The sequence below is a fragment of the Osmerus mordax genome, chromosome 13 (assembly GCF_038355195.1).
Source record: "Osmerus mordax isolate fOsmMor3 chromosome 13, fOsmMor3.pri, whole genome shotgun sequence".
NCBI classification, from domain to species: domain Eukaryota; kingdom Metazoa; phylum Chordata; class Actinopteri; order Osmeriformes; family Osmeridae; genus Osmerus; species Osmerus mordax.
The window spans coordinates 15,667,553-15,738,064 of record NC_090062.1 but is presented as its reverse complement, the minus strand read 5'-3'; the positions used below and the strand labels follow the sequence as shown (position 1 = coordinate 15,738,064).

At 51.2% G+C, this 70,512-nt stretch overlaps 3 protein-coding genes across 3 annotated transcripts; 1 reads left to right on the top strand and 2 right to left on the bottom strand.

The window, feature by feature from the left end:
- Nucleotides 1-9,906: 9,906 nt before the first annotated feature.
- efl1 (elongation factor like GTPase 1) lies at nucleotides 9,907-48,467 on the bottom strand. The gene is made up of 23 exons (XM_067249475.1): nucleotides 48,372-48,467; nucleotides 47,963-48,070; nucleotides 47,803-47,870; nucleotides 47,439-47,523; nucleotides 46,982-47,115; nucleotides 46,746-46,883; nucleotides 46,099-46,361; nucleotides 45,369-45,492; nucleotides 42,985-43,064; nucleotides 42,743-42,879; nucleotides 42,465-42,587; nucleotides 41,606-41,705; nucleotides 37,283-37,440; nucleotides 36,843-37,033; nucleotides 36,296-36,431; nucleotides 19,840-19,971; nucleotides 19,269-19,416; nucleotides 15,104-15,233; nucleotides 14,837-14,963; nucleotides 14,445-14,649; nucleotides 13,747-14,225; nucleotides 12,599-12,783; nucleotides 9,907-10,629 (listed from the first exon to the last, which is right to left on the bottom strand). Exons 2-23 carry the CDS (start codon nucleotides 48,051-48,053, stop codon nucleotides 10,441-10,443), a joined length of 3,423 nt encoding a protein of 1,140 aa, XP_067105576.1. The 5' UTR covers nucleotides 48,054-48,070; nucleotides 48,372-48,467; the 3' UTR covers nucleotides 9,907-10,440.
- A 204-nt stretch (nucleotides 48,468-48,671) lies between these two features.
- Nucleotides 48,672-52,140, top strand: saxo2 (stabilizer of axonemal microtubules 2). The gene is made up of 8 exons (XM_067249380.1): nucleotides 48,672-48,709; nucleotides 49,166-49,345; nucleotides 49,533-49,735; nucleotides 49,926-50,287; nucleotides 50,618-50,842; nucleotides 51,240-51,362; nucleotides 51,507-51,628; nucleotides 51,861-52,140. The coding sequence occupies exons 1-8, from the start codon at nucleotides 48,672-48,674 to the stop codon at nucleotides 52,012-52,014; spliced, it is 1,407 nt and encodes a 468-aa protein (XP_067105481.1). The 3' UTR covers nucleotides 52,015-52,140.
- A 548-nt stretch (nucleotides 52,141-52,688) lies between these two features.
- On the bottom strand, nucleotides 52,689-56,709 carry LOC136955744 (ADAMTS-like protein 3). The gene is made up of 4 exons (XM_067249468.1): nucleotides 56,479-56,709; nucleotides 54,997-55,100; nucleotides 54,678-54,892; nucleotides 52,689-54,197 (listed from the first exon to the last, which is right to left on the bottom strand). Exons 1-4 carry the CDS (start codon nucleotides 56,707-56,709, stop codon nucleotides 54,079-54,081), a joined length of 669 nt encoding a protein of 222 aa, XP_067105569.1. The 3' UTR covers nucleotides 52,689-54,078.
- Between the last annotated feature and the right edge of the window lie 13,803 nt (nucleotides 56,710-70,512).

Genomic DNA, 70,512 nt, shown 5'->3' with positions numbered 1-70,512 from the left:
CCTTCAGCTGTGAGACGGGTTTCCTGCTCCTGAACCCCATCATGGAGCTGGAGGTGCGCACACATGATGACAGATCTGGCCCCGGGCTTTCTAGAGAGAGAGAGGGAGAGAGAGGCAGAGAGAGGCAGAGAGAGAGAGAGGGAGAGGGAGAGAGAGGGAGAGAGAGAGAGGGGAGAGAGAGAGAGAGAGAGAGAGAGAGAGAGAGAGAGTATAAATAAATACTGTGTTGTGTATGTTTTTATTTCGTACAGCACGGAACTGGGTCAGCCACTAAAATGAAGCCACCCCTCTGATGGGCTGGGATTCAGCGAGGCTTGGCCGACAGGGACGCTCACTGCTGCCCTGGCAGGACACAAAGAAGAAGGGACGCTCACTGCTGCCCTGGCAGGACACAAAGAAGAAGGGACGCTCACTGCTGCCCTGGCAGGACACAAAGAAGAAGAGAAAAAAAAAGGAGAGAATTCATGTTGAGGAGGAAAGACTGCAGGAAACATGAGCTGAAGGATGAGGAAGCGGGAAGGAGGTGTGTTTTTGATCTAAAAAACACGTCTCCGCTCTAAAATTCAGCAGTGTGGACAGGCTGGCTGGCTGGGAAACAGACAGACAGACCCAACGGACCAATAGAGATTCTCAGTTCCACTGACTCCCAGCTGCATTGATTGGTAGCTTGGCTGAGTTCCAGGCCAGGCTGTCTTCTGGCCTCTCTCTCCCGGAGAGCCACTGCTGCAGAGGGGCTAGTGAGAGCTCAATGCTGGGCTTGTTCTGCCCCACCCCCACCCTCCTGAATCTGATAACACACACCAGGCTCTCCTACAGACAAGGCAACCACACCAGTCTGCCGGTTTTTCTGTGTGTGTTGATGTGTGTGTGTGTGTGTGTATGTGTGTGTGTGTTGATGTGTGTGTGTGTGTATGTGTGAGTCTGTGTTGATGTGTGTGTATGTGTGTGTGTGTATTCATGTGTGTGTTGAAGTGTGTGTGTGTGTGTGTGCGTGCTCCTCTCCCTCCCTACCTGTGAGTACCTCTTCCATTTCTCCATGGACTATTATCTCTAATAGGACTCATTCAAACTAATGTTGCCACAATACACAATGACAGCTGGTCACTCCAGAGTCTTGTCCTTTGTCTGGAGCCCAGGATCTAGAGGAAGGAGCAGTGCAGAGATGATGTGTTCTCTGAAGGAGGGGAAAGACAGGCTGGCAGCACATTCATGCCCCACATAAAACATCCCAGCAGGAGATTCTCTGATGAAAATTGGATGTAATTTGATATGGTCCAATCCACTTATCTCTGGGCCTTATTCTGTAGCTCTCAAATGATTGCTATTCAATTTGAAGAACCGAAGCCTTTCAGAGGGAGTATTAGCCCCAATCAGCCATGTGAAAGCTGGACCATCTTTTTGTAAGAACAAGTATCCTTCTAACATGCAGTTATGGGTTGCTGTATTCCTCCTAAGGATGCTTCTGGGCAACTGAAGAGCCGTCTTCTGTTGCTGTTCTCCTGAGCTGAACCCGGAGTGATACTGTCTAGGGTTCTTCTCCCAGGTTCTAATCCTGGGTTTACCGTTTAGGATTCTGTTCCTGGGTTCCACTCCTGAGTTCTGCGGTTTAGGGTTCTGTGTCCGGGTTTTGTTCCTGGGTTCCACTCCTTTAGAGTTCTGTGTCCGGGTGTTGTTCCTGGGTTCTACTGCTTGAGGTTCTGTTCCGGGGCCCTACAGCGTTCCACTCTCCCCGTGTCCCTGCTCCTCCCTGGCAGGCCTCCTGACTCCGTCAGCCGTCTTATTAACGACTCAGGATGCTGACAGCTCAGAAAGGAAGGTGGCCTTTTAAACGCCTGTCCGCCCATGAAAGAGGAGCTACGGCGGGGACGCGAATATGGGGGTCAGGGGGGGTCGTCCTCTCTGATGCACGGCGTCTACACCCACAGGAGGCTGGTCTCTCCCGCCGTGAACGCCCCTCTGCATCTGAGGCTGCGTGAGGTCACGCTACAGCAGGACACTGAGGGGTCGTCATGTACGACGTAGAGAGAGCAGGGCCTTGGTGGTCAGGATGGAAACACACATGTACGTTGGTTGCCTGGTGAAAAGACAGCACATATGCTCAGGAAGCACACACTCATTCTCCCTTTGTCACAGTGCTGCATAAAGCCCTGTGGTAAAAACACACCTCTGTCAAGATTGCCACTGGGATAGAAGTGGCGAAGCAATTCAGCACAAATCACTGTCACAAAGGCAACTGAATCACAGCAAATGGACCTACTATGATGGGGGAATAAATGGTATTGAACGCTCCGGTTCTCAGCCCTTGAAGCGCCTGTCATCTTCCCCTTCTCCTGAGGGGTAACCGTGGCTGCTGGGATCAGGTCGATCCAGCAGACAGCAGGCTGGGCCTGCTGTGGAGGCTGGCGCTGTGAGGGTTAACCTCCGAGGCACAGCTGGAGGTATGAGCTCAGAGTCTGGTTTGTTGATGAAATCTCACCATCAACACAATTATATCATAGCATGGAAGTACTACTGCTCGAAGGGCGTGCGTGAGTGTTTTTGTGCCTGTGTGTGTTTGTGCCTGTGTGTGTTTGTGCCTGTGTGTGTTTGTGCGAGTGTGTGTTGCTGAGGGAGAGAGGGGAGGACAGGGCTGTCTGCAGAAGGTACAGTTAGCCATCTCCCCCCCCCCTCCCCCCCCCCACACACACACACACAAACACACACACACACACACACAAACATGCACATATACTAGCCCACTGGCCACTTTGCATCACCCACCCACTCACTCACTCACTCACTCACCGCCCACCTACCGTCAGTTGCCCAGCCCCACTCCAGGCACTCTCAGTGGGGTTCAGAGCTGCAGACCCGCCTCCTGGTGCTGTGAATGTGGTTCAACGCCTACACACATGCACACACACACACACACACACACACACACAAATCCACAGCAGAAGAACATTGAAGCATGTTGGATTGAGAACCAAGACTAGAGGACAGGGATCAAACATCTTTTGGAATCAAAACAGCAATCCTTTGCCAAAAAAAAGGGTGTCTGTTTTTTTTCAAATACTTTTTCGTTCTCTTTCTCCCTCTCTGCTGTTCTTTCTCCTGTTAAAGCTACTGTGCAGAAATGTGAAAAAACAACTGTGGAGAAAGCCTTAGGTGGGTAACTTACCACAGCGCCCAGGGTTCGAATCCGGCCATGGACCTTTGCTGCTCCCCCCCCCCCCCCCCCTTTCTCTCCCTTTCCTGTCACACTTCATATAAAACTGTCCAATAAAGCATGAAAAATGCCCCAAAACATATAAAAATAAGACAGACACATTGGGAGAGCCCATATCTGTCTCAATGGACTGTTTACCACATCCTACAGGTATCCATTGAACAGCTTTGCTGACTAAGCGCTCATTGACCGTCTACAAGAACAGTACATCTGCCCTTCATCAACACAAAACTAAAGCATATGAAATGTTGTGCAAGCGCACAACAGTAATTATTTAAATTACAGCTCATTAAGCACTTGAAAAATTCATTCTCTCAGGCCCAATCAGCAGACAGCTCAGGAGCACTCGGAATCAGTTCCAACTCTTTAAAATTCACAGCCCGCCACCTAACCAAATGCAAAAAAAACTGAAAGCAGAAATGTTCTTATGAATTGGGCGTTTCAATAACACATTATTTCCACTTGACAACAAAGGGCAGAGAAAATGTGCATAATCTATCTGTATGGGTGAGTAGATGTCCAAGAAAGAACAAGGCAACCGAACAAACCAGAGACATGGTGAAATCGAGCTAGCTTTAGTAATAACATTTACATTTACATTTAGTCATTTAGCAGACGCTCTTATCCAGAGCGACTTACAGTAAGTACAGGGACATTCCCCCAAGGCAAGTAGGGTGAAGTGCCTTGCCCAAGGACACAACGTCATGTGGCATGACCGGGAATCGAACTGGCAACCTTCGGATTACTAGCCCGATTCCCTCACCGCTCAGCTACCTGACTCCCCTAACAACACCTTTTATCCAGAGAGGAGGACAGCTCTCAGCACTAGAAGGTCTTCATCCAGGCTGTAAACACATCTCAACAGACCCTCAGAGCTGCTGCCACGGTGACAGGGGTCAGATGGTTTGTGACCATTTTGTGTGTGTGTGTTTGTGATCGTATCTCCCCTCCGCAGGCGAGATAAAGCTGGTGATTCACCGCCAGAGAGAGAGGTGATGTCACCAGAGATTCACAGCCAGTGCATGAGGTGATGTCTTCAGAAAGGGACAACCAGTGAGAGGTGATGTCACTTGAGATTCACAACCAGTGCATGAGGTGATGTTATCATAGGGACAACCAGTGAGAGGTGATGTCACTTGAGATTCACAACCAGTGCATGAGGTGATGTTATCAGAGGGACAACCAGTGAGAGGTGATGTCACTTGAGATTCACAGCCAGTACGTGAGGTGATGTTATCAGAGGGACAACCAGTGCGAGAGGTGATGTCACCAGAGATTCACAGCCAGTGCGTGAGGTGATGTCATCAGAGAGGGACAACCAGTGCGAGAGGTGATGTCACCAGAGATTCACAGCCAGTGCATGAGGTGATGTCTTCAGAAAGGGACAACCAGTGAGAGGTGATGTCACTTGAGATTCACAACCAGTGCATGAGGTGATGTTATCATAGGGACAACCAGTGAGAGGTGATGTCACTTGAGATTCACAACCAGTGCATGAGGTGATGTTATCAGAGGGACAACCAGTGAGAGGTGATGTCACTTGAGATTCACAGCCAGTACGTGAGGTGATGTTATCAGAGGGACAACCAGTGCGAGAGGTGATGTCACCAGAGATTCACAGCCAGTGCGTGAGGTGATGTCATCAGAGAGGGACAACCAGTGCGAGAGGTGATGTCACCAGAGATTCACAGCCAGTGCGTGAGGTGATGTCATCAGAGAGGGACAACCAGTGAGAGAGGTGATGTCATCAGAGATGAGATGGCACGGGCAGCAGGGCTGAGAGAGACTTGTCCATCCTGTCTGGCCTTCTAAACCATCCGCCATCTGCCCAGGAAGCCTAGAGGAACACCAGGTCAGCTGACATCCACAGGAAGCAGGCGTTCCTGTCTGCTTTGTTCTGTGTGAGATGCTCCACTAGACCTTCAGCTGGTCTAAGCCTGTTCCAACCTTGGGTCTTGGAAATGACCTTCCTATAGATCCCACATAGAACCCACATGACCAAAGATCTGACATCTCCAGATTTCAACAGTGTGTACATGTCCGAAGTTGCACGCACATTTCTCTGCTCCCCTCCAATGAGCTCCACATGGTACACTTGGGAGAGTTTACCAGGATTAAACCAGGAAGTGGCTGAGCATTGCCTTATTCTACACAACTTCAGGTAGATATCAGCTCCCATGGAACAGCGTGGAGAGGTTGTTTCAGGCTATTGAAGCAGCCATCTTGGTCCTGATGGTCCCAATGGTCTCCTGGCCTGGGCTACACAGGCTTATCTGAGTCCCATATAGTGATGGGCTGAGGTCAGACCAGCCAACAGCTACCAACTGTAAATGGGTCTGGGCCACAGGCCAGGACAACAATGGTTCTGGCAGTGAAAACAGGACACGGAGAGAAGAAAGCACAGTTGTTTCCATGACAGATTATGCCTGCTTGTAGTGTGAATTCACAGCTTGGAGGGAGCACAGGCTGACCGGGGCTATGAATGTCACACAGCGTGGTGTTGTTTACAAGTGTGATGTTAGAGAGCAGACTAGTACACCAGCTCCCTCCACCTCCCTCTCCCCTCCTCCTCCCTCTCCCCTCCCCTCCACTTCCCTCTCCCCTCCTCCCTCTCCCTTCCACCCCCTCTCCCCTCCACCTCCCTCTCCTCTCCCCTCCTCCTCCCTCTCCCCTCCACTTCCCTCTCCCCTCCCCTCCACTTCCCTCTCCCCTCCTCCCTCTCCCTTCCACCCCCTCTCCCCTCCACTTCCCTCTCCCCTCCCCTCCCCTCCACTTCCCTCTCCCCTCCTCCCTCTCCCTTCCACCCCCTCTCCCCTCCTCCTCCCTCTCCCCTCCACTTCCCTCTCCCCTTCTCCTCCCTCTTTCTTCCACCTCCCTCTCCCCTCCTCCTCCTCCCTCTCCTCCACCTCCCTCTCCCCTCCTCCTCCCTCTCCCCTCCACCTCCCTCTCCCCTCCACATCCCTCCACATCCCTCCCCCCTCCCTCTCCACCACCCTCTCCCCTCCCCTCCACCTCCCTCTCCTTTCCACCTCCCTCTCCCCTCCACCTCCCTCTCCCCTCCACCTCCCTCTCCCCTCCACCTCCCTCTCCCCTCCACCTCCCTCTCCTTTCCACCTCCCTCTTCCCTCCCCTCCACCTCCCCTCTCCCCTTCCCTCTCCCCTCCTCCGCAGGACCAGTGGGCTCACTTAAGACTGTGGCCAGACGAGGATGAAAATGCCTATTGTGTGAAATAATGTCTGATAATGAAGTGTTTTCTGTGTGGGAAGACCGGAGAGTATTTAAACAAGGTTCCTCATCAATCTTCCATTGAAGAGAAAACAAACCCAGCCTGTGCTGCTGTGCGTTGTCAGAGGGACCGTGTTTGACTGGGATGCCATCCCACGTCGTGACAGGCACAGGGTGGACGCCCCGCCCTGGCCGGAGGGGTCCACGCAGCCGTCGTTCTCCTCGCAGGGCTGGGTCCTGGGCTCGGGGAGAACCGCTCCTCGCTGAGGTATGCGTGTTCCACTTGGTCCAATGATCCGGTCTCTCTCTTACACACGTACATGAACCCAAACAGAGCCTGACAGAGGAGGGAAGGAGGAGAGGGAATGAGAAACGGAGAAAATATGAAAAAGGTAGGTAGGAGAGGACAGTACATACAAACCAGATGGCTTCATAACAATGTACGGCTGATGGATGTGGAGAGAAATCCCTCCGTTAAACATACCGTAGTATTTTTTTTTTGCAAAACTTGGTACCGCAGTGTCGGGAGTATGTTTTTCTCATTACCGCCCATTAGAACAAGTTTTATACCTCCTGTCAGATCAGGTCTGCTCAATCTCAGCTCTAAGAGCGTGTCTCAGGCCCGAGGACCTTGGCCCGTTCCCCCACGTCACACAGCAAAGTGACCTCATCCTGGGCTCTGTGGCCAGGCTTGTTACGGTGTAGTGGGGGAGAGTGATGTCCCCATGCAGGGTCGAGCGCCAGGTCTAACGGCTGAGTGGAAGCCACAGGGGCACCCCCACAGGGGCACCCCCACATCGGGCACCCTCACAGCGGGCACCCTCACAGCGGGCACCCTCACAGCGGGCACCCCCACAGGGGCACCCCCACATCGGGCACCCCCACAGTGGGCACCCTCACAGCGGGCACCCTCACAGCAGGCACCCCCACAGGGGCACCCCCACAGTGGGCACCCTCACAGCGGGCACCCCCACAGCGGGCACCCCCACAGCGGGCACATGCACGCCGGCTCAGCCTGGCACATGCTGGCAGTCAGGCTCCGATTCAGGAGATGCCTGGCACACTCCTAACACTGACCAGGGAGAGACACGGAGGTAGGGGAGGCAGAGGAGGGAGAGAGGAGGGAGAGGGATGGAGAGGGGGAGGGACAGAGAGGGAGATGGGGGGGGGGTAGAGATGGGAAGGAGGTGATCGAGAGAGACAGAGAGAGGAAGAGAGAAAGAGAGAGGGAGAAAGAGGGGGAGAGAGAGAGGCATACACACACAGCAGCAGCTCTGGGAAAAACATTAGTGGGCTGTCTCAGCACACTGCCAGAAATCTCCACTGAATCAGGGAGGGGGCGGGGGAGGAGGGGGGGGGGGAAGGGAGAGACAGACAGACGCTGCCTTAACATGAGCCGTTTGTAAACTAGCAGGAACAGCAGCCTGTTGAGCTGAGGTAGACCCTGGAGGTCATCTCCCCTGGGGCTGGAGGCCAACAAAGGACCTTGATGAAGTGTGTGCGTGTCCATGTGTGTGTGTGTGTGTGTACATGTGTCTGTGTGTCCATGTGTGTGTGTGTGTGTGTACATGTGTCTGTGTGTCCATGTGTGTGTGTGTGTGTGTGTACATGTGTCTGTGTGTCCATGTGTGTGTGTGTGTGTACATGTGTCTGTGTGTCCATGTGTGTGTGTGTGTGTGTGTACATGTGTCTGTGTGTCCATGTGTGTGTGTGTGTGTACATGTGTCTGTATGTCAGGGTGTGTGTGTGTGTGTGTACATGTGTCTGTATGTCAGGATGTGTGTGTGTGCGTGTGAGACAGAATAGAGATCATCTGCTGCTTCTCAGATCTCCCTGCCTAGTCAGCATGACAAACTGCAGTTGTTGAACGGTAAACCCAGCGCAAGCACACACACACACACACACACAGAGCACTCACATGCACACACACAGAGCACTCACATGCACACACACGCACACACACTCAGCCTCCTCCACACATTCCCACCTCAATCATGGCCTGGGTGATTTCTGAGAGAGGAGTAAAGTGGAGGAGAGGGGATGAGGTCATCTTAGAGGTAAACCGCCCCCCTCTTCTTTTCCCTCTTCAGCCAAAGAGAAACAAAGGCTATTAACCTCAGAGAGCTTCAACCTGTGTAACGGAGAAAGAGAGAGAGGGTGATAGAGAGATATGGAGAGGGTGAAAGAGACGGAGAAGGTGAGAGAGAAAGAGAGGGAGAGAAAGAAAGAAGAGGGAAACAGCAATCCAGACCGGGACACTATGAGTACATCCAACATAGTGTCTCTGCTGTGTATCGCTCCTCTATCCAGCATCCCTGAGCACAACCATGTCGGCAGGGCTGCCCTCCAACCTGGTTCCAATCCAGCTTTATATAACTTTATTAGTTGAACAGAGGGAAATTGGTGTACAGTGGCTGGAAGCCAGCAGCCCCACAGAGAGGAGAGTGAAGTCACACCTGACTCATGTTTCAGAAGGTGTGCGATTCTATCATTTCCCATGAGCCCCTGCTCCAGACAGCATTCATGCGGCAGCCCGATGAATAATGTATGAATGGACTCCCGCCTGTGAGTGTAACATCCCTCCCTCTCTCTCTCTCCTTACCCCTCTCCCTCCCTCTCTTTATTTCTGTCTACCTCCCTCCCACTACCTCCCTCCCTCTACCTCCCTCCCTCCCTCTACCTCCCTCCCTCTACCTCCCTCCCTCTACCTCCCTCCCTCCCTCTACCTCCCTCCCTCCACCTCCCTCCCTCTACCTCCCTCCCTCCCTCCCTCTACCTCCCTCCCTCCTCCTCCTAATAGCTGAGCAGGTTCAAGAACACACACACACACACACATTAATATGTTAGCTCCAAGCCACACTCCTGCAGGAGGCATGTGCTGTTTGCTATGCTGATGTCATGGCAGGAGGAGATCCACTCGCCTCACTACACCACAACAACCAGCTTGTGCTTACGTGTTTCGGTGTCCCACTTTCCCCTTCGCAGATGTATTTAGTGTCGACAGCTGTGTCTCTTAAGAGGACCACGTGTTCCACCGCCCAAATACCACAAAATACAGTCGTCAACAAAATACAAAACAAGCCGAGCCCGACGACTTCGCAGAGCTGACTTGTACCTTGCAGTAAGTGTTCCGGAAAGTGTGACTCCCTCAGCAGCACACCTCCAGCTCACGCCGTGTCACAAAGGGATCACCGCAGCTCTATGTGAGACTACTCTCTCAGAGCAGATACTACCATCCATCCTTTGCGCTCCTCACCAGTCATTCTCCTCAATGACTAAAATGTAAAATGCAAGAGCTCAGTGTTCACCTCATCACTGTCAGTGTGAACCCTGATTGGCTCTTTAACCTCAAGTAACCCTTGACCTCTCACACTGGACACCTGGCCTGAAGGCTAGTGTGTCGGCGCTGTGCTAGTCCTCTGATGTGTTCCCATTTCACTCACACAGGAAGGCAGAAACACAAACACACACATTTCAGGATCTGTATTCATTTAATGTTTCCTAGTAAACACAAGCGAGTGACAGTTGCTTTCATGCGCACAGCTATCTAGAGCAGAGCCCTCGACACAGGAAGCAGACCAGAGCTCGTTGCTGCGGTCCCCTAATAATTAAAACACTTCTAATTTCCCAATTTTCCCCACGTTTATGTTTTGAAAATTGAATGCCAGTCTTCAGGGTCTGTCTAATGAAATTCAAGAGGGGGAGTGAGAGCAAAAATTAATTCAAGCCACTTCACCAAAGTGAAACTGCTAGAGCTGCTTTAGCAAGAACACTCTTCAGATATGCTGTAACGGAGGCTGGTGCACTGAGGTCTCCCTGGAGCTTCACACAGGCTGGTCCCAGCGCTCGCTCGCTCGCTCTCTCTCCTCACCAGGCCAGGCCAGGCTAGTCTAAACCAGTCTGAACCAGACCAGACTCTTCCAAACCAATCTGAACCTGATATGACCAAAACAGGCTGGTCCATACTTGTCTGAACCAGACCAGACAAGACCAGTCACACAAGTCTCTACTTGTTCCTGCCGAGAGTCCTCTGTTTCTCTCCGTGCTCCACGATCTTCTCCTCCACGTACAGCCCCTTGCGCCTGCGGACAGCGTTCATGTACTTCAGAGCTTGATTGGCGGAATCGGCCTTCTCTCCAAAGTGGAGGTACTCTTCTTCTGTGGTAGGAACCCAGAACGGGTCACTGGAGATCACCTGGAGAGGGGAGGGGAGGCGTCATTAGATCATGAAAGAAATGACTCCCTCCAAGCCACAGCTGTGCTACTGTGTTCCAGGTTGTGTGTGTGTGTGTGCCCTACAGACTTGTTAAGTGATGACGTTATGCCTACTGCTGCTGCACCTAGACAAAACCTCGATGCCACAACCCTCCACACACACACACACACACGCACGCACACATTACAGAGGCAGTAATAATTACTGTCCCTGTATGAGGGGCCTGCACCTGGCCCTGGGGGGCACCTGGCCCTGGGGGGGGGGGCCTCCAGACTCCAGCTCTCCTGGACAGATGGCAGACAGGGAGCTACTACAACAGACAGATTACAGTGAGCTCTCTTGACACACGCGAGCAGCATGTGCCTAGGGACAATAGATTCAGAGGGGAAGGGGCACTGTGCTCTCAGTGTAATGGGGTGAATGTACACGCTTTCAGCAGGGGCCCCCACTCACAAGAGGACACTGGTACGCTCGAGCACACACACACAAACACACACACACACACACACCCGCAAGATAACACACACGCTTCAGATTCAATCTCTTCTCTGTGTGAGCACTGTTGTGTGCATGGCTTGGGTTACTCTGCTCTTCAGAGTCTTTTGTCTCTTGGCTGTGCTCTCTCACTTTGGGTGTGTGTGTGTGTGTGTGTGTGTGTGTGTGTGTGTGCGCGCGCGCGCCTTTGTCTCCCTGTTGCTCTCTATGAAGCATGTTAGTGGACCTAACTACTGAACTAAAGGAACAGTGATCTCATGACATGTATGAACGAACGCACACACGCGCGCACGCACAAGAACGCACACACACACACACACACCCTGTGTCTCCTTATAATGGCAGATGCTGTTCCCTGATGTCAAGAACAATACAAGACTCTTTCTCACTTCAAAGTTCCATCTACGCCACAAACAGCCCATTCTAATGTAAAATCCATAACCTGCTCCCTCAAGTACATAACAATGCATCATTCAGAGCCCAGCTTCCCTTCTGGCACAGCTCACATTCATATGGTAATATCATAAGGAGGCCATATCAATCTATGATTGAATATGAGTACAGGAGAGGAGTGAGGGAAGAGAGTTTGTGAGCTGTGTGCGTGCGTTCATTTTCAACGGTTGGTGCTCTCGGTCATTTTGCCAATTATTAGCAGCCTGGAACACTTGATCCCTGGACACAGAAACAAACAAACGCAAAGACACACACACACACACGCACACACACACACGCGCACACACACACACACACACACACACACACACACACACACACACACACACACACACACACACAGAGCAGAAAGAAGAGGAGTTTTGGAAGACCCAGTGTGTCCCGAGTTCATCTCCGGGCTCTGTGTGTCTCAGACAGGACACCATACGAGCAGCCGTCCTCCAGCCCCCCGCCGCTCGAGCACACTGCAGGACATCCTGGCAGAGGTGCAGAGAAGGCCTGGCCTGGTACGTGACATGCTCTCTGCCTTCTCCCTGCCTGAGCCCAGGAGTCTGCCTCACACCAGGATCTCCACCCAGAACCCAGCCTGCCTCAGGTCTGACCCTGGATGCACACCCAGGAACCCAGCCTGCCTCAGGTCTGACCCTGGCTGCACACCCAGGAACCCAGCCTGGCCAGCGCTGGACAGCGTTGTGCATGTGTGTGGTGTGTGTGACTGTGAGAGTGCGCTGTGTGGTATGTATGTCAGGTGGCTGAGCGGTTAGGGAATCGGGCTAGTAATCCGAAGGTTGCCAGTTCGATTCCCAGTCATGCAAACTGACGTTGTGTCCTTGGGCAAGGCACTTCACCCTACTTGCCTCGGGGGAATGTCCCTGTACTTACTGTAAGTCGCTCTGGATAAGAGCGTCTGCTAAATGACTAAATGTAAATGTATGTATGTGTGTGTGTGTGTGTGTGTGTGTGTGTGTGTGTGTGTGTGTGTGTGAGAGAGTTTTCTGACCTCCCAGTGACTGAAGACCAGTTGAGGACTGGCCAGCCCGCTGGTCCTCTTGCGTATCTCATCAGCGAATCCGAAGCTCTCGGCCACAGGAAGCACAGCTTTGATGATGAACATGTCTGTTCCCTCCTTCATCTCCTCGTGAAGAACACGGCCTTCCCTCTTCCCCAGGACACCGTACACACGACCTACTCACACACACAATTTGCAGGAGTGATGACAGCAGAAAAAATGGCCTTTGTTGATCACACAATTTAATAATGAAACAGATGATACAATCTATTAAAACAGATGATCTAATATAGATATTGATCATCTTCATACCCTTAGTGTACCTATTGATTCTGTTACCGTATGATCATGCTGTGAGGCCTGGCCAGTTTGCGTGACCCATTACACCTACAAATGCTCTAAACAGCCTGCAGAGAGCCTGAATAATGAACCATTACAACAGCTGATAAGATCGCTGAAGGGAGGAAAGGGAAAAAAAGTTTAATAATTTGGGAAATTGGCGGGTAATAACATTTAATCTCTGGAACAATTATGCTGACTCGGTCTTCTGAGGGGCTCAGTGGACGAGTTTCCCTGACAACAAGCCAGAAGCCTGTTTAAACGACAGTTTCAACGGTCGTCTCCAACTTTCCAACAACGACAATTTGGGGACTAGGGGAGAAGGATTGGTAACGCATTAAACTGTCGGTGGGGGGTGGAGAGTCGTTTGCATGATGACAGAACGTGTTGGTTGCGTTCCCCGAGCTGGGAGAGGCTACACCTCAGGAACAAAGGCTACTTATTCAGCCTCACAGACAGTCAATAACTGTCTGAAGCTACTTCACCACAGTTGTATCCTAAAGGGAATGTCTGTGTGTGGCAGTCTGAGGCTGTGCTAGGTAGCTACATCACCATTGTTGCGTCCTAAATGGGCTGTGTGTGTGCTGTGCTAGGTACATTACATTTACATGTAGTCATTTAGCAGACGCTCTTATCCAGAGCGACTTACAGTAAGTACAGGGACATACCCCCCGAGGCAAGTTGGGTGAAGTGCCTTGCCCAAGGACACAACGTAATTTTTCCAAGCGGGGAATCGAACCGGCAACCTTCTGATTACTAGCCCGATTCCCTAACCGCTCAGCCTCCACCTTGACTCTTACCCAGGACCTCTGCCATGGCCATGATCTCGCAGGTGTACATGGCAGCCATCAGCCTCTGGGGCCGGGCCTGGAAGGCGTGTCGACACGCCTCCTTCATGGTGGCGATCAGCTGGCCAGAGGACGGCCCGTAGCAGTCCGTCAACGCCCCTGGCTCCGCCCGCCGCCGGCCTTGTCCAGGCGCCGCCTCCGCCGCCAACGAGGCATCTTGGGAGTTGGAGTCCTCCACCACTGAGTCCTGGTGCGTAGGCTGGGGGGTGGACTTCATATCCCACGTCTCCAGGGAGAAGCAGACTCCCATGAGCGGCTCCTCACACAGAGGCCCGGCCAGGGTGGCCAGCTGGAAGCCGCTGACGATGCTGTTGTCGTAGTCCCTGACGGTCTGCTCCCCCGCCTCCGCCCGGCCCCCCCTCTCCAGGCACTGCCACACGGACGACCTGTGGTAGCCCTCCACGCTGTTCAGCAGGATGTTGGGTCCGTACCTGGAACATGACAGCAGCATTAGCATCGTTCCCCAGACAGACAGACAGACAGGCAGGTGGAACACACGGGGAGCCAATCAGAGGTGGTCAGTTTAATTGAGGGGGAGCATGGTTTCAGTTTAATTAGAGCTGGCAGCATGGTTTTGGGGAGCCAATCAGTGCTGTTGGCATGGTTTTGGGGAGCCAATCCGAGCTGTTGGCATGGCCAAGCCGACCTACCTCCGCGGTCCGAAGGCCCAGATATGCTCCACCGCGTTCTTCCACTTCCGTCCTGGCAGGAGTCTCTCCAGGCTGGCCTTCAGCCCCACGATAGCCTCCAGGGTCCTGGGGCTCACGTCCATGAGTCTCCCCTCTCTCACAGACAGGTTCACCTGCTCCAGAGTCCGGATCAGCTCAGCGCTGCTCTCCAGCAGGCGGGTCACCTCTGACAACACAACAACGACAGAACGCCTCAAGGTCAAACGCATCTCCCCTGTGACCCGGACGGCGTGTGTGCCAGACAATGGCGTCGTCGAGGCAACCGAGCATGAATATTAATCCCGAGGACCCAGATAGTTCCCAATCGCGGTGTATTGATTAAAGCCTCTCCGAGCCATCTGTGTGGGACTGACCTTCAGGGAGGGGGGTGGCGCAGACCCCTAGGGTGGCTTGTCGGTTGGGGGTCGTCAGGGTGACCAGGCCGCTGGGGTCCAGATGGAGGGTGTCTGAGTAGCGGCCATGCGACGCCTCCTCTTTCACCTGGGGCAACACACACACACACACACACACACACACAAAAGCGGAAAGAAAATGAGCCTACACTTGAAATAAACACGGGAATTAAAAATGTAAATCTATTTGATATGCTTGTACAGCTCTCCTCCCTCCCTCGGTCCTACCTGGTGTATGACAGCCACCTTGTGTTGTCTCCCCAGGTCCTCGTTGACCATGTCCACCTTGGGAGGCCGGACTAGCGTCTCTCTAAAGGGGATGATGGGCTTGGAGGCACTGATCTCTATCTTAGCAAACCTGCACAGACACAACCACGGTTTCACACAGATGACATGGATCCTCAGACAGACAGGACTGGTCAGGTAGACACACAGCTGCAGAGATGGTAATGAAGCATCATGAATCTGGGTTTTTAATAATGAAACTGTTGGATGATATTGTTAGTACTGAGAACAGAAGGTGACAGGGCAAAGCTAATTTAACCTCCTTTCTGCTGTGGTTCCTGACAATGTGTGGTCTGCAAAGGAGCTTGTTATACAGTCATTATGAAATTGGTTCTCTTCCAGTTTGTGCCAACGTACAGCTTGCTAGCAGTCAGTTCTCATTTGAGCTAGCTAGCAGTCATTACTAATGTAGCTCCTTATCATTTTGAATCTGAATGAGCTTTATTTGCCAAGTGAGTTTACACAAACAAGGAATTCATTGTGGCAGGAAGGTGCATACGATAAACATTTAAAAAGTAGAAAATGTACGATGTCTAAACAATTCTAAACAAGTGCTAATGAATAGCTAGCAAGCAGCCAGTAATAATGTGTAGCTATCTAGCAAGAAGCCAGTAATAATGTACAGCTAGTTAGCTAGTTAGCTGTTGGTCTTAATTAGTCATAATATTGACAACCAGAGGGCTGGAGAGGCAAAGGCATGTTTCACAGAAAGGGTCAGCTTAGGATAGGAGAACACATGTTCAAACCCAATGTTCCAGGTCATGTGACACTGCCCTGCCAGTGACACTGCAACCAAACATGCTGCTCTGTGCACTGCAGGAAGACGTGGGCCGACTCACCTCCACCTCAACAAACCCCTACAAGGAAAGCCCATATCAACAGTAACCTGTCGGATGGCCTGTCTGGTCTGTTGACAAACAAGGACAAACTAGCTGAGCTGAAGGTCACTGGGTCAAATCATGAAGGGACTGTGTGTTAAAGTGGAGCAGACGGCAGTCTGAGACTGTGCTGTCCTCCTCTCAGACACGCCAGAACAGGCACATGTAATCCTGTTACGAGTCAAACCGTAGGAGGACAGATTTCTCTCTCTCTCTCTGTGTCTCTCTCTCTCTGTGTCTCTCTCTCTCTGTGTCTCTCTCTCTCTGTGTCTCTCTCTCTCTCTGTGTCTCTCTCTCTCTCTCTCTCTCTGTGTCTCTCTCTCTCTCTCTCTCTCTCTCTCTCTCTCTCTCTGTCTCTCTCTCTCTCTGTCTCTCTCTCTCTGTCTCTCTCTCTCTCTGTCTCTCTCTCTGTCTCTCTCTCTGTCTCTCTCTGTCTCTCTCTCTCTCTGTCTCTCTCTCTCTCTCTCTGTCTCTCTCTCCTCACACACTGCAAGGTATTTTTAAGGGCTTGTTACTGAAAGTGATTTGATCAGATAAAGGAGTGGAGAAGAGTAGAGCAGAGGAGAATAGAGGACAGAAGGGCAGAGCAGAGTAGATCAGAACAAGTCAAATCCCCCATTAACATCATTACACACCATTCCTCAGCATGTCTAGGATCGAATGACTTGGCAGTTGACCCATTTACCAGGACAAAGAGCACGCCCAGGCAAGGTGGGGGTGGGGCACGAGAGAGCCACCGGTGATGTCACAACTCTCGTGCCTTGTAAGTGGCTGACCTTCTCAGCAAGGCGAGCAGGGACTTAGGGTCAGTAGAGAGTCAGGGGCATCTGGGATTTCCTGGTTCTGACGCTCTGCCAACCTGCCCCCACCGCCCGCGCCTTCCCATCACTACTCTGCCCTTACGAGGCAAGTAGGGTGAAGTGCCTTGCCCAAGGACACGTCATTTTGCATGGCCGGGAATCGAACTGGCAACATTCAGATTACTAGCCCGATTCCCTAACCGCTCAGCCACCAGACTCTCTTCCCCGTCTCTGTGCTATCGTGTGGCTTAACTCAAAACTGACTCCAGTCCGGAACTGAATCCATAGCTGCTAAAAGCGCCCGCTGTCCACATGTGGTGGCCGAACTCAGCCTTGGAATTAAAGGGGGGAATGTCCCGGTATTTACTGTATGTCGCTCTGGATAAGAGCGTCTGCTAAATGACTAAATGTAAATGTAAATGTAAAGGAAATAGAAATAGTTCTCCTGTTAAGTTCCACCTGAGCAGTATTGAGTTCCAGAAACGCAATAAGCCCCCTGCCTGTCCTGTGTCATTCTGTTAGACTCTGGGAACGAGAGATGATGAAACTGACACAGACGCTCGGCTCTTGACTGGAAAGAGAAAGGAGGAAGAATTTGTTAGGAGAGAAACCGGTGTGTGTGTGTGTATGAGACAGAGAGAGTAAAAGCTGGCCTTGGAGACGACTGGTGCAATCACAGGATATGTCTTGACAAGAATAGCCAATTTCCAGCAACAACAGACATCTAACCTCGTCTCATCTCACATTTTCAGCTAGTGACGGGATGAAAAGCCAGAGTCAAACTCACTCCCAGGAACACTATGGGCTCCAATATGAGGATTTCCCTTAATGCACTGTGTTCAATGATTCATTAGCAGGGACGACAGCATCAATGCGCACGCGCACACACACACACACGTTGGTGTTAACACTTTAGTCAAGCTCAGAGGGAATCTAGTCAAGCCAAGTGGAATCTATTCAGAGTATTGATTGGTTTCCTGGCAGAACCAGCCTGATTGTTGCCACAGTGTCTGTTCCCAAGGTGGAGCCGGGCAAGGCCAAAGCTGTCTCCGTACAGGGCCTTCATTATGGAAGAACCGTAGCCGTAAAATAAGACATGTAACTACCATACTCCCATCCTCTCACGGGGTCCGAACCTCGAACAGGTCAAGCTAATAAGTAATAAATCAAACGGCTGATTGGAAGGTGAACAGGGGCATGGACGGCGTGATTGATTAGATGAAAAGACAAACACATGGAGCTTTCAAGAATAATATTCTCCGAGGCTAAACGCATGCGGAGGGAACCAGAAGGTCGGGCTGAAGGCCAGGGGACGCCGGGGGGGACGTGGACGGATGATGTCACTTCCTGCCGCCACTGCTCTGCTAGAACCTGTTCAAGTCGTGTGGGGGTTGGTTGATGGGAAATCATTTGGAATTGGTGAGATGTGAGAGAGTCTCCCCTCCCTGACTCTAAACCCAGACGCCGCTCTCCTCCATATCCTGTCTGCCTGGGTGATAGTCTGGCCGTGTCCTTAACTGGCCCTGGAGGACCAGAGGAGGCATGAGAGAAGGAGCGAGAGAGGCAGAGAGAGAGGCAAAGAGAGAGAGAGGCAGAGAGAGAGGAAGAGGAGAAAGAAAAGCAGGGAGTTGGAGAAAGAGGTATACAGAAATGGAGAGAGAGAGTGAGATTGATAGAGAGAGGGATAAAGGAGAGAGAGAGGACGATGAAGAGAGAGGTGTAGAGAGAGGTACAGAATGAGGAGGAGAGAGAATGTGGTGGGAGAGCTAGAGAGAGAGAAGTTGATATGTAATCTCACACAGAAGATGCATCTGATATTGGAATGAGCAGGAAGGAGGTTGGGCACCACTTCACTGACATCACCCCTGCAGTAACAACGATCAGTCTCAATCAGCCGGCTAAAGCCAGCGTCACCAAATGGACTGCATTTATATAGCGCGTTTTCTACCTGAGTGGCACTCAAAGCGCTTCACAATGTTTGCCTCTCATTCAACCATTCATACTCACACTCACACAGACCGACGGAGGCGGAGCTGCCATGCAAGGCGCTGGCCTGCCCATCGGGAGCAACTTGGGGTTCAGAGTCTTGCTCAAGGATACTTCGGCACATACATTTACATTTAGTCATTTAGCAGACGCTCTTATCCAGAGCGACTTACAGTAAGTACAGGGACATTCCCCCAAGGCAAGTAGGGTGAAGTGCCTTGCCCAAGGACACAACATCAGTAGGCATGACCGGGAATCGAACTGGCAACCTTCGGATTACTAGCCCGATGCTCTAACCACTCAGCCACCTGACTCCCCTACATCCCCACATGGCCTCGGAGGAGTCGGGGATCGAACCGCCAACCTTGCGATTAACAGACGACCCTCTCTACCCCCTGAGCCAAAGCCAGCCCCTGCCCTGCCCCGCAGGGCGGACTAACACACCTGGTCCTGAGGTCGTCCAGGCAGCGCTGCAGGTGGACCTCGCCTGCCGTCACCAGCACGTGTTCTCCCGTCTCCTGGATGAGGACCTCGGCACACGGGTCAGCCTGGTTCAGCAGCCGCATCCCCCGCACCAGCTTAGGCATCTCACCTGCACACACACACACACACACACACACACAGTGTAAACACACACACACAGGTACACGCACACAGTGGTACACACACAGAGACACACACAAATATATAAAGAGGATAAAAAAACAGGGAGAAAGAAACAGAGAGAAAGAGTGAGAACATGAAAAGATATATAACGTGTAATTATGTTAAAAAGGGACACTTTCCACCAGATTGCTTGTGGGTTTGAAGTAAATCCCTAAGCAGTACCAAGCACAATGTTCCTCTACTGAGAGGTATTCTAGAGACTTCTCTCCATGCCAACAACCTACCATACGGCATTAGCATCATTAGCATGTCTCCTCGGGTGACCCAGGGAGATGGTGCAGAGGAGAGCATGTGTGGATGTGTCTGCTGTGTGTGGTAACGTGCGTGTGCGTGTGTGACTGGTACTTACTGGGGTGCTTGGGCTCGATGGCCACACGTACGATGGGTGTGGCCTCGAAGTTGAGTGGCGTGAAGGGGGGGCAGGCGGGGGAGGTGGAGAGGGTCGCGGACTTCAACACGCTCTCTTCCAAACCTCCGATACCTGTGTGTGAGGGAGGCAGGGGTGAAGACGGGAACATGTAGAGGAGAACAGGAGAGGGTCTTTGTTCCAGACGGACACTCTCTACTCCTCCCAGCTACAGCACGCGCTGCCTCACAGAGGCAGACAAAGGAGGAAGCACACACAATCTCCCTCCCCCCATCCCCCCCTCTCTCTATTCCCTTTTCTTCTCATGTTCGGTGCAGGTTGAGGACTGAGAGTAAATATGGTTTTGGCTTTAACCCCTAACTATAAGCCTAGCATTTAACTTACAACCAGCCAAACCAAACCAACCAGCAGAAGCAGCAGGTTTCAAACATTGGGATACAGTATACACACATACATAAACACATAAATATGCGATGACTCGTCATCATTGGGTCACATGACTTGGGTCACATGATCAGTCCGTAATGCCACCCTAGAACACTGTCCTCTTTGTGTCTCCTCAAAGGGGCTCAAACACACACACGCGCGCGCACACACACACACAAACACACACTAATTCAACTCTTGATACACACGGCTCCCTCAACACACCACTGTGTTTATCCTAGAGCTGATGACTTCCTGTGTTCACACACACACACACACACACACACGCCCCTGTAGGGGCACAGTGGGGGTAGGCTGGGCTCTTGCAAATAAAAGTGCTCTTTAAAAAACAAACCAAGGCATCAACTTCAGATGGTGTTTTAATGATTCATACATAAATCCTGCCGCTTTTAAACTTTTCACCTCACACATGCCTCTTATGCCTCCACCACCACCGTCTCCTCTCTCTCTCTCCCCCTCCCCCTCTCTCTCTCTCCACTCTCTCACTCCATCATTCCCCCTGCACTTCTAGCCTTTCTCGAGCCAAAAACAAGTTTGTGAGTTGATCAGGGAGAGATCCAGATCTGATGTTCCACCCAGACCCATCAGCACCAGGTGGAGGCAAACAGAGCCTGCTGGGACCAGGCTGTTTGTGAATGAGCCCAGATCCTCTCAGAACAGCATCTGGCTGTTTTCACCCACTGCCCTTTCCAAACCCCCAAACACACAACTGCTACAAGAAGTGGATATCTCTCGATCTCTCTCACACACACACACACACACACACACGCTTTGCCAGGGCAGATGGAGTACATAATGCTGGTGTGTGTAACCTGATGCTGTAATTACTGAAGTGAGCTTCCCTTGCCAGAGAAGCAACCTCTCCAACATCGAACAATCTAACAGAAAAGAACCCTGGAGAACCGAGGGAGTTGGAGAACATTGCGCTGCCGTCCCACATCCAACTAGCTTTCAGCCTCTATCTGCATTCACCTGGAGGACATACAGAGCTTCCACCGATATATTGGTTTTCAGATATAACTGGACTAAACTGGCACTCAACAGATGTCTGTGTCCACAGATGGATATATTAATAAATAAATAAAAATTGAAGTTGTAGCTCATTGCCACTAAATAATGAATCAATTGACAAGCTCCATTTCAATCTTGTTTACTGTTTAGCTAAGTGGGGCAGGCGTAGGGTCTAGGGGTGGGAATCTTTTGGTAGCTCACGATTCGATTCAAATCGATTCTTGGGGTCAAGTTTCGATAAAAAAATTGATTCACTACGATTTAAAAAAAACAAAATCAAAAACATCATTTTTTTAAAATATCATTAAAACAAATCGATTCACTCATTTTGTAATCTATCTGAATTGCTAGCAGACTGAATCGCAATTCAAATGTGAATCGATTTTTTCTCCCACCCCAAGCAGGGCAGCCCCAAGCAGGGAATCCCCAAGCAGGGCATCCCCAAGCAGGGCAGCCCCAAGCAGGGCATCCCCAAGCAGGGCAGCCCCAAGCAGGGCATCCCCAAGCAGGGCATCCCCAGCAGGGAATCCCCAGCAGGGAATCCCCAGCAGGGCATCCCCAAGCAGGGCATCCCCAAGCAGGGCAGCCCCAGCAGGGCAGCCCCAAGCAGGGCATCCCCAAGCAGGGCATCCCTAAGCAGGGCATCCCCAGCAGGGCATCCCCAGCAGGGCAGCCCCAAGCAGGGCATCCCCAAGCAGGGCAGCCCCAAGCAGGGCAGCCCCAAGCAGGGCATGCCCAGCAGGGCAGCCCCAAGCAGGGCATCCCCAAGCAGGGCAGCCCCAAGCAGGGCATCCCCAAGCAGGGCAGCCCCAGCAGGGCAGCCCCCAGCAGGGCATCCCCAAGCAGGGCATCCCCAAGCAGGGCATCCCCAAGCAGGGCATCCCCAAGCAGGGCAGCCCCAAGCAGGGCAGCCCCAGCAGGGCATCCCCAGCAGGGCAGCCCCAGCAGGGCATCCCCAGCAGGGCAGCCCCAGCAGGGCAGCCCCAGCAGGGCAGCCCCAAGCAGGGAATCCCCAGCAGGGCATCCCCAAGCAGGGCATCCCCAAGCAGGGAATCCCCAAGCAGGGCATCCCCAAGCAGGGCATCCCCAGCAGGGCAGCCCCAAGCAGGGCATCCCCAAGCAGGGCATCCCCAGCAGCCCTGCTTGAAGAGGAGCAGGCTGATCAGTCCCCCCTGAGTTCTGGGATCCAGGAGTTCCAGAACCAGGTTCTCACAAGAAACTGACACCAGCAGATCATCTTATCTCTTCAGTCAAATCAAATGTACTTGTATCTGCAGCCCTCTTGACAAGCGATGTCCCAGAGGGCTTCACATACGCCCACAGTCCTGCACCCAAACCAATCTAAACCCTCAAGGAAGCTTTCCTGAACCTAGTGAGGAGGTGGAAACTTGATCGTTTGGTGTTACACGTCTTGTGGACCCGGCCCAGTCCAGTCCTAGAGCAGAGTTACAGTGACTCAAGCCCAGAGACATTTCCTCCAACCACAGCAAAGTTAGCCGCTACACTGCTTATATAAAGACCTTTCTTTGCTTTGTGTGTGTGCTTGGCAGCCACTCCCACTTCTCAGCCTCTGTGTGTCGTCTTCACGCGCACGCACACACACACACACACACACACACGCACACACGCACACACACACACACGCACACACACACTAAAGAGGCTCCAGGGCTTTTAACTGCATCTGTTTTATTTTATACAGTACAGTAGATTTGCTGTCTCTCACTAGTGTCCACACACACACACACACACTCTATATGATCACACTAATGGACTGAGATGTAAACGAGGTAAGACTGTTTACTCATCCGTGTGGATGAGGTGTGTATCAGGGGCTACAATCGAAAACCTTGTGTTTATATTGAACGTTACTCCAGTCTGTGATAGTACAGTTTATACAGATTAGTTACAGTGAGGGTTCTGAGGTAGTGTGTGTGTGTGTGTGTGAGGGAGAGAAGGTGTCAGAGCTGATGACTGATAAAAGGCCTGTCAGATGATAAGAGAGCTTCCAGCAGACAGTGAGGAGACACAACACTGAGCTGACTGAGGACATGCAGGGTGTCAACAACACCAGAGGGACTGAGTGTGTGTGTTTCTGTGAGTGTGTGTGTTTCTGTGATTGTGTGTGTTTCTGTGATTGTGTGTGTTTCTGCGAGTGTGTGTTTCTTTGTGTAAATCCATTACGGTTATTTATCATGTTCCACGTTCAATAAAAATCTAATAAAACAATTACAACACTTAAGGCTACTCAACATTTCCAGGGAGTGAAAGATGGCTACATGACTCTCTCCCCTCTCGACCCCCCCCCCCCCCCACACACACACACACACAGTTTTTTAACAGATGCGTTACACAACTCCGCAGGGGAGGTAGCAGCCTGAAGGAGCTGGCAGTCAGACAGAGAAGGTGAATCTCAGTTGAAACAACAGAGACAACACACAACACAAGAGCATCATTAGCCACATGTTTATGCTACTGCATTTAACCCCGGGCTGAAAACACACAGCTCATCTCGGGCATGAGCTACACCCAGACAAAGGAGATGTGGGAGGAGAGGAGAGAGGGGGAAGGGAGAGCAGTAGGGAAAGGGTGGAGAGAGGGAAGAGGAGAGGGGGAGGAGAGATGGAGGGATGGGTGTAAGGTAGAAATGGAAGGGAGAGGCCTGAGTTGTGGGGCCAGCTGCTATCCCAGAGCTATAGGGCACTAAACAGGCTAGCTAGCTAAAGACTGTAATATACAGACTAGCCAGCTACAGAAACAGCTGTACTATACAGGCTAGCCAGCTACAGACACATACAGCGATGAGTCTGACAGATATCTCAGCTGTATGCAGGACAAAGTCTGGAGCGGCTGGATAATGAAATACACAGCAGGGTAGGGTCTAGGGATTGCGGATTAGGGATTATTCATTTGTAAATGGGCAGCGCATAATCATTAATACGGCAAAATGACTCGTGCCACATTACAACAACAACAGCAACACCACTGTAATAGTCTGGCATGAGAAGGGGAAAGGAGACATGTTGAAAAGCAATGAGTTTTTTGTGAGACTGGAAATTGTTAAATGGCCTGTGAAGATTGTGTTTTATTAAGTACAAGGCCAGAGCCTAGGAAATCTGGTCCTTTTTACATCCTATGGAATTTCCCTCTCCTGGAAAGTCCCAGTCTGTGCCTGGAGAAAGTGTGTGTGTGTGTGTGTGTGTGTTCATGCAGATGTAGCCTGTTGGCAGGAAGAGAAGAGCACCATCTCTGGCCAAGCAACACACTGATTATTATATTTCACTTTCTCCCCTCTGGCTAGCCTGTCACAGACCTGAAGCCTTCAACAATGTCTACACTTCACTGAACACAGACAGCTTTTTGAACAAGTGGACGACAACAGATTCTGTGCAGTACAGGAGGTGATGTTGGGACTAGGAGCAGAGCAGGTGATGTTGGGACTAGGATCAGAGCAGAGGAGGTAATGTTGGGACTAGGATCAGAGCAGAGGAGGTGATGTTGGGACTAGGATCAGAGCAGAGGAGGTGATGTTGGGACTAGGATCAGAGCAGAGGAGGTGATGTTGGGACTAGGATCAGAGCAGAGCAGGTGATGTTGGGACTAGGATCAGAGCAGAGCAGGTGATGTTGGGACTAGGATCAGAGCAGAGCAGGTGATGTTGGGACTAGGATCAGAGCAGAGGAGGTGATGTTGGGACTAGGAGCAGAGCAGGTGATGTTGGGACTAGGAGCAGAGCAGGTGATGTTGGGACTAGGAGCAGAGCAGGTGATGTTGGGACTAGGATCAGAGCAGAGGAGGTAATGTTGGGACTAGGATCAGAGCAGAAGAGGTGATGTTGGGACTAGGAGCAGAGCAGGTGATGTTGGGACTAGGAGCAGAGCAGAGCAGGTGATGTTGGGACTAGGAGCAGAGCAGAGGAGGTGATGTTGGGACTAGGAGCAGAGCAGAGCAGGTGATGTTGGGACTAGGAGCAGAGCAGGTGATGTTGGGACTAGGAGCAGAGCAGAGCAGGTGATGTTGGGGTTAAACGTGCTGTTAGACTCTGTGTGAGTCATGGCCTCTGTCCCAGCTCGCTCTAACAGGCCTCTCCAGCACTGTCCGGACACCTCTCTGTGAAGTTACATACCTCCACTCCCTGTGTGTGCGTGTGCGTGTGCGTGTGCGTGTGTGTGAGTGTGTGTGCTCTGCTAACTTGCGAGGGCAGATATGGTCTCTTCCATTAGCGAGAACAAAGAATAAACCCACCACACACATTCATCACGTCTTCTCTGTCTTTAACTTGGTGGTGATCTGACACACAAGAACACACACCCAGAGAACACACACCCAGAGAACACACACACAGAGTTTGTGAATCTCCAGGTGTTGGCTCTAGCTAATAACTGGGCCACAGGCCACGTTAGCTCTCTGTGATTCATGCCTGATGAACTTTAGAAAGCAGCTTCTACTGCAGTGAAGCTGCAGTCTTCTCTGGCAGGCAGGCAGGCCTCAGTGAGCTAGTGTACACAAACACAAGCTAGTAGAATAACAACAAACACAAGCTAACCAGCCTAACAAGCTAGCCAGGCAAACTAGCTTAACAGTAGGGGTGGGAATCTTTTGGTACCTCACGATTTGAATTGATTCTTGGGGTCAGGAATCGATTAAAAATCGATCCCCATATTTTTAATCCCAATTATTATTATTTTTTAATAAAAAATTAATATTACAAAAAATACAAAGATTTTTTACATTTGGGAATCGCTAGATGACTGAATTGCAATTCAAATGTGAATCGATCCCCCCCCCCCCCCCCACTAACCAGCCTAACAAGCTAGCCAGGCAAACTAACTAGCCAGCCTAACTAGCTATCCAGCCTTACTAACTATACAGCCTTACTAGTTATCCAGCCTAACTAGCTATACAGCCTTACTATCCTAATAGGCTAACCAGTCTAACTAGCCTGAGATAAACATAAGTCCACACTGCATCAGGAGAGAGGGGCGTAATGAAGGGTGTGGGTGCTGGAGTTTGTAAATGTGCATGTGTGTCACGGTGGGAGGATTAACTGGGTTATATGTGTGTGTGTGTGTTTGAGCATGCGTACGTGTGTGTATGTGTACGAGTACTGGAGTGTGCGAGAGGTACTGGAGAGAGAGTGTCTGTCTGTGTGTGTGTGTGTGTGTGTGTGTGTGTCATGTTGGGAGGATTAACTGGGCTAATTCTGAGGGAGAGAGCCTGGTCTTTGTTTGTCCAGGGGAGGGGAGCAGGCAGCCGGCTGGGGCTCTATTGAGCGAGTCTGTTCAGGGTCTGGGTCTCCCTGGCATACGGAGGGCATGCTGGGGGCTGGAGGAGGGCCGGCCGGGAGAGGGGCAGCGGGTGGCTGGTCATGCCAGGCAGCGAGGAGGGCACTCATTAGCCAAACCAAACAAAGACCAGTCACGCAGCGTGTGAGCGCGCACACACGCGTGTGTGTGTGTTCTGCATTCATGACCAAGAAGCAGGCTGGATTAGTGTTATAAGAGGAGTACCATACTAGCATATGCCCATCTATTGTTGAGACCTGTATTGTTTTCATCGAGTCTATCCAGTGTAATGTACACAGCCTGGCTATCTGGTAACACTGGTTCCAGAACAGGGGTTATCTGCTGGAATGGCTCTCCATCAGCCTGGCTACTGCACCATGCACACTCATACCCAAGTCTGCAGGCGCTATCAGATCTCTGGCTCTGTTTTAACAGCCAGGGTTTAAACTGGTAAACCTAACACCCACCATAACATCAGATTTGATACCTTAATCCCGCGCTGGATCTTTTTACATGTGGCTCTGGGAGTGGGCAAGACATCTGAGCTGGTTTAGGGCTGATGCTGGGACTGCCCGTCTGTCTCCCAGTCTGCCTGTCGACCCGCCTGCCTGTCTGTGTCGACCTGCCTGTCTAGCTGCCTCTCTTTCTGCCTGTCTGCCTGCCTCTCTGCCTGCCTGTCTGCCTGCCTCTGTCTGCCTGTCTGCCTGCCTCTCTGTCTGCCTGCCTCTCTGCCTGCCTATCTGCCTGCCTGTCTGCCTGCCTGTCTGCCTGCCTCTGTCTGCCTGTCTGTCTGCCTGCCTCTCTTTCTGCCTGTCTGCCTGCCTCTCTGTCTGCCTGTCTGCCTGCCTCTCTGCCTGCCTGTCTTCTCTGTAGGGTGACGGAGACTGGAGAACACAAGGCTGTGAGGGAGGTCTGAGTCATGAGACCGTCAAGACAACACGCCAAAGTATCTCTGGAACACAGAGACAGGAGACACAAACACTCGCACTGAAACAACATGCCTTCAGGATTGACTGGGCGATGAATTAGCAACTTATAAATGGGCCAATTATTGAGTGCCTATTATTAGCATGCAACACATACACCCGTGCACACACACAGTTGACAGCAATCAGGAGACTAGCAATTAGCAACATGAACTGCTGATGCCTGGACTGTTAGAAGATGCACAGGCCCAGTGTGATGATGGGGTGAGTTTCAGTAGTGTGTGAATGTGTGTGTGAGTGGATGAGATACTTCAGATGCCTCAGTAGAGATTTGAACCAACACGCTACCGTCCTGGGTGAAGGTTAGAATCGACACACAGCTGGAACGTGTTACACTAGAACCATAACTCTACTGCTGATCAACCTGGTCAAGTTTTTGCATTCGCCACCTTTTTGTATTCGCCTATTCAAACCCTATTAAACATGTGCTGGTCTGTGCTGAGAGACGACATCAGTCTAGGGGAAGACCATGTGCGCAGAATTCAAACCATCAACAGCGATGCAACCTAACTGACCAGGCCTGGTGTTTTCAATTACAGCCATTTGTGGAAGGCAACAACAGCTAAGAATGGTCTTTCAGAGCATGAGAGACACTTCCTTGTTCCAGATTTCAGCTCAGCCAAGCGATGGATGGCGAGGCGTCTGCCAGTGGCCCCATCTCAGCCAGACCAACCTGCCTGCTCACAAACATGCCAGGCAGACACCCAGGCATAGAGACACCCAGATTAGCCAGATTCTCTAGCAAGCCCCCCTGGCCCCTAGCCCCCCTCTGTCCCTTAACCCCCCTGGACCTTAGCCCCCCTCTGTCCCTTAACCCCCCTGGACCTTAGCCCCCCTCTGTCCCTTAACCCCCCTGGACCTTAGCCCCCCTCTGTCCCTTAACCCCCCTGGACCTTAGCCCCCCTCTGTCCCTTAACCCCCCTGGACCTTAGCCCCCCTCTGTCCCTTAACCCCCCTGGACCTTAGCCCCCCTCTGTCCCTTAACCCCCCTGGACCTTAGCCCCCCTCTGTCCCTTAACCCCCCTGGACCTTAGCCCCCCTCTGTCCCTTAACCCCCCTGGACCTTAGCCCCCCTCTGTCCCTTAACCCCCCTGGACCTTAGCCCCCCTCTGTCCCTTAACCCCCCTGGACCCTAGCCCCCCTCTGTCCCTTAACCCCCCTGGCCCCCCTCTGTCCCTTAGCCCTCCAGACCCCCTGTGCCCTACCTTCCCATAGCCCCCCGTCCCCCTATCTCACAGCCTCCCCCCAAACCCAGGTCTGTGTGAACTAATAGGACATGTTTGTTCTCTAATAGCAGGGGCCTAAAATAGCTACAGTGGGATGATCCAAGAAGTCAGAAATGACTAAAAACAACTTTCCTTCCTTCCCTCTCTCTCTCTCTCTCTCTCTCCCCCTTTCTCTCTCTCTCTCTTCCCCCCCCCCCCCCCCCTCTCTTTTTTCAATAAATAAATTCTCGACCCCCTGAAACATCTGTGAGTCGGAGCGAGCGAGCAAGCTGCCTGTCGGGGACGTTTCCTGTTTTTGTGAGGGAGCGATCCATCCACCCCGGTCACCAGGCCATGAAGGGCCTGGATTTTCCACTCCAGCAGAAATATCAGACCCTCGTTGATTTCCTCCACCTAGGGAATAGTGGTCCAGGTTATTTTAAGACTTTTAAACAGAAAACCCATCACACAGACCTTATATAAGTTAGGCAGCTGGGGCCTGTGCATCTGCACCCACCCCCCCCAACCCTTTTCAGTCTTTAATAGAGCTGGAATATATTTCTTTTGAGTCCTGGTGAGTGTGGGCCTTTGCGTGTGTGTGTTGAGTGTGTGTTGAGTGTGTGTTGAGTGTGTGTGCGCGTGTGTGTCTAAGGGGAGGGAGCCGGGACAACCAGGTTTGTTTTGAGTTAAGAACGAGTGTTGTCGGACATGTGGAGAATCGGAGATAGGAATCGCTGCACTCAGCAATCCGTTCTGGCTAATGGCATTTGCATCTGTACAGCATGCGCTCCGCGCCACACTGTCCTCACACTGGGCCCGCATCGTCATAAAAACCACCCCCGGCCCTCCTCCCCCCACCCCCGGCCCTGCTCCCCCCCACCCCTCCTCCCCCCACCCCGGCCCTCCTCCCCCCACCCCCGGCCCTGCTCCCCCCACCCCGGCCCTGCTCCCCCCACCCCGGCCCTGCTCCCCCCACCCCTCCTCCCCCCACCCCGGCCCTCCTCCCCCCACCCCCGGCCCTGCTCCCCCCACCCCTCCTCCCCCCACCCCGGCCCTCCTCCCCCCACTCCCGGCCCTGCTCCCCCCACCCCGGCCCTGCTCCCCCCACCCCTGCTCCCCCCACCCCGGCCCTGCTCCCCCCACCCCGGCCCTGCTCCCCCCACCCCTCCTCCCCCCACCCCGGCCCTCCTCCCCCCACCCCTCCTCCCCCCACCCCGGCCCTGCTCCCCCCACCCCGGCCCTCCTCCCCCCACCCCCGTCCAAGGCTGGGATCCCCCTAAAAGGCTCAGCTCCACCGGACAGACAGACACAGACAGACCCGTACACACCTCACACTGGGCTTCCTCTGCACACCGGACCTCTGGCACACAAAACACCTCCGACAGCCTATTATACATGACCTTTTACTGCAGGTACCGTGTTCATCACGTGTCCTATAGATTAAACAATAATATGAGTCACGGGCGTCTTGTGTAAATGTCAAAGAGACGTTCTCGGAGAACTCTGGTTGCTTCTGGAACATTCTGGAAGCCTGAGGTAGCCCATGTGTGCGTCTCTACATTAGCGAATGTATGTCTGTGGCCACAGTCTCTTTGTTCTCTGTGTGTCTTTGTCTGCTGGGCCATGTGGAGACCCAGGGCTGGGCCAGCCATCCTCCGCTCTCTAGCACCATCTATTGGACGTCTAGCATGGCCAAGCACACGCCGAGCACATGGCGGTGTGAGACAAAGAAACCGACTGCAGATGGAACAGAGGTCCTCTGTACCCAGTCGGCTTGAAGGTAGTGGTCTCCCTATCACTGACCTAAGATCAGATTCAGGTTCTCTCACTGAGTAGTAAAGTTCAGCATTGTCGCAGGGTGATCTGATCTCAGATATGATCAAAGATAAGTCTACACAGCTATCTGCCCCTGCCACCTCTCTTACCTCCCTACCTACTTCCTACCTCCTCCCTCCTACCAACCTACTTTCTGCCCTTACCACCTTCCTCCCCCGTACCTGCCCCCTCCCCACTGCCTGCCCCCTGCCTGCCCTCTCCCCCGTACCTGCCCCCTGCCTGCCCTCTCCCCCGTACCTGCCCCCTGCCTGCCCTCTCCCCCTGCCTGCCCTCTCCCCCGTACCTGCCACCTGCCTGCCCTCTCCCCCTGCCTGCCCTCTCCCCCGTACCTGCCCCCTGCCTGCCCTCTCCCCCTGCCTGCCCTCTCCCCCGTACCTGCCCCCTGCCTGCCCTCTCCCCCTGCCTGCCCTCTCCCCCGTACCTGCCCCCTGCCTGCCCTCTCCCCCGTACCTGCCCCCTGCCTGCCCTCTCCCCCTGCCTGCCCTCTCCCCCGTACCTGCCCCCTGCCTGCCCTCTCCCCCTGCCTGCCCTCTCCCCCGTACCTGCCCCCTGCCTGCCCTCTCCCCCTGCCTGCCCTCTCCCCCGTACCTGCCCCCTGCCTGCCCTCTCCCCCTGCCTGCCCTCTCCCCCGTACCTGCCCCCTGCCTGCCCTCTCCCCCGTACCTGCCCTCTGCCTGCCCTCTCCCCCGTACCTCCCCCCTCCCCCCTACATGCCCCCTGCCTGCTCCCCTCCCTCCCGCTGTCTCCCCACCTCACCAGTCCAGCTTCCCCAGCTCTGTGTCTATCTAGGGCAGCTTCTCTGCAGTCCTGACCCACCTACAGCTCCTGGAGGGTTCCACCAAGACAACAGAAGGTAACATCTGCAAGAGTCTGCGGTAATGACAACAGTACTAACTGATCTGGGTTTACGGCAGGATCAGACTCAAAATTGAAGGAAAAGAGAGCCATTCCTTTCTCCCTCCTCCTTCATTTCCTTCATTCTCTCTATCCCTCACTCCCTCTGCTCTGTCTCACTGTCCTCGCTCTCACTGTCCTCGCTCGCTCTGCCCTCGCTCGCTCTGTCCCCGCTCGCTCTGTCCTCGCTCGCTCTGTCCTCGCTCGCTCTGCCCCCTCTCGATCTGCCCCCTCTCGCTCTGCCCCCTCTCGCTCTGCCCCCTCTCGCTCTGCCCTCTCTCGCTCTGCCCTCTCTCGCTCTGCCCTCTCTCGCTCTGCCCTCTCTCACTCTTCCACTCCCACTCTCTGTGTCAAAGAAAGAGGTACAGAATTCTTAACGTTAGTAACCCACCCTCAAAGACCAGCCTTCATTTCAGGAGAAATACAGTCGGATATCTAGGTCACAAAGGAGACCATGGGGAACGGGGGGGGTGGGGGTGGTATAGGGTGTGTGTGTGTGTGGGGGGGGGGGGGGGCAGGGTCAATGAATTCAGAGGGGGAGGCAGAGCAGTGATGAGATTGAGGAGTGTGCTTCACGACTGTCTTATTCCACCAGGGTTTGGCTGGAGCTCAAAACTGTGTCAAGGACAGTCAGGGAGACATGAGTCAGGGCCACAGCACTATTTGCCTCTCTCTCTCCATCTCTATCTCATTTTCTCCATTTAACTTTCCATCTCTCTCATGACACACACACACACACACAAATAAACACACATTCTGTCACCTATGACTAAACCTTGACCATCTGTGCCCCCCAAAAGGTACAGAAAGACAACACACACACACCTACCCCCCCCTCTCTCCCTGACACACACCTACCCCCCCCCCCTCTCTTTCACACACACCTACCCCTGACTGATGGCTGTGACATCATGTCCTGTACAGGCTCTCTGGGCTGCTCTCCAGGCCCAGACCCCCATCTCTCTCCGCTAAACCTCCCGTGCTTGCCTACACTGCAGCGCCACAGCAGGCCTACGGTACCAGGATAAACTGCTCTCTGCTCTCCAGTCAGCTATGTGAGGAAACCCTAACACGAAACAAATGTTTTCATAAAGTCGCAAAGAGTTGAATCAGCGTTATTCATTTCACAGTAGTTTGGGTCCTCCCCCCCCCCCCACCCCTCCCTCCCTCCTCTGTGAATTGACGTGAGTGTCTCTTACAGCAGCTGTCTCCCATTAAGGCATGATGCAGACCACATCTTCCACCCAGCAACGCTGCTGCTGCACACAGACCACATAGACCAGGCCCTCTCTCCCCCAGCAACACATAGACCAGGATCTCTCCCCCAGCAACACATAGACCAGGCTCTCTCCCCCAGCAACACATAGACCAGGATCTCTCCCCCAGCAACACATAGACCAGGATCTCTCCCCCAGCAACACATAGACCAGGATATCTCCCCCAGCAACACATAGACCAGGATCTCTCCCCCTACAACACTGCCACACACAGACCAAATAGACCAGGGTCTCTCCCCCATCACTCACCAAGCACAACACCACCTATTTGTCTAGGCTGTGGACGTACAGAAGTCTCCCTAGACAAACACACAGATCCTCCCAGAGTGTTTGAAGAGGAGGTGTGGTGGAGGACAGTGTCCTGGTGGCTGGCTCTCCCCTGCCCTGGCAGGAAGACAGTCTGGGCCCACACAGAGCAACTCCATGAGACTCAGCACAGCTCGGAGGGAGGGATGGGTGACACTTAGCAAGAGAAGGTCATAGGAGTGAGTGGAGAGAAAGAGAGACAGAGAAAGATACTGAAGGACAGAGAGAGAGAGAGAGAGAGAGAGAGAGAGAGAGAGAGAGAGAGAGAGAGAGAGAGAGAGAGAGAGAGAGAGAGAGAGAGAGAGAGAGACAGAGAGGATCTCCGCTTGATGGATCTCTGTCACACAGTATGAAGACATGTTGGGGGAGGGGGGGGGGGGGTGGTCTCTGTGCTCAACCCTGATGGGAGTCCTTCATTTCCTGAATTTGTAGCTTCCAACAGCAGGCAGGAAACTGAGGAGAGACATCCACACAACAGCTCCAGCAGCCTCTCTCTGCTTTGTAAATGTGTGTGTGTGTGTGTGTGTGTGAGAGTTCAACTCGGGTGGGATGCCTCTGTTTCTCATTTTAAAACAGACCTCATTGAGGGGGTCCCAGTCACATGCTGTCTTCCACAACACACACAAACAAACCTGCAGTACACACACACACACACACACACACACACAAATGCTTCGTCATGCGGTCCATGCCATGTGCCGTTATGTGGTGAGAGTAGAAGATAATTCCAATCCCACATCAGAAACAAGCGTGTGTGTGTGTGTTTGAGTGTGAGTGTGTGTGTGTGTGTGTGTGAACTTCTTTCCATCCTTCCCTTCTCTTTCCAACCATCAGATAATAACAGAGGTCTAATCAGGGCCAAGTCAGTTTAACACTGGCCCTCCACTGGCAACCTCCCCAAACCCACACTGAACCAACAGGACAGGGATGATGGCTCCCACATGGCCGAACGTGCGTGTGTGTGTGTGTGTGTGTGTGTGTGTGTGTGTGTGTGCGTTTATCATTATGATCCATGTTCACAATGGAGGGAAAACGCTCCTTCCTTAGGAAAGTTGTTATGACATCACAGCCCTCATCAGGCCACTTCCTGTCGAAGCAGCACCTTATAGCAACAGCCACTCAGAGAGTTAGTCCAATGCAGGAGGGACTAAGAGTTAGTCCAACGCAGGAAGGACTATGACAGAGTTAGTCCATAGCTACAGATACTCACAAATCCATTTGCAGCCAATTTATGATTCTGAGGCATAGTGCTGACTGTCCAAACTAAATTATGAAAGAGGGATCTTTGATACTCACTCAAGGGCGCAACGTCTTATTGATCATCCTCAGATATGCATTCTTCCCACCCTCCCCGCACACACACATTACCATTAATGTACAGTTTGTCAATATTCTTAATGCAAGTCTCCTTCATAATACATGATAATATCATAGGGCATGACCAGCAAGGTGGCTAATATCCAGCATGTTAATACCAGAACACAACCCCCCCTACCAGAGCTGGGGACTGGATCAACCCTGACCTCCCCAACCCCCCCCTACCAGAGCTGGGGACTGGATCAACCCTGACCTCCCCAACCCCCCCTACCAGAGCTGGGGACTGGATCAACCCTGACCTCCCCAACCCCCCCTACCAGAGCTGGGGACTGGATCAACCCTGACCTCCCCAACCCCCCCTACCAGAGCTGGGGACTGGATCAACCCTGACCTCCCCAACCCCCCCCTACCAGAGCTGGGGACTGGATCAACCCTGACCTCCCCAACCCCCCCCACCAGAGCTGGGGACTGGATCAACCCTGACCTCCCCAACCCCCCCCACCAGAGCTGGGGACTGGATCAACCCTGACCTCCCCAACCCCCCCCCACCAGAGCTGGGGACTGGATCAACCCTGACCTCCCCAACCCCCCCTACCAGAGCTGGGGACTGGATCAACCCTGACCTCCCCAACCCCCCCCTACCAGAGCTGGGGACTGGATCAACCCTGACCTCCCCAACCCCCCCCTACCAGAGCTGGGGACTGGATCAACCCTGACCTCCCCAACCCCCCCCCACCAGAGCTGGGGACTGGATCAACCCTGACCTCCCCAACCCCCCCCACCAGAGCTGGAGACTGGATCAACCTCCCCCACCACAATCCCCCCCCCCCCACCACCAGAGCTGGAGACTGGATCAACCCAGCATCCACTCTGTGCAGCTCTGGACCACAATTCAGTGCTACAGTTTGTGTTTACATGGGTGCTTTTCTAAGTACTCCATAGCTTCTCTGGATGACTGTGTGGAGTGTTCCATCCTGCTATGACTCATCAGGCCTAGCTCCAGCCCGTCTGAGACTACACAGGCCAACTGGGGACAAGCGCACAGAGGAAACCCAACATCCAGGCCGTGTTTCATAGAGAGGGAGAATGCTGCTGTCCGAGAACCTCACCTGACCTCTGGTGCGAGGCTGTCATCATGGCTCAGATGGAAGTTACACAGACACTTATGAGCTGGAGCGACTCATTAAAGAAAATCTTCACAAGAGATCTTCCGTCTTCACCGAACCCTCTTTGTAACCACACGCCCCCCCCCCTCCTTTATTCAGGGGGAACCATGGAGCATAAATTCACTTTAATGGCCAGGGTGTGAATGAGAAACCTGGTGTAAGGAGACTTTCCTGGACACACATCTGAGAAGCCCTATCTCAGCTCCAATCCACAGATTGTGTGTGTGTGTGTGTGTGTGTGTGTGTGTGTGTGTGTGTGTGTGTGTGTGTGTGAGAGAGAGAGTCGTTAGTCTCTGTCAGAGCATCTTTTGTTCTGCTGTAGTTAATAGATATCAGATTGTTGGAGGAGGAAGTTGAGGAGGGCTAAACCTAGATGCTCTGCTCCCTCTGCAGACAGACACTTCTGAATGTCCACAGGCCAATAAAGAGAGCATGAAGGGTCGAGAGAGCGAGAGAGCGAGAGAGAGCGAGAAAAAGGGAGAAAGAGAGCGAGCGAGACAGCGAGAAAAAGGGAGAGAAAGCGAGAGGGAGACTGAGAGAGACACTCAGGTAGAGGCGAGACAGAAAGCCCAAACTGAAACCTCACACGCTGGAACTCAAACCAGACAGGAGGTGGGGAGAGGGAGAGAAGAGGAGACGAGAGAAAGAAAACAGACAAGAAACAGGCTTCTATACAGTATGGGAGTTCTATTGGGGGAGGGTACTGACCTAGAACGTTCCCTGAGGGCACTTCCTCCAGTTCCTCCAGCTCCCTGCCCATAAGCAGGTACAGGTGGTCCACAGAACAGCTCTGCAGGTGGGGTACAGGGGGTGCAGGCTCACCTGCTGCACAGCCATCAGACAGCTGGGGGGAGAGGAAGAGAAAAGAACAGATTTTTCACATCATTTTAAATATCTAGGAGGTAAGGAGCCAGTGAATAAAATAATTATCAAATGGCTTCTCGTGGCAGTAAATGCTTCTCTTTAAACTTGAGAAGACATCTGCAGATGTAAATGAAAACTCAGACATTTAGTCTGTGTTCTCTGAAAAACTGCAGTGTAACCTTCTGAACAGTAACTGTTTTCATACTGCTTTTAATGATGATCTCTGGGGATTAGAAATTGGCCTGAAAATAGATTTGGTGCCGCTGAAGCAGAGCAGTAAAATTATCGTTAATAATAAACACAGGATCATCCAGAGTCAAAGATTAAAGAGGTCTGTGGGCTAGTTCACAAGGCTGTGTGTGTGTGTGTGTGTGTGTGTGTGCGTGCTTACCGCTCGCAGCCCCTGGGCAGGGTCGTACTTGGGGCCCAGTACGAACACTCGTTGGCCCCTCCTCACCACTCCACTGTAGACCCTGGCGAAGGCCAGGAACACCTCCTTCTGTTCCACCTGCTCAGGCCTGGCAACACTCAGACTCAGAGTCTCCATCTGGGCCGAGACCCCGGAGCCACCTGCAGAGACACCTGCAGACCCACAGAAGATGAGAGGGGGGAGAGAGACAGAGAGAGAGAGACACAAACAGAGTGAGAGAGAGACAGAGACAGAGAAACACAGAGACAGAGAGAGAGACACACAGAGAGAGAGACACAGACAGAGAGAGAGAGAGAGACAAACAGCGACGGATACGGAGACAGAGAGACAGATACAGAGAGAGACAGAGAGACAGGGAAAAAAGGACAGCCAGTCAGTCAGACAGACAGACAGGTACAGACCTGTACTATTTTCTTCTGCAGGATGGACAGTCTGGGAACTATTTCCTGATTGGCTGCAGCCTTCCTGTGCTTCAGCTTGCTGATTGGCCGCCATCCTGTCAGCATGTCGCTGTCTGGCCTTCTCTCTGCGCTCTGCCAACTCTTCTTGGGTCAGTGGTCTAAACGCGCGCACACACACACACACACACACACACACACACACACACTTCAGTAACAACAAATGTCAAAGACAAAATTAAAAGTATCACTATAGGTCTGCAGAGATGGGAAGTAACAAAGTACAAATACTTTGTTTCTGTAATTACATTTTCTACAAACAAATGTTTCAACAGAAAAAAGTGAAAAATATTTTCAAAAAAAGTTTAAACAAAAAGGTTTTGAAAGGCTAAAAGAATAATTTAATAAAACTTTTTTGGGAAAAAAAATTACAAAGATGTGATTACAGCTGGATTTCTTTGGTTACTAATTGGTGAGTTTGTGTGTGTGTGAGACAGAAATACCACGGTGATTGGAGCGATACAGTCCAGCTTTATAAAGACAAACAACTATATAAATAAAAAAGGCCCTAATTTAACCATGGCAACAGGAATCGCCATGCCGACCTACCACAACTGTAGGGAAACAGTTTAATTACATGTCTGCTTTACATAAATTAAGACGTCCAGGGCTGTAACCTCCAGGCCGACTTCACAGTACCACAGGAGCACCAACACTCACCCAGGCCCCTTCTCCACAGACAGGCCTGGTCACGGTGGATCACATGACTACAGTCCTACACCAACCACAGGAGTTACTCTCTTTCTCTAATCCTGCCACAGTCAGATTCAGTTTTTTTACATTAAAATGTTGTCGCTTTTAAAGCTTTTCTCCAAAGTGGCGTAAGAACAGGCCATGGAGAAAGAACATCAGGACATTCAGATTCAAAAGAGCGTTGTGTTAACAGTATGATCAAGTAAGGGACCTTGCACAGTAGTACCTTCCTTAGGCAGATGCAGTCATCATTGGAGCCCAGACGCAGCTGTGTCCTGACTCACTCGGAGCAGCATTCCTAGTTTAACCAGGAACTTTAGAAGACAACCCAGCTGACTGCCTGGGTTTTTCCTAAAACGGTCAAGTCAGTTGACTCATGGTTTCAGAAGGAATGTCTTGCTACTAGTTCTGGTCTTGTCCTGGTCGGGTCTGGTTCTGGTCTGGGTTCTAATCCTGGTCTGGGTTCTAATCCTTGCCTGGTTCTGGATTGTGCCCAGGCTCTGAGTCTCTGGTTCTGGCTTGGGGATATGTGGTGATGAAGTCATGGCTTCCAAACCCTGGAGCTGATGTCTTGAAACCGCAGCAGCCCACTGGAGAGCAGCCTGGAAATGAAACTATATACTGATACTAAAACTGCCTGCAAAACACACTTCATATCACGAGAGGCTTGTGACTCAGATACTTTCCATACTAGTTTGAGTGCATAAATATGTCACCAAAAAGGACAAAGGGGCTTTTGATGTGTGCGGCACACCGGTACAGCAGGTTGCCCTTTCCCTTTTCTACAGAGCTTCAGATGTTGCGTCAAAACCAGAATCAGACACATCCAAGTAAAAATGAATTCTCACAAGACGAACTCTTCAAAACTCTGCAAGAGTTTCTTCCTGCCGGCAGCTCCTGTAGTTCCAGCTAATAGAGCATCTGCTGTACACCTTACCCTGAAGGCTTTGTTCACTTGTTCCTTCAAATAAAAAGTACTCTTCCCAGGAAGAGCCATCTATGTTTGCATCCTTGAACAGAATTGTCAATTATGAAACACAAAAGAACAAAGATTTGACAGAGTGCACTCTGGGTACACAAGACACATCCAAATCCCTGTGTGTTTCTCCAACAGGAGGCTGGTGTGAAGCAGGAACATGCCTTCTGTCTGTCTGCCTATTCTGCCTACCAACCATACAGTTATACAGACCAATGACTTCATCAGCCAATCAGACAGGAGGCCCTTCGAGCACCAGGTCAACACCGTTGGAGGTGAAAAGATAAAAAGGCAAATATGACAGAAAGAGGGAAAAGGAGAGAGAGAGAGAGAGAGAGAGAGAGAGAGCGTGATAGAGAGAGAGGGGGCTCGGCCCTTCACTCCTACGAGCAGTCTTATAACTACTATTGAGACCTAAATTGATGATGGCTGCCATGGTAACAGAATGGTGCGTGGGCATGTGTTGATGTCTGCCAGGAGACTGAAGCTCATTCATACTCAACCTCAGAAGCAGGAATAGCATCAGGAACAGAAAACACTGTTTACTGATGAAGTCTCCAGTTAAGCATCTATAGAGGGATTGTAAAGGCTAATTATTTTCTGAGGGGAAAGAGACGGAATTGTAAATGATGACCGGTACACTGTACAAACTACTCGATGCGTGGAAGTATATATATATATATTTTTTTTTTACATTAACAGAGTATAAAGGATCCTTGACATTTGTGTCAACCATTAAAACACCTCCGCCTTCCCTTCTGAAGTAGACTGTTGTGCTGGAGACATCAGCAGGAACAAGAGACACCCCGGCACAGCTCTCCAGACTGAACAACTTAGGAACTTCCATGTTCATTAAAGTTTAATGTTAACACTGGGTAGACCCATGTCATCCAACAGCCCTCTCTCCTCCTGTCTGGAACAAACTGACTAGGTCTAGGAGGTGCAGCCAGCAGAACATTTAGAGGACATCTCAGACACCCACAGGGACCAGTCAATAACGCATTTTCTTGAAACCTTTACATTTGTATGGTTCAAGTGTATTCCTTTTGCTGCTCAGCTACACTAAAGAGGACCGAGTCCAGCTGGGAGAAAGAGGCAGAGAGCGAGGCAGAGCCTCACAATATGTGTGTACATGGAGGATGTTAGACAGACCTGCTGTCGCTCAAGTTAAACATGCCAAATATTGACCAAATGCTCAGTCGTACAGTATGTTTCCATATGACTTGTTCATGGGCCTGACCTACATAATATATGTCCTGTGCTGTAGGTGCTTGTGGCCTAACACACAGGGTGTCCAAAGTGATGTCATCACCACGCCACAGTAGGAGGGTAACCCTGCAGGCTTATTGTAATGCTACTGTACAGTATTGACCACTTGGCCACATGTTGCAGAAAAAAAAAAAGATATATAAATATATAATCGATGTGCCGTTCTGAGACCATAGGTAGCCAGAGATAAGCCTGAGGCATCCGCTCAGCGTCGACAAAGTAGCGAGCCCCAGGCGTGGTCTGAGAGATCTCCTGAGGATTTGTGTGTTCCTTGAATCCTTGCTTGGCCATGGGTGGCCGTGGATATGCCTGCTGTGCGTGTGCAGGCTGCGGCAGGTGGCAGGCATCAGAAGAGGGGTCCTCACAGGCTCATTAGGCAGGATGTTGGACAGACCTCGTCTGGCTCTGTGTGGGTTGACTGCTTTTACACCTCCTCTCTACCTCTCTGTCTTCCATCTCTCTGCCCCTTTGGCTCCTCTTCTCTTTTCATCTCATGCTCTTTATCTAACCCCCTCCCTCCCTCCCCTCCCTCCCCTCCCTGACAGCCTGTCTTCCTCTCTGCTCTCCTCTCCTCTCTGCCTCTCTGGGACAGTAATGGCAGAGCTGGCAATTAGAGCCTACTGCTGTGACAGGAGATGGAGAGAGGTGGGGGGCAGGGGGGAATGAATAGGGGGGCTGGGGGAGAGGGAGAGAGGAGGAGGGGGAGTCAGAGAGAGGTGGAGACGAGAGGTGATGAGGGAGAGAGGGGGAGAGGGAGGGGGTTGTGGGGTAGAGAGAGAGAGAGAGGTGGGGTGACAGTGGGTGAGGTGGGGGAGAAAAGGAGTGGGGTGAATGAGTTTCTTTCCACTCTGAGACCCAGTGTAGATCCTGGACACAGAGCACAGCCCGGGCAGGAAGGACCACACTAGAATCCCACTCCACCTAGTTTACACTAGTGCACTAAGTCTACACTCATCCACCTAGTCTCCACTTATCCTCATCCTCCCTGGTCTCCACTCTCCTCCGCTTTCCTCCTCCTCCCAGTCTAAGCTCATCCAGCCTTCAGTGTGCTGGTCAGGCCTGCCCTCCGTCAGGTCTGGGGGTGGAGGTGGAGGACAGCCTCCACCCTCCTACAGTCTGATGGGACCTCTTGTTACCTCAAGCACCCTCTCTGTAAAACAGCTGCGGAGCCCACCAGTCACGTCTCCGGTGCGGAGCATGTCTGCTGCTCAGAAACCAGGACGCCGCTGAGCAGCCTTGACCTCAGAGGGAGGTCAGCAGGGGGGGAGGCGGGCCCACAGCGCCATCTGCTGTCTGTCCAGGGGGAGGCGGAAGGGGCGGCTCCTTACCTCTGCTTGTTCTGGGGTAAGGCCTTGGCCTCGACGGCGAACATCTTGGACACAAACACAATGACCGGGGCCGACTCTTCACTGGAGCACTGGAGGAAGGCTGGGAAACAGACACACACACACTCAAAATGTAGATCGTTCTGGAACAGACCCTTGGTCCTGGTCCACATTTGTCGGATTCAGACAGACACACCTTATGTCAAATGCATGGGACAGACACACACAGAGAGAGAGAGAGAGAGAGAGAGAGAGAGAGAGAGAGAGAGAGAGAGAGAGAGAGACAGAGTGAGAGAGAGACAGAGTGAGAGATAGAGAGACAGTGAGAGATAGAGAGACAGTGAGAGATAGAGAGAGAGGCAGAGCACAGAGAGACATCACACCCGCCAAATACTCTCTGTGTCTGGCCAGACAGCCTGGGAAAAATACTGACATTAATTCTCTCTCTCATTCTCTCTCTCTCATTCTCTCTCTTTGTACTCTCTCTCTCATTCTCTCTCTCTCATCCTCTCTCTCTCATCCTCTCTCTCTCTTTGTACTCTCTCTCTCTCTGCTGGATGGAGAGGAGTACAGATGGCTCTTGTAAACACACAGAGGTTGTATGAATGTCCTTGTAACCCTGGAAGCTACCAGCAAGGCCAGGGAGGTAGGCTGGGCCAGCAGGAGCATTGATCCAGCCCAGCTCAGAGGACACCAAATACCATACCTGGCACGGCTAGAATACTAAGACATCTCTCACTCCTTCACTAATAACACTGAGATAATAAGAATATTGATGATGATGATGAGAGGCTCCGAGCTGTGGTGGTGTGTGTGTGTGTGTGTGTGTGTGTTTTCCTGCGTGTGTGTGAGGGTGTGTTACCCGTCTTCAACTCCTGGGTCTGTTGGGGCAGAGAGTCGAACCTCCGCGCCCCCACGCTCATCAGCCTCTCCACCCTCTCTGACACCATGTCCAGAGGGCTGGGCAGCTTCTCACACACCATGGCTGTACACACGCTCAGGAGAACACGCGTGTTGGGGTCTCGCTCGTGCACACGTGCACACACACACACAGGTATGCGCAAGCACATGGATACACAGACAGGTATGCACACACATACATATACACACACACACACACACACACACACAGAAGGATACACAACACTGCCTGTGAGACCGGGAGCCACTGACTGCAGATGGCAGCGAGGAGCACTTTGGGGTCTGAGTGACGGGAGTCTCTGGCCAGCACCTTCACTCCCAGAGACGACACCATCTTCTCCACCCTGTCCTTGTCTCTGCAGGGACAGCACATGCCCGGTGTGAGTCACATGGAAGGGGCGCTACACAGGGCGCAGGTCTAACACGTACCAGGACAGTGGGGAGGGCAGAGAGGGATGTACCTCTGAATGACGACAGCGTCGTATAAACTCCATATGCTGTCTAGAACAAGCTGCACGAAGAGAGGCTTCTTCCCTTTTGCCTGGAGAGGGAGTGAGGGGGAGAGGGGGAGAGGGAGAGGGGGAGAGATGGGAAAGAAAAGTTAGAGGTAAAAAAAAAAAAAAAGAAAAAAAAAAAAGAGAGAACATTCATCCAGCTCCAATCTGTAAAACTAAATGGATAACAGAAATGATATACAGTACTTCTACACATGATCTGAAAGAGCTTCACCCAGCATTCAGGGCAGGCTGTCCATCGTACTGACAAGAGAAGAGGAAGCTAAAAGGATCAGGGGGCCCAGTGATGGGGGGCCCAGTGCTGGGGGACAAAGAGGCAGGGGGAGGGGGCAGGTGGGGGTGCTACTGGGGTGGCACATGCATCCTCCTGGATGTGTCATTAGCTGGCAGTCAGACAGACAATACTGTTATCTAAGATAATCTAGGCTTTTATCTAGCTGTGTAGTCCCTCTCCCCCCCCCCCCCCACACACACACACACACACACACACAACAGTGCAGAGGTCAACTTGTCCAGCCTTTTACTTCTAGCACTGTAAAAGCATCCCGTTTCACGAGGGCCCCTGGTGGCAGTGAGTGCAGCACGGATCTGCAGAGGTCAAGCTCTTCACAGCTATCACAGATAGCTATTACACACCCTCCACTCTCTGACCGAGCACACCGAAATACCCTAAAAGCTTTGTTACTTCGTTTCTATACACGGCAGATCAATGGGAGTGACTGAAGGTCAGCTGGGAGGTATTGACAACGCCGTTCCCAGGCAGACACACGTCTGCCTGCCCCGAGCTGAGGAGCAATTATTGATCCGATCACTGGCCAGATGATTGATCTGTCTGGAAATGGTGACATCACAGACGGCCGCAATATATGGACAGCACGCCCTTCTCTGAGCTGCTCACCACACGGAGGAGCGGCAGCAGTTTAAACGTTCAGCCTTCGATCCCTCACTTCACAAGTCTCTGTGTGAACAGACAGAGTCAGAGACACAAACAGACAAGCAGGCAGGCAGACAGAGAGGCAGGCAGAGAGAGGCAGGCAGGACACAGGCAGGCAGGCAGACAGAGAGAGAGAGAGGCAGGCAGGACACAGGCAGACAGACAGGCAGACAGAGAGAGGCAGGCAGGACACAGGCAGACAGAGAGAGAGGCAGGCAGGACACAGGCAGACAGACAGGCAGACAGAGAGAGGCAGGCAGGACACAGGCAGGCAGGCAGACAGACAGAAGCAGGCAGGACACAGGCAGGCAGGCAGGCAAGCAGACAGGCAGGCAGGACACAGACAGGCAGGCAGGAGACAGGCAGGCAGGCAGACAGAAGCAGGCAGGACACAGGCAGGCAGGCAGGCAAGCAGACAGGCAGGCAGGACACAGACAGGCAGGCAGGCAGGAGACAGGCAGGCAGGCAGGCAGCCTAACAGGCAGGCAGGACACAGGCAGGCAGGCAGGACACAGGCAGGCAGGCAGGACACAGGCAGGCCACAGGCAGACAGGCAGGCGTGTACGGAGCAGTATTCATGAAAATGCAGTCCATGGCAGAACCCAGGTCAGCAGCAGAGCGGGAGAGAGTCAGTGTGTGGGAGGATGTCCCTGCTGGGTGGACTAGTGGCTGTCCGGCTGTCTGTACAGACCATTACCATCCCAGAACCACACTCGGCACTCATTACTGTCATAAATGGCACTCAACAACATCAAAACACAGAAGAGGGCTGGCAAAACTCATCTACAGAACTACTGCTGCAGAGAGAGGGGGGGGGGGGGAGACAGAGAGACATAGATGGAGAGAAAGCATGAGAGAGAGAGAGAGAGAGAGAGAGAGAGAGAGAGAGAGAGAGAGAGAGAGAGAGAGAGAGAGAGAGAGAGAGAGAGAGAGAGAGAGAGAGAGAGATAGAGAGAGAGAGAGCGACAGAAAAGAAAGGCAGAACGAAAGAACAGACAGAAAGCAAAACAGATAGTGTCACGGTTCACTTAACTGACAGTTAACTACCATGCAGAGCTCCAAGTGAGTCAGCCCTGAGAGAAGCACACCCTGCAGAGACACATCCAGACTGAGACACTGCTGACTAACTCAAGGCCATCAGACAGGTCAGGTGGAATCCGTGTGTCTGGGGCAGTTCTCAGGAGCCACAATGATCCTGTGTAGGCGTGGAGACCACAGGAGGAAGACGGGGGGGACGGGAACACATATCTGCCTGTCTGGCTGTTCGCTCACTCTCAAAGCAGTGTTTGGTGCTGCACAAATAAGTGGTATATTTACCCCAATCAGAGAGGGAAAAGTTAGCATGGATGTGTGAGGTGTATCTGAGACAGACTCCCAGGTGAAGAGCAGACCGTACCTGAGCTCCCTTCATGATCTTCTTGGCTTTAGCGTTGAGGTAGAAGTCTCCCCACAGCGTTTTCAGCAGGACTCCTGTCCTGATGCCCATCTTCTGGCTGTAGATGTCAGCAAACTGCTGGATGCTGCACACACACCATACCCACAACTGAGCCATGATGCTTTGTTTCTACTTATGCTATATTTTGTTAAGTACATCTGAATAAGTATCATCTTCCTCTGTTTACATATTTCACAGTCAACACTCGTACTTCAGATGACGAGGCTACAAGAGCAGTCGGATGGAGCAAAATGGTGAAAATTGACTTTATTTAGAAACGTATTCCTTCTGTCGTGTTCCCAAAAGAACAGTTCTCAATCTGACAGTTATATTTTTAGATGTCAGTTATTACAAGGGCACAGCTTTGAAACAGACGCTGTGAAACTGCACAGTCTGATTGGATACTGTGCAAGTTGTTTACTACTCTGGCCTTTGTTGGGTAAACCCAAACATTTAAAGTCCAAACTAAACGACCTCAGAAGACCTTCTAATTCAGATGAATTGACTGCAAATTATGGCTGCTGGGTTTTCATAACTGGTTACTGTGACTCTCAAGCTAAAGGTAAACAAAGACCTTGCAAAGACCTCATCCTTGTCTGACAGCTCCACCTACTGGACATCTTCGGTTTGTAGTTTGGGTGAAGTGAAAAACACCCGTTTCCCCTGACGATACCTTGGCTGGCGAGCTCACCTGAAGCCCCATCCGTCGATGGCGCTGGAGAAGACCACGTTGCCCTGGTCTGGAGAGAAGTAGAGGTGGGAGTCATCCGTCTCCTCCAGACCTGCGCTCCAGTCGTACACCTGCTCTCCCGGGCTCTCCAGCACATCCCCAGGGGCCTCCCTCCCCTCCTCCTCCTCCCTCCCCTGCGCCTCCTTCTCCTTCTTCTCCTCCTCCTTGTCTGCTCGCTCCTCCAGCACTTTGGATGTGAAAAGAGCCCCTGTCACAGCATTTACCTAGGGAAGCAAAATAAAATACAACTTTAAAATGGTATCTGTAGGAGTCAGGTGGCTGAGCGGTGAGGGAATCGGGCTAGTAATCCGAAGGTTGCCAGTTCGATTCCCGGTCATGCCAACTGACGTTGTGTCCTTGGGCAAGGCACTTCACCCTACTTGCCTCGGGGGAATGTCCCTGTACTTACTGTAAGTCGCTCTGGATAAGAGCGTCTGCTAAATGACTAAATGTAAATGTGTAGCCCTTTTACAAGCCTTGTCGCAGGAGGGCTTCAGAGATGCCCATAGACATGATATACAAAAGAGAAGTGTAGTTTCTCTGAAGGGAATATGTCCCACGGTGTTCTCATATCAAATGGTCCAGTGCTCCAGTGGGAGCGCTCTCACCTGTCCCAGAATCTTCTGCAGGTGTTTGTATGCTTCCTGAGACGAGAGTTTCAGCTCCATGATCAGTCTGTCTATCTTGTTGATGACCAGGACAGGACGGATGTTCTCCAGCCAAGCCTGACGTAGCACAGCCTGAGTCTAAACACACACACACACGTCCCTTTAGTCTTTTATCTTGGCCCAAAGTGAGGAGCGAGAACAGATAGAAACAGAGTGTTCTAGAGAGTGATGTGAACCTGTGGACAGACGCCTTCCACCGCATCCACAATCACGATGGCTCCGTCGCATAGCCTGACCGCCGTGGACACCTCAGAGGAGAAGTCTACATGACCCGGGGAGTCTATCAGGTTGATCAGGAAGTCCTTTTCTCCTGAGGACATGGGGACAAAGACCAGTCACATCCTGCCGTCAGCACAGCAGTACATCACACATGGGGGGAGAGGGGCTTGGTAAGTTTACATTTACATTAACATTTAGTCATTTAGCAGACGCTCTTATCCAGAGCGACTTACAGTAAGTACAGGGACATACCCCCCGAAGCAAGTAGGGTGAAGTGCCTTGCCCAAGGACACAACGTCATTTGGCACAGCTGGGAATCGAACTGGCAACCTTCAGATTACTAGCCCGACTCCCTAACCACTCAGCCATCTGACTCCCTTCCAGCTATGTAGTGAGTTTATCCTCCTGTCTTACCAGCTGCGTAGTGCAGAGAGATGGCGCTGGACTTCATGGTGATTCCTCTGAGCTGCTCATCCTCTCGGCTGTCCAGGTACCGCAGCTGCAAGATTACACGCCTACATCAGTATGCATGATGTATGTACAACAACATTCCTCGAAAATATTTGCTTACTACATTTACATTTAGTCATTTAGCAGACGCTCTTATCCAGAGCGACTTACAGTAAGTACAGGGACATTCCCCCCGAAGCAAGTAGGGTGAAGGGCCTTGCCCAAGGACACAACGTCATTTTGAGCGGCCGGGAATCGAACTGGCAACCTTCAGATTACTAGCCCGACTCCCTCACCGCTCAGCCATCTGACTCCCTTGCTTACTAACCTTCCCAGCTAGGCGGCTTGATATGATACCATTGCTCGCAACAAGGCAATCGGCCAGAGTTGTTTTGCCTGCAAAACACAAAAGTGGTTGTAGAAGTGGGTAAACAAGCAACATATGCGATGTAAACGCACTTCAGTATAGTTCTGCTGGCGGTCCTTACCATGGTCAACATGCGCCAGAATACACAGGTTCCTGATGTTGGAAGGGTTCTTCTGTAGCGCAATGATCTTTTCTAAGCTTGTTTGCCCCATGCTTTACGGTTCATACGCTGCTGAAAGAATAGTTAATACTTAGCTAGCTATTAGTTCCCTTGGACATCGTTTGCTAACTAATAGCTAACTAAATAGCTCATTGTTGTGCTTCAAAAGTAGACTAGCCCTACTATAAAAGCGCTACAGTAAATTAGCGCTTATACATAGTTAGTGAAGTTGCTTGACTCAACAACCGGCTATTTTGACAGATCATGTCGCGAACTTTGTCTGGATGCTAACAAGCTACAACAGTTTAAAGGACAAAATACATTAGCCAGATTTTTCAACAGTATACAATTACTACACAACCAAACGTACTGTATGGTAGTGTTGCGTCCCCATATACTATAATATGTTATTTTTGTACGAGAATGTGCATTACATTCAACACACATGTGAACATTTTCGACTCACGTTGCTTCCGGAAGATGACGTCGTACGTAAACTACGCCCCTTTATGGATGCCTCTGGATTGTACTACGTCGTTACCAGGACGACGGGGTGAGGTTGCTTCGACACAACTCGCTTCTATAGAAACGGACACAGTTGAGTGTCAAGTGGCGCAGTTTTGAGTTTGCCGGGGAACAGCCACGGTCAGTTACTTTTCGTGGCAAGAACATGATCCGCCAATGCCTATGCGAGATTTGTAATTGTGGGTAAGGTATTCAATAATTGTTATTTTATCTTCATTGGACATCGACAAGTTCCTGATTAATTGCGTTTTAGATGTTGTTTTATTATGAAGGACAATCGCAGTTACTCAACCACAACTGGCAATAATGAACCAGTGAGTGGTATGCAGATTGAGGTCACGTTAGCATCGTCATTGCTAATTTTACATTTGAACTGTGTTAATATAAAGTGTAATTATTTACTGATTGAATGCTTTCATCAACACTAGTTCTAGGTCAAGTAACCTACTGGGGCAGGGCAGTAATCATCACTAATCACAGGCACACCTTGACCTGAGCAAAGATATGCCCTTGGTTACAGAGAAAACAAACCTGCCCTTCTATAGTTGCGTCCTATGGTTGTGTTCCCACAGTCGAGTTGAAGTCATTGTTGAAAACAGGAAATGTCAACGTGTACCAATCTTCACACTGATCCCTCAGACGGCATCGTTGCCCACACCGGCCCACTGCCCTTTACGGGAAAGGGAACCAGGCATGTGAGCAGACAGAATACACAGAGAAGTACCCTGCTTATGGAGCGCACAGCCCACCCAAGAGCATGAAACCAAAGCCTGTGGATCACAATGACAGGGGGAAAATGGATGGAACAACTACGTTCAAGTAACTGCCTCGGGGCCACACCTTTCTCTAAAGCACCCTCTCATGTGCACGGACAAGCTGGAGAGATTGTCAACAACAGTATTACATTATTTACACTTTAGACACCTTTAATGTTAACCGTCCAGAGTGCACACGCTGTATATTTCTCAGCTCTCTGTATACTTTTGTGTCTGTCCGTCCATAACAGGACAGACTTCATCCCCTACGAGGTGAATCGGCGACCAGGTAGGAAGCAGACAGAGTACAAGCCCTATCCTGGGGAGATTGACATGGGGACGACCTACAAGCAGGACTTCAACCCCTACCAGGTCACGCCCTGTGTTGCCGTGAGACCCAAACAGCGAGTGCAGGCTGCGCCGGGCAAACTGGACACTGTGCCCACTTATAAAGGTGATGCATTCTACCTTAACTAAACAATTGACAAAAACACTGTACATACATGAGGTTTGTCAATTTCAGGTGTGTCACATTATCTCTTAGATTATAATAAAAGACAGGTATGGTTCTCAGGTATTCCCTACAGAATGGTGTGTGAGCCATGATGAGACACATAGCTTAACATGCTGATGTGATGTTTCAGATGATTTCAAAGTGTGGCAGATCAGTAAGAGGGAGCTCTCTAAACGAAACGAGAACTACCAGCCGTCCTCGGCCAAGTTCCAGGGCACCTCCACCTTCCAGGACGACTTCATCGACAGGGGCTTGGTCCCCAGGGAAAGCTTCAAACCCTCCAGTGTCCCCATGTTGAGTGAGGTTCCCTTCGACGGCGTGACCAGCAACCATCTGTCGTACGTCCCTCACCCCGCGGAGGCTCGCTACGTCAAGCCCCCGGAGGTGTACAAGCCCAGCACAGAGCCCCTCCAAGACATGACCACCCAGCGCAGGGACTTCCAGGGCCTGCCCGGGCAGCTGGCCCGGAGCTGCAAGCCTGACCCTGCGAAGGTAGCACTACCGGAAACGCACTAGCTGTAGTGTTACATTACATTACATTACATTTAGTCATTTAGCAGACGCTCTTATCCAGAGCGACTTACAGTAAGTACAGGGACATTCCCCCGAGGCAAGTAGGGTGAAGTGTCTTGCCCAAGGACACAACATCAGTTTGTATGACCGGGAATCGAACTGGCAACCTTCGGATTACTAGCCCGACTCCCTCACCGCTCAGCCACCTGACTCCCCAGTGTTACAGCAAGACTATCAATGTCATTCATTAGCAACCAATAATAATTCCAGCAATCAAGCCAATGCTCTGTTATATTTGTCATCATTCAGGCGTCATCTGACGCCCCTTTTGACGGCAGTACAGAGTTTCAGCAGCAGTTCCAGCAGTGGCCGGTGAGCCTGCCCCAGCTACGCAAGCCCTTGGAGTACGTCGGTCCCACCCAGCACATGGACATGAGCACCACCTCTGCTGTGGACTTCGTCAAGCACAACACCCAGCCCTTCACGTCCGCCAAGCCCTTCTGTCAGCCCCTTAAGTCCTCCGTGCCCTTTCAGGTTAGGAGGGGAGGGAGTAAATCAAGAGATCGACTGAGAGATTAGAGGTATTATTTGGTTTGTTATCCACGTCAGAGATGTCGTTATGCCACTGCATACTTTTGAATAATTATGTTATTTTTTTTAAATAGAATACAAGTATGCAGTGACATAACGACATCTCTGACGTGGATAACAAACCAAACCACTTAAAAATCGGTAAAAAATTGAGCAAGTTATGGTCATTTAAAAAGTACATGTAGCATCCACACAATGTTATGGGTGAGCGAGTTGACTATAGCAAGATGGCCGCCATGTGCGGACGTTCGACTCCGTTGTCCGGCAACGCGGACGAGACATCTAGTCTTTATATATATCTATGGTGGTGACAGCTTATTGGTCTGTGGTGTGGTCCTAGGGATACACCACCATGAGAGAAGACTTCCAGCCCTGGGTGACACCGAGGCAGGCTTTGATGAAGAAAAGAGAAGAGGAGATGCACAAAGCCACTGGCAAGATGGATGACCTCACCACCTTCAAGGCAAAGATGCTACAACTTTTTTATCCTGGCATATTATAGGATTGCTACTCTTAATTCAATTACATAACGTCCTTATAAAACAGCCCCTGTCTTAGCCCCTGTATCTGTTTTCAGTATTTTTGTCTCGGGTCCTCTCCTCTCCAGGCCCACTACACGACTCATAAGCTTCAGCCCAACATCAGCTTCAAGCCCCCCAACACTGTAGCGAGACGAAATACCCCCCTGGAGAGCGGGACCATGTACAACACAGAGTTCACTCCGAAGAGGTGTGACACCTAATAGGCTACACAGTTTGTATAGCACTGTCTACAGGAAGACTCCTACGTTATGAGAGTAATATTACTCTCATAATGTAATACTCTAATAATGTGATACTGGTAAACTGTGTTACTTGTAAAACTAGAAATGCACTGCTTCATAATATCACATACACGTTGAGTAATATGGCTCTCCGCACAGCAGACAGTGATGGTGGGAGTGTGTTGTTTTGTGTTGCAGGATCAGCGTTTGCCTGGCTAGCTACGACTCCCCTCCAGGGTTTGTGTTTGAGGACTCAGACCACAATGGGCACAGGTTCTACAGGAAGTTGTCATCTAAGAGCATGATGCAGGCCAGTAATGTTCCCGTGCAGAAAGCAGTAGTGGTGCAGTAATAAAGCTTGACTGTTGTCACAGAGACCCACGATTCTGACCTCATAAAGAGCACTCTACTTCTGCATTGTTTACGTCAGTGCATCGTATTTACCTACAGTGATTTTGAAAAGTATTGGCGATTTGATTAAGTATGTACACGTAAAAACTAAAATCTTTATTTTGGTAGTAGCTATTACTTACTCTACACAAATGTATTAATTTGTTAATTTGATTGAATATCAATGATGCTCCTATATCAAAATGCAACGTAATCATCACCATGTCTATCAATGTATGTGCCAAATGTCGGCTATCAAAACCCCACTGAAAATCCTGCAACAAATGCACTTTTCTTTGTGAATAAAATATTGAGCCTTTATGAAGAAACTAGAGAGGGTAACATTTCTGGGGCAATTGTGGTGTGCTTGCGTCCGTTGCAGCTGGGTCCGTTTTTTATATTACTTTATCACCTCCAAACTGTTTAAACTAATATAAAACATTCAAACATTTGGAGAAAGACAATATTTGTATTTGGTGGTAGACTGCATTAAAAGAAACCGTGGCGACCAAATACATTGATTTACCATCTAGCGATCATTAGCTGTCAGTAACTTCCGAAAACTTGGGGGTCTTATGGTGAGAAAATAATATATAATAACAGTAAATATGAGAGAGAATATAGATGAACAACGTAAAGGATCAAACTGTCTTTATTTGTAATGTTTTAGAGCACTTAAATGTGTCTTCAAAATACATTCCTTCAACCAAGTAATGCTTCCAAGTGTGAGTGTGAGTTTCAAATTAGTAGCAACAGTAGGATAATGACTGCATTTCATCATGTATCTACACAACATCTGAAACAGCACCTAAATTCATGCAAATTAAACCAGAGAGACAAAGGTGTAAACCTGCCAACAGCTAAGCAGCTGCTTGATTGAGGGTTTATACGCTAACATTAAAAGGTGTTTATAAGAGAATAAAGACAGATAACTATCACTAACTAAACAAAAAGGTAAGAAAATAAAGTCCCACAAAATCTACATACACACAATGTACAATATTGCACTTAAACACACTATATACATGACTTTACAATGCAGCACATGATTATAACCAACCAAACACAAGTAAAACATAGACCGATTGCTTAAACAGAAAACAAATGTCACTGTATCAAAGTACTTAATCCCTATTATGCTTTTCATTGCTGAACCAGTTTTATCCAAACAACAATGAAACTGTAGACAAACTTTCCTCACAGTACAGAAATCTTTGACATGATCTACAATGCTACTGCTGGGGATGTTTAAAACCACGAACGATTGTATATGGAAGATTTAGTACTGTATTTATGGCAAATAATGAAATATTGGGTTTTACTAACACCTGTCTTGTTTTCTCTACTGCGCCTTCATGTACAGTAGGTTGTCATGACTACTGCATAGTCACTCCAGTGACTGTAGAGACTAAGCTGTTATATGGTGCAGTAGTGACGTTCTTCTACAACCCAGTATCCCTCCACCCTCACACTTGAGAATAGTCACAGATGATAGGATATCTCACCTCCACATCAAATATCTACATGTATAATAATATTTATTATGTATAAATTAAATTATAAAACACAGGATATCCACCATTATGATCTGTTACCATGACGTCAGGAGATTCACATTCTATAGTACACAAGTCTGTTCTGTTCTCCTTATCAGGAGTGTCACTGGGCGCATTATGATTATTGACAAAGAGTTAAACATGGTATGAACTCCTTGTAATATGGGAAGGTAGTTCAGGACATGGTTGGCCATTTAGGTTTTAATTGATATGTATCCCATTAGTCACAGAGGTTTCAACTGGGGGGGGGGGGGGGGGGAACGGAATTTCCTAATTTAGTCTTTGAAGTTCACAGAAAGGAATTTTCATGGAGGGAGTGGTGAGTTTAACGAATCCCAGTAGTGTTAGGGTGTGGGATGTTTTACCAGTCTTGATGGAGATGAACTCCAGCCATCTTAGTCTCTGTCCTGCCTGCCAGCTACACAGCGTGGTCCATCTGTCCTAAGGGTTGGTGTTACATCAACTGGCCACTAGGTGGCGCCTGCTTCCTCTGAGCAGGACTCGCAGCACCTCTGCTTGTACATCTGAATGGGGCAAAGCTTAAGTCTCTTCACCACAGCACAGTAATGTGTTGTGTCCTGGCATTCACCTGCAAAAACAAGTTAGACATGGTCAATCATTTGGAAGAATTTTTTATTTCCTGGCAAGATTGTTTTACCTAAATGTTCCACGTTGGGTCTGTGGATATTGGGAAGATGTCAATACAAATTTTTACATTAAATATTAAACAGCAAATAACTCTCCTGCTTTGAGCCTGTGGTTGCTGGATAAAGACGATAATGCTGCCAAACGTAGCCTGGTCTTAATGTTTCCTCCCAAAAAGCTAAGCAATAATCTGCCTGTTATTCCGTTTTGAAGTCAGTGTGTGAGAGACTTTTCCACCAGCGCACAGTTTTACTAGGTGTTTCTCAACTAACAGACGTCAAATGCCACATTTCACTATCAAAAACATATCAAAGTATCAAAAACTGTAAAACACAACTTTTAACAGACGTTTTTACAGCAAACTCTCAATGCTAGACATGTGGCCTGGTACTGAGTTTACTGACACACACACACACACACTTACTCCCACAAGTGGTGTTGTTGCAGTTCTGCCAGGTGGCAGGGCGTTTGTGCCAGGAGCAGTGATGGTCTGCCAGGGTCCTACCAGTCCTCCTGTGGGCACAGTCCACCCTCCGAGACTGGAACCCACTGCCGCATGCCACCGTGCACGCTCGCCACAGGCCCACACGCCACTGCACGTCACACAGCTCTGACGAGCAGTTACGCACGTTCTGCGGCCTGGCGGAGGGGAGGGGGGGGGGGTGCAGTGAGTCAGTGCTCTGCGAGAGGTGTGAGAGAGGGTGTGGATAAAATGTGTGTCGTGGTGTGTGTGTGGTTTCTACCTGTGTTTGAGGTCGCAGTCTTGGTGAGATGAACCGTTGGAGTGTTTACAGACCACCGCCCGCTTCTGCACTGTCAGGGTGGGGCCTAGGCACCTCCCAGAGCACTGGAGTCACAGTCACACAGTCACACACAGTCCCAGAGCACTGGAGTCACACACAGTCCCAGAGCACTGGAGTCACACAGTCACACAGTCACACACAGTCCCAGAGCACTGGAGTCACACACAGTCCCAGAGCACTGGAGTCACACAGTCACACAGTCACACACAGTCCCAGAGCACTGGAGTCACAGTCACACAGTCACACACAGTCCCAGAGCACTGGAGTCACACAGTCACACAGTCACACACAGTCCCAGAGCACTGGAGTCACAGTCACACAGTCACACACAGTCCCAGAGCACTGGAGTCACACAGTCACACACAGTCCCAGAGCACTGGAGTCACAGTCACACAGTCACACACAGTCCCAGAGCACTGGAGTCACAGTCACACAGTCACACACAGTCCCAGAGCACTGGAGTCACAGTCACACACAGTCCCAGAGCACTGGAGTCACAGTCACACAGTCACACACAGTCCCAGAGCACTGGAGTCACACACAGTCCCAGAGCACTGGAGTCACACAGTCACACACAGTCCCAGAGCACTGGAGTCACACACAGTCCCAGAGCACTGGAGTCACACACAGTCCCAGAGCACTGGAGTCACACACAGTCCCAGAGCACTGGAGTCACAGTCACACAGTCACACACAGTCCCAGAGCACTGGAGTCACAGTCACACAGTCACACACAGTCCCAGAGCACTGGAGTCACACACAGTCCCAGAGCACTGGAGTCACAGTCACACAGTCACACACAGTCCCAGAGCACTGGAGTCACAGTCACACAGTCACACACAGTCCCAGAGCACTGGAGTCACACACAGTCCCAGAGCACTGGAGTCACACAGTCACACAGTCACACACAGTCCCAGAGCACTGGAGTCACACACAGTCCCAGAGCACTGGAGTCACACAGTCACACAGTCACACACAGTCCCAGAGCACTGGAGTCACAGTCACACAGTCACACACAGTCCCAGAGCACTGGAGTCACACACAGTCCCAGAGCACTGGAGTCACACAGTCACACAGTCCCAGAGCACTGGAGTCACACAGTCACACAGTCCCAGAGCACTGGAGTCCACATCCTCACAGCCCATCACATCCTCAGTCGCAGAGCACTATAGTCACACACAGCTACAGTAGTCACACACAGCTACAATAGTAACAGTAGTCACACACAGCTACAATAGTAACAGTAGTCACACACAGCTACAATAGTAACAGTAGTCACACACAGCTACAATAGTAACAGTAGTCACACACAGCTACAATAGTAACAGTAGTCACACACAGCTACAATAGTAACAGTAGTCACACACAGCTACAATAGTAACAGTAGTCACACACAGCTACAGTTGTCACAGAAGCAATGTACCTTTCCCCAGGGACTGGTGACCCAGGCCGGACAGCTGTCAGCGCTACACTCCTGTGTGTCTGCTGGGCGTGTGTTCCTCCCGCAGACAGAGGGCGCCAGAGTCCTGACCCCTCCGCCCGCCTCCACCTGCTGGCACGACACCTGCCTCTGCTGCCAGCCACTCCCACAGGGGGCGGAGCACCGCGACCACACAGACGCCACCCAGCTGGAGAGGGACGACAGGGTCGACATGCCACGCTGTCAAAGATGACCTCTGACCTTCGCTCACATATATTCAGCTGAGGTTGTGACAGGACAACACAGGGGATTGAGGGCAGGTGAAGACCTCTCCAGGTGTTTTGGTACCTGGACAGAAGCCCTCCTGATAGGGGGGTTGTAAACCTCCTGAACTCCCAAGCTCCTCAGGGGTCAGTAAAACACATCTGCTCCCACTATCCAGGCCTCCTCCAGGAAGATCACTCTATCTATTCATACCCCATCTGTTATAGCGGTCTAGGAAGCGAGCGAGCGAGTTAGTGGGTGAGTGAGTATTTATCCAAGTAGGATATTGCCAGTCTTCCCCCCCAGGAGAGGGCGGTACAGCTTGGGTAACAAAGCCAGCTTTGTGTGTGGATGGCCGGTGATGGCCCAGCAACAGGCACTAAGCAGTTTCCCAGAGCAGCACACTGCTTTGCAGCAATAACCCAGCCAGTGGCTCTGTGTCAGTGTTCCTTCACAAGGCAATAATCAGCTGATGTTTTTGGAGCAGGCACACAGAGCAGGACTAAACCTAAACAAATACCTGTTTTTATTCACACAGCGATGGAGGGAAAACCAGAAATATTTCAACAGGCACTAAGATGACAGTTAGTTCTACCAGGGCATACAATATTACAGTATTCAAGTTTTATAGTTTGAGAGTATTAAAGTATCCAGGAGTATATGCTGAGAGCCGCGGGCCTGTGTTTCATTATGGCGGGAATGAGATCTGACCTGCTCAAGAGACAGACATCATTTATATAGTACATTCAAGCCATACATTGATTCCTTGAGGAATCCTTCCTGTGTGTGATTCAGTGGGGTTGTGTCAGGGCGTCAGGTCAGGGTCCTAATCTCTAGCCCTGCTGAGGGCCATGAGTTGTCACCTTCAGATGTGCCTCGGCGATACAAAACCATGCAACTTTATTCGTCACACCACATGAGCAGGACCCACAAGACTACTGTCTGCCTAGCAGCACAACGCTGGCTGGACTCGGGCCAATGGCTGAGGTTGAGTCTGACGTTAGCCAATCAGCAGCATGCAGTAAAGCTGGCTAAGAGATAGCTTAAGGGCTGTGTAGAGTGCTGTCCCAGTGTGTGTACGTGAGTGTCTGTGAGTGTGTGTGTGACAGTGTGTGTACGTGAGTGTCTGTGAGTGTGTGTGTGACAGTGTGTGTACGTGAGTGTCTGTGAGTGTGTGTGTGACAGTGTGTGTGAGTGAGTGTCTGTGTTCGTCGTTCCACGCGTGTGTACCTGGGGGGGCAGTCCTGGCGGTTGCAGACCAGCGAGGGGGTGACGGGGGCGGGCAGGTGCTGGCACATGGAGGTGATGACCTCCTGACCTCCAGGAGACACGCAGCGGAGCCTCCTCTTGCGCTTCCCTCGGCCTCCACAGGAGGCGCTACAGGGGGCCCAGTCTCCTACACGCCAGCTGAACTCTGGACACACAGACGGCAACACACATCATGACTCTGCAGTATCAGAGGTTACAGGATGTTTAGCAGGACTATAATCAGGCCTGAGCTCTGGTTCACTACCACGGTCGAAGCTGTGCGCAGCATAGAACCACTTCTTTCTTACCTCGTCTCTCTCTCACTCCATCTCTCTATGTCTCACTCTGTCTCTCTCTCTATCCTTCACTTCGTCTCTCTGTCTCTCACTCTCGTCTCCAGCTTTCCCTCGCTCTGTCTCCCTCCCCGTCTGTCTCTCTCTGTCTCTCCCCAACTCTGATGTTACCTTGCCCCCAACCCCCCTCCGCCCCTCTCCTTAAGAGTGCTCATTAAACTCTGTTGATATTAGCAATTTGTCAGATGTCCTCTCTCTCATGGGGGGAACCCTGAACTCCAGCTCATGACACATGGGCCAGGAGAACTCGGAGGACTTGAAGTGGTACAAATCTCCATGTTAATTGGGGTCCAGTGATGGCTGCCAGCTGTGTCTACAGGCAGGCCTGCTGGGATCAGAACTGGTAGGACTGTGGCTGTCATGTGCCTGGACTCCATTAGAGGCCAAGCGGAGGATGGATGGATAAGCAGATAGAGGTGACCTGACAAGGAGAGCATTGTGTGTCTGAATCCTTTCAGACTTCACGCTCCTGATTTGTGTCGACTGGAGCAGTAGTACAGGTTAGCTGTTTTGTGATTTTGTAAGCCTGAATGTCTGTTGATGTTAAGTGTTTGATGGGGACTGGTGACACGTTGTTATAGCGACGCACACCTTCAGAGTGGACGTGTATCCAGGCAGACAGGGTTTGTCTGTGATCGCTGACTGACGTCTGGCATCTGTAGCGTCCTGAGAATGTTCCAAGGATAGTGTTGACTTCCAGGACCCGTCCTCCAACCAGCATCCGGTACTGCAGACCCAGACCCTGACCCTGGCGCAGACCCCGGCCCTGGCCCTGGCCCTGGCCCAGACCCTGGCCCACAGCCTCCCTCAGGGTCTGGTTCTGGAAGTCCCAGAGGACCGGCTTTCTGTGGTCCGGGACCACTGGACACCCTGGGGAGAGACAGAGATAGACTTTGTCTGTGTGTGTGTCTGTGCATGTGTGTGTGTACGCATGTGTGTGTGTGTGTGCCTGTGTATATACTGTGTGTGTCTGCCTGTGTATATACTGTAAGTGTGTGTCTGTCTGTGTATATACTGTAAGTGTGTGTGTATATACTGCAGGTGTGTGTGTGTGTGTGTGTATATACTGCAGGTGTGTGTGTGTTTATACTGCAGGTGTGTGTGTGTGTGTGTATATACTGCAGGTGTGTGTGTGTTTATACTGCAGGTGTGTGTGTGTGTGTTTATACTGCAGGTGTGTGTGTTTATACTGCAGGTGTGTGTGTGTGTTTATACTGCAGGTGTGTGTGTGTGGTACCTATGCGGAGGACGTCCCCAGGTCTGACGGTGACGCTGGTTCCCTGCTGAGAGGCCATGAGGACCCTCCTCCTGCTCAGCTCCCTGGAGAGAGGGGGGTCGGGCCTGCCTGAAGCTGGACACACACACATGCACGCGTACACATAAACACACACACTCTGTTCTGAGCTAAACACCTTCTAAGCAGTTGTCTTGTTGTGACGGTAATGTTCCAGTGACCAAGGAATGGCTCCTGGAGATCCGAACTGCTGATCTGTCTGCAAGTGTGTGTGTCTCTCTGTGTGTGTGAGTGTGTTGAAACACAATTCAGGATTAAAGACCACCCCAGTTTCATGAGTGTGGCCACTCTTTCCAGCTCTGCAGGGTATGTGTGAGTGTGTGTCAGCCCACCTTGGACCTGCACCGTGCTGGAGGCAGTGGATGTTCCTAGGGGGTTGGCTGCAGTGCAGGCGTAGGTGCCTTGGCTCTGGAGGCTGACGTTCCTCAGCCACAGCGAGCCCGACGGCAGCAGGACAGAGCCGGCGCCCAGCGGTCTCTCTCTCCTCTGCCAGCTCACTAAGGGCAGGGGCACACCTAGAGGGGGGAGGGGGACGGGGGCAGGAGGGGGGGCAGGCAACAGGAGAGGAATATCACACAGAGAGAGATGAATATAGAGGGGAAGGGACGGAGAGAACGAGACAGACATTAGAGTCAGAGAAACACAAGAGTGGAGAGAGAGAGAGAGAGAGAGAGAGAGAGAGAGAGAGAGAGAGAGAGAGAGAGAGAGAGAGAGAGAGATGGAGAGAGGGAGAGAGAGAGAGACAGAGAGAGAGAGAGAGAAAGAGAGAGAGAGAGAGAGAGAGAGAGAGAGAGAGAGAGAGAGAGGGAGAGAGGGAGAGAAAGAGAGAGAGAGAGGGATCACACTGGAGGATCATTCCTTTCAGACTGGTCCTCATCACTGAGACGGATCCAGCGAGCCGCCCTGAGCCAAGTCTCCTCAGAGTCATCTCCAGAGCGGCAATAAAAAACACATGGATAGCCTCATTACACCGGCACTGCTGGTCCAGATCTGGGTCCTGTGCCTGAGCGTCAGCCAGACACTGGAGGGTGCGTCCGCTTGTGGGCCAGACCATGCATGTGTTATGTGTCAAGAGATTTCCTCTTACTCAGGCTAGCAGCCAGACTAGCTGCCAGACTAGCTGCCCGGCTAGCAGCCAGGCTAGCTGCCCCTCGTAGCAGACAAACCTTCCCCAGTAATGGATGCAGAATCTGCACAGCATGCGTTCCTCCAGGAGCCGTGATTTTATACACTTCGTACCACTAGAGGGCGTATGTGTAGCACCTCTGTAGTTGAGGTGAATTGCCTCTTCAGTTGATTGTGCTGACATGAATGCTGATGTTAGACCAGACAGAGGTGGGGTCAGAGATGAGTTTTAGTTTGAGATTTAGAGAAGAAGGATCTGCTTTCAGCTTTCTCATTTAGTTACCGAGGTTACCGTCTGCACTCACCCCAGTCAGGTGACCAGATTCGTGTGTCCTCTGACGATGCAGCCGTGAGATTCTGATGAGTAGAATCCGTCTTCCAGGGTTTGTGTGTGCACAGGAACGTGTATGTGTGTGCGTAGCCTGTCTTAGAAGAAGACCATCTGTTTCTCGACAGGACATCTCTCAACGATTCAATGTGACAAAAACAAGTCTGTATCTCCTTACACAGACTTAAATAACCCTCTCACTTTCTCACTCTCTCTGCTCCCTCCTCACCCTGTGTCGTCATCTCCCTCCCTCCCTCCCTCCCTCCCTCCCTCCCTCCCTCCCTCCCTCCCTCCCTCCCTCCCTCCCTCCCTCCCTCCTTCCCTCCCTCCCTCCCTCCCTCCCTCCCTCCCTCCCTCCCTCCCTCCCTCCCTCCTTCTCTGACCTCCTTCAAGATAAAATCATATGTTATTTAAGTTTGTTAGTTTTGGCTTTATGGCCTCCCACTCACACACATACAGAATACGCCTACACACACACCGTGCACAAACGTTAAACCCTTCTCTCATCTCATCCAATCACTAGGCGATGAAAGCAGCTTCTAAATCGACTGTTTGTGGCTTGTGCCAGGAGCCATTCTACATAGATATAGCTCTCTGAGTGTGCTTATGTGTGTGTATTTGTGTGTGTGTGTGTAATGTGTATGCATATGTATATGTGTGTGTGTCTATGATATCCAGGTGCTGAGGGGTAGAAGGGTGTGTGTGTGTGTGTGTGTGTGTGCGCGCGCATGTGTGAATGTGTGAGCATATGGGTGTGTGTGTACGTGGGAGCCTACTGTGTGTGTGTGTAAAGCTGTGTGTGTGTACAGGTGTGTATGTGTGTTTGTGACGTCCATCTGTTGAGGGGCACACAGGTGTGGCTGGCAGCAGGTGGCTCTGCGCCAGGTGATGATTGGGGGAGTAAACCCTGTTGAGACCTGGGATCCAAACCCGCAGCTCAGCCCTCTGCTAGCTATTCAAGGCTCTGTCTCACTCCAGCCCATCCCTTACCTGGCTCCTACTGGCACCAGCTAGTCTTTACCTGACCTGTGTTGTTGACAAGCACCAGGTGTGGGAGGGTGTGGAGAGCGTGCAGACAGCCTCCACAGCCACTCACACGGAGGGACTGCTCCCCCAGACTCTGGGTCTCTTTAAACACATGATTACATCTGTAAATGACCCAGAGAAAATAAATCCTGCAGCCGACCACAGAAGGGCCAGAGCTGTTAGCTGTGGTGGCTTTACACACCATTTCTCCTGCTCTCTCGGCATCTCAACACTGCGCTGCTAAACCAGGCTTCAACATCAAACTGCCATCCCGAGGCTACAGACAAGATGTAAGAATGTCATTCATTAGGAATGCCTGGGCCTGATTCCACATGGATGCAGGTTGAATCAAAGCCTAGTATGTTAGAAGCCAGCATTTTAGAGACCTGTTTGTTAGAGGCCAGTGTATGAAATAGAGTCTGGTCTATTAGAGGCCACTGTATTAAAGGTCATAGTATTAGAGGTCATAGTATCAGAGGCTAGTGTATTGGAGGCAGGTGTTTTGGAGCAGTGTGCCAGTCTGACCCACCTGTGACGGGGCAGTCCAGGGTAAAGTTGGCCCCCGGTCGCAGGGTGATGAGGCTCCCCACCACAGCTCTCATGCCCCCCCCCTGGTCAGACACATTCTTCCAGGACACAGAGATGGCTGGAGGCTCTGCTCACACAGAAACACACACAGTTACACACAGAGTGGCATTGACACTGTACAACAATTACAATTAAAACAATTTATAATTTTTTTGTTAGCATCCCTATTTTGTACGTCGGAAAAATATTGATTACTTTTTTTTTGGTCATGTTGTGTGTGAAAATCTTAGATTGAAAACTATTTGGAAAAAAGGTTTGAAATAAGGTTTTGATCGTTTTTTTTTAATTATTTGTAACTAAGGTTGAAACGTTTTTTTGCATTATTGATTGAACAGTTTTTACAAAATATTTAAAAAAATGTTCCTTTAATCATACACAGTGAAAGGAGAGGAGAGGGGAAGAGAACAGAGAAACTTAAACAGAGTAAAGTGTTCAGACCGTGCTTGGTAGTGTTGGGTTTAAAGAACAGACAGTGCTTGGTAGTGTTGGGTTTAGAGAACAGACCGTGCTTGGTCGTGTTGGGTTTAGAGAATAGACAGTGCTTGGTAGTGTTGGGTTTAGAGAATAGACAGTGCTTGGTAGTGTTGGGTTTAGAGAATAGACAGTGCTTGGTAGTGTTGGGTTTAGAGAATAGACAGTGCTTGGTAGTGTTGGGTTTAGAGAATAGACAGTGCTTGGTAGTGTTGGGTTTAGAGAACAGGGGGACTCACCAGCCAGTAGCAGCTGCGTGGTCTCTGAGTCTGAGCCTTGGGTGTTGGTGGCAGTGCACCTGTACACCCCTCGATCCGCTGCTCCAGGTAGGGCGATGTGCAGTCCTCCAGAGCTATCCCATGATATCCTGGGGCACAAGAAAACAGCAAAACCTCACGGTCAGAACTTGACATACCGAGGTAAAGTGATGGCTATGGTGGGGTATACTCTGTGGCTGGAGGCTGGGGATGCTAAGCACATGGTAGATGTCCAACCAGGTGTATTTAACACTCATCCTGTCTGCTTGTCCCTGGCTGTGATGACAGACAGACAGCCCAACGCGTCGGAGCGCGCATCGGAGAAACGTTCTAGAAGGCCTGCGATCGTCAGACAGAAGCAGAACCCTCTGCTTACCGCCCAGAAGAACGTCAACATGACGGTGGGCCGCACGGCCTTCCTGACTAACACCACACGCTCGCTGCTCATTGGTTTATGGATCTCTGTGGGGCTGTGAGGGTCATGATGGTTCCCATCCAAGCCTAAGGAACATCGTCCATACAGCCTCTCCCACCCGCAAGAAGACTCATGCCTGGCCTGCAGTCTCAGCCCCAACACAGGTCTGAGATCAGCCTAGACCCACCTACATCTCAGCCTTCATCATTAGGAGAGGAAGATGGAAAAATGACCCAGGATCAGTGTTCGGGGTGAACCGTTTACCCTGCTCGGGTTTTCGTGGCTTCTGACTTCCCATTATAACCCAGTATGTTTTACATTGCTCTGCTATATCTACTACTGTTGATGGAAACAGCCCATGGAGGTTCTGCGCTTTATTAGAGGGACCAGGGACCTTACAGGAACGTATAAACCATTAGAGCGTGGAAAATGTGCTGTCATGATCCTGGGAACAGACGCAGGGTGCGACCGCTGCAGTGATGTGGTTCTGCAGACCTCTCTACCTGTAACACAAACCCTGGTTGGGATATCAAGTAGACGCACCAGTTGAATGGTAATGGACGGAAAGTGTAATGCGTTCACTTAGCAGATCTTTCCATGCGAAGTAGCTTACAGTTAACATATTCTTCAGGGGGAGAGGATCCATGTCAAACCGAAGCCCACAGCTTTGAAAATGTCTCTTCAAACCAGTTCAACGATTCAGACAAAAACAAGTTCAGATGTAACTCTTAACTCCAAAGGTTTGGACTGGAAGCTCTTGGTTGAATGGATGTGTTCTGGTGAATGTGTTAACGTTGTTATGGAGGTCCCAGCCAGTCCAGTACACTAAGGCCAGCCTGTGTCCTGCTCTCATGTGGTGTTGGCTCCAAGAACACGTCTCTTTGATAAGAGAAAGCCAAGGCCAGTGGCAGCAGCATCAGAGCTACTCTCACAAGACACAGCTTCACACCTTAGCCATGGGCCCTGTGAATGTCCATCAACCATCCAGACTTCTGCTCTGTTCTCCCTCTCTCTTCTTTCTCTCCTCTCCCCTTCCTCTTTCTCTTTCCTCCCCATCTCTCTCTCTCTTTCTCTCTCCTCTCTATTCTCTGGACCAGAGTTCAGTGCTGAGTGTGTAAAATTGCGGAAGGACGATGTGAGTCAAGGCCAGCTCTGTGGGAGTTGGATGAAGGGATGGAGGGGTGGATGGGTGGAGGGGTGGGGACAGGGGTGAGGAGCGTTCTGGATGAGTTATGTTCCTCCACAGGATCCTTCAGAGAAGAGAACACGTGCCCAGAGTTCTGCTGCTACAGAGAGAAGAACGTGGAACCGGAACTTCCACGCTGGGTTCTCAGAAGTAACCCTTGGACCAGAACCTGAGTACAAGCATCCCTCTGTTTTTACTGAGGCCACTGCTCCATGCCGACCTCTGACCCTGAGAGGCGTTCTGACACGGCCAAGCCTGCAGATCTGGACGACAGCCCAACACACCCAGACCAGGGTCTGGACCACAGCCCAACACAGACACCCAAACCAGGGTCTGTCACACTGACTTAGGTAGAGGAGCGGGAAAGGCAGGAATGAGGCATGTCGTGAGAGGACTTACAGAAGGAAAACAACTTCTCTTTGGAGCGGTCCGTCAGGCTGGCGTGTGATTGGCATGGCCTCGAGCGAAGCTGTGATGGCTTCCATATGCACGTGTGCGCAGACTGGAGAACCCCCGACGTGAGGGGTTACTCGCGTCTCAGCCGAGGGGTCCAGCTTGGTGTTTTAACACAGGCGGGGTTCAGAGAAAAGGCTCTGAATTCTAATTGGACAAATCTTGCGATGCTAACGATTCCAAAGACCTGTGTGTGTGGTCTGTGACTCCAGGCTTAAATGCCATTCAAATGTCATCAATATTTATGACCTTCCTCCGGAGACAGGAAGTCCATAACAGAGTCAAGCTAAATACCACTGAGAAAGGCCACACACCTAATTGATGCTTGCTATTTCCAGGCAACATACAGGGAACGGACATCATCATGCTGAAGTAGACAGTTGTGCATGGAGCTCACCTGCAACGCTAAAATATTTTTGCATACTGCAAAAATACCCTCATAAATGTGAATATGTGTCAATAAATATTTGTTATGAGCTTGCTTATGCTTACAGAAAGTACATTTGGCTGCAGGTGCTGTAAGAAAATTTCACTTGATAAGTTTTAAATAATGTGTAGTTTACTTAAATTAAGTCCCTGGATGAGCCATTTATATATAGATTCAAAATATAAAAACAAGATGATCCCACTCAGATGTTCAGTTTCTGCCGTGCACGGACCAGGTGGGCGGGGCCTCGGGTCTTGCTTACACCTGAGGAGCAGTGTTTACCTGAGCTCCACCTGGGTCCACCTGAGGAGCAGTGTGTTACCTGAGCTCCACCTGGGTCAGGCCTGAGGAGCAGTGTGTTACCTGAGCTCCACCTGGGTCCACCTGAGGAGCAGTGTGTTACCTGAGCTCCACCTGGGTCCACCTGAGGAGCAGTGTGTTACCTGAGCTCCACCTGGGTCAGGCCTGAGGAGCAGTGTGTTACCTGAGCTCCACCTGGGTCCACCTGAGGAGCAGTGTGTTACCTGAGCTCCACCTGCGTCAGGCCTGGTCTACACCACTCTGTCCTGCCTAACTAGGCAGTTCCAAAGAGAGCCAATGTATTAATTTTCATTTAGCACTTTTATCCAAAGCTTGAATTCCAGACAGACGGCAGTCTGGTGGGGTGGGGTGGGGTGTGGGGAGGGGAGGGGTGGGGGAACCACACCAAGCTGTTTCATCAGCTGTATGTTGTTGTTGGCACCCAAGCAAACGAGCTAACATACACACTCCACATCTGACAGCAGGTGCTTCATCATCCTCCACAGAAGAGCGTATCTCTCACCCCAGCCTGGCATCAGAGGAGAAGAGAGGAGAGGAGAAGGGAGGAGGAGAGGGGAGGGGAGGGGAGGAGAAGGGAGGAGAGGAGGAGACAAGAGGGGAGGAGAAGCGAGGAGAAGGGAGGAGAGGAGGAGAGGAGAACGGATGAGAGGAGGACAGGGGAGGAAGTGAGGGGATGAGAGGAGAGGATAAGAGAGAAGAGAAGAGGAGAAGAGGGATGAGCGGGAGGAGACACAGTTGGGTTGGAAATAAACGTGCCACTCACAAGGGCATGGCTGTCAGGCAGGCGCAGGGGCAGAACGGTCGTGCTGACCCCCATAAACGAGCACACAGGGAGGGCATTGTGCCATGAGGGAGCTGCCTCACCACAGGGCGGACATGAGCCTAGAGGAGAGGTCTCAGATAACAATATCTAACACAGACCCGCTGAAAGGAAAATTAGCAGCTATGCAAAACCAAAGGTAACCACAGATCCTATCGCGTAGCTGAGTTTAGATAACGTTGCGGCTGGGATTCAATGCGGAACACTATGTTAGTAATGTACTGTTTGGTGATATACGGCAGCTGTGATCTGCTACATGGAGATTGCGACGTCTGACCTGTCAGAGTTCTGTATCGGCGCTCCGTCTTTGGTCCAGGTGACTCGGGGCTGCGGGGCGCCCTCTGCTGGGCACAGCAGGAGCAGCGAGCGCGTGGTGTTAGTCAGGAAGGCCGTGCGGCCCACCGTCATGTTGACGTTCTTCTGGGCGGTCAGCAGAGGGTTCTGCTTCTGTCTGACGATCACAGGCCTTCTAGAACGTTTCTCCGATGCGCGCTCCGACGCGTTGGGCTGTCTGTCTGTCATCACAGCCAGGGATAAGCAGACAGGATGAGTGTTAAATACACCTGGTTGGACATCTACCTAGGTGCCAAACACTCACGACTGGAACTATAAAGGTCCAGTAATACTATATATGTTATAATAATGAATGATGATACATGTGTGATGATCTACACACAGATATGGAGTTTTACCTTTAGGGTGTCCTAGCTCCTGCCTGGTCCACTGTCCAGGGGTGCTCTGGGGCAGGGAGGGCTGGGTGAGCAGAGAGTAGATGAGATGAGAGGCCTGGTCCTGGCTGATCTCTCCTGCCTCTGCCTGCAGGCTGATGTTCCTCAGGCTCTCCAGGGGCCATGCCTGCTGGTCCTCCTCCCCACTAGGGGGCAGCACTGACACCCTGGGCCCTGTGAGGCTGGGTGTGTTCAGGCAGCGAGGCAGCCAGTCCAGCTCAGCGGTGGGGGCGGCCCGCCCCAGTCCGCCCGGGCCAGAGCTGGGATCTGATTCGTTCTCCGAAGAAGGCCTGTCCATCAGCCTACTGTCACTGCCAATCAGTTTGAGGGTGAAGGTGTCGGAGGTGGGGCCAGCGATGCACAGGTAGACCCCGCTGTCCCCAGCCTCCAGACTGTGGATCTTCAGGGAGCCAGACTTGGTGACCCCCAGGCGCTTGGAGTTAGGAAGGGGAAGGTTGTCCTTCTGCCAGCGGATGTAGGTCTTCTGGAACCTTCTGACTGGACACTTGATGACAAGGGAGGTCTTGGGGAGGAGGTAGGCCCGCCCACCGATGGTCAGGTGGAGGCGTTTCTCCTGGCGGGTCTGGATGTAGATGTGCTGGACGCCCAGGATCAGAGGGCAGCGCTTCAGCGCCATGTGCCCGCCATCCCTCACTGGCTCCTTGCCTGGCTCCGTCACCAGCTCTTTCCTTGTCTCCTTTCCTGTCTCCTTGATGGTGTCCTTCAGCGGCTCCTTGTTAGGCTCCTTTTCTGTCCCCTTGATTGTCTCCTTCACCGGCTCCTTGACTGGTTCCTTCGCTGTGTCCTTGGGCCTCATGTGTTTCTTGTGCTCTGGGGGGGGAGAGGCAGAAGGAAGGAACAGCCTGTCAAACAGTCAGCTTCATGGCCAGTTTACTGCAGCTTTCTTCTCTGTAGAAGTTAGTCACACAAAGAAACACTAAGCAGTAAAGTAGATCTATGGAAGGAAATTGTATTTGTACGTCATAGGTTTAACAAGAATTGTATTTAGTCAGTTTCTGTGGCAAGCCAGGTGCTAGCTATGTTTGCAGCTGAATGATGTTGATTCAATATGCAGCAACTATTGCAGGACAAAGTCACCTTTGTTCATGTGATTGTGTGTCATTATCCTGATCTCTGCTGAATGAGGGTCATAGTTACACTGTGAAGCCATGGAACCTCCCTCTAACTCCAGGAGTATGTGGAACTGATAGTGCGGATTTGCTATCTGATAAGAGATAAGGTCTGGCCTGGAGACTGCAGGCTTGGGGTGGGGCCAGCTCTCGCTGGGAGGGGACTCTGCAGTAAGCACAATAGCAAAGAATTATAAACCCCCGGTTAACACTGGGTCAGTCTCTCCAAACAGCCCTGACACACAGCTGAGATCACCCAGCCCCAGGCCAGCTGACCCCCCGGGTGGAGCTCTCACTGGCAGGTTTACACACTGGACACCCTGCCTAACACAACCCCCTCCCCTCCATACTCCTTCTGGATCAGGAAGGGAGAGGGAATACAGGCACACTGCTACGTTCACCAGGAGAACCCACACCGCTATATTCACCAGGAGAACCCAGACCGCTACATTCACCAGTAGAACCCACACCGCTACATTCAGCAGTAGAACCCACACCGCTACATTCAGCAGGAGAACCCACACCGCTACATTCACCAGGAGAACCCAGACCGCTACATTCACCAGTAGAACCCACACCGCTACATTCACCAGTAGAACCCACACCGCTACATTCACCAGGAGAACCCAGACCGCTACATTCACCAGTAGAACCCACACCGCTACATTCACCAGTAGAACCCACACCGCTACATTCACCAGTAGAACCCACACCGCTACATTCACCAGTAGAACCCACACCGCTACATTCACCAGTAGAACCCACACCGCTAAATTCAGCAGGAGAACCCACACCGCTACATTCACCAGTAGAACCCACACCGCTAAATTCAGCAGGAGAACCCACACCGCTACATTCACCAGGAGAACCTACACTGCTAAATTCAGCAGGAGAACCCACACCGCTAATTTCACCAGGAAATTTCACGGGAGTCAGGTGGCTGAGTGGTTAGGGAGTCGGGCTAGTAATCTGAAGGTTTCCAGTTCGATTCCCGGCCATGCCAACTGATGTTGTGTCCTTGGGCAAGGCACTTCACCCTACTTGCCTCGGGGGGAATGTCCCTGTACTTACTGTAAGTCACTCTGGATAAGAGCGTCTGCTAAATGACTAAATGTAAATTCTACATTCACCAGTAGAACCCACACCGCTATATTCACCAGGAGAACCCAGACCGCTACGTTCACCAGGAGAACCCAGAACGCTATATTCACCAGGAGAACCCAGACCGCTACGTTCACCAGGAGAACCCAGACTGCTATATTCACCAGGAGAACCCAGACTGCTATATTCACCAGGAGAACCCAGACCGCTACGTTCACCAGGAGAACCCAGACCGCTACGTTCACCAGGAGAACCCAGACCACTGCAGAGCAGATGGCTGTACAACATTGTGCTATGTGTTTTAGGTAGGGACCAGGAAATTCTGCAGTCTATTTATATGTCTATCATATCACACGTGTGTGCATATGCACACACACAGATACACACACACATTCATAAAACTGTGTATCCTTAAGACTCAGTCATAACCTCACATTGACCTTAGTCCTCATTAGCCAATAGTATTTATGGAGATGGAGCAGCTGGAAAGGACAGCTTCTCA

What these genes read in the sequence shown, in the direction of transcription:
- efl1 (XM_067249475.1), bottom strand. Translation starts at nt 48,053, where the DNA reads ATGGGGCAAACAAGCTTAGAAAAGATCATTGCGCTACAGAAGAACCCT. An exon ending in GACCCAGGAGTTGAAGACGG is followed by an intron (nt 41,706 to 42,464) that starts GTAACACACCCT and finishes TCTGTTTCCCAG; the next exon opens with CCTTCCTCCAGTGCTCCAGT. An exon ending in CATCGAGCCCAAGCACCCCA is followed by an intron (nt 19,417 to 19,839) that starts GTAAGTACCAGT and finishes GTGTGTGTGCAG; the next exon opens with GTGAGATGCCTAAGCTGGTG.
- saxo2 (XM_067249380.1), top strand. Translation starts at nt 48,672, where the DNA reads ATGATCCGCCAATGCCTATGCGAGATTTGTAATTGTGG. An exon ending in CACTGTGCCCACTTATAAAG is followed by an intron (nt 49,736 to 49,925) that starts GTGATGCATTCT and finishes GTGATGTTTCAG; the next exon opens with ATGATTTCAAAGTGTGGCAG. An exon ending in ATGACCTCACCACCTTCAAG is followed by an intron (nt 51,363 to 51,506) that starts GCAAAGATGCTA and finishes TCTCCTCTCCAG; the next exon opens with GCCCACTACACGACTCATAA.
- LOC136955744 (XM_067249468.1), bottom strand. Translation starts at nt 56,709, where the DNA reads ATGTCGACCCTGTCGTCCCTCTCCAGCTGGGTGGCGTCTGTGTGGTCG. An exon ending in TCACCAGTCCCTGGGGAAAG is followed by an intron (nt 55,101 to 56,478) that starts GTACATTGCTTC and finishes CTGTGACTCCAG; the next exon opens with TGCTCTGGGAGGTGCCTAGG. An exon ending in CAACAACACCACTTGTGGGA is followed by an intron (nt 54,198 to 54,677) that starts GTAAGTGTGTGT and finishes TTGTTTTTGCAG; the next exon opens with GTGAATGCCAGGACACAACA.